Here is a 72089-nt window from a genome sequence, read left to right on the forward strand (position 1 = left end):
ACCTCACTCATACACACGGCGACACTCACACACGCGGTCTCTTCCACACACGGTGCCTCACCCACACACGCGGGCGCACTAACCCGCGGTGCCTCACCCACACTCCGCGCCTCATCCACACACGGCGTGCTGGGAAGCACGTACTCCGGCACCATCGCCACCACACCACTCACACGTGGTGCCTCACTCATACTGGCCGTTTCACTCACACACACGGCCTCACTCACACACGGTGCCCCATCCACACCCGGCGTGCTGGGAAGCACGCACTCTGGCACCATCGCCACCACACCACTCACACACGGGGTCGCTTCCACACACGGGGACGCACTCACACCTTGCACCACACACACAGGGACAACCACACTGGGGATTTGTGTCCCCACAAGGGTCTCCAGGGCCTCTACACCCCCCAAGCTCTCCGTGCACCCGTCCACAGCACTCGCCTCCTCAACCTCGCAAAGCACGACCGAACTCACCTGGTCGTGACTCACCTCAAGGGGGCAGACTCCCTCCCCTCGTTCCTGGAGGAGGCCATCCAGGTGCTCGCACTGGGTCTCTACCCAGTCCGCCAGCTCACCCCCATTGTCCTCCACTACCTCCGTGTGTGTGTGTGCGTCACTTACCCCGTCTTCCTCGTGTAGTCTTTCCTCTATTTTTTCTATCTCCCGTGTCTCTGCCAACTCTTCACCCTTTACCTCCCTTGTCTCAACTATTATTTCCTTTGTCACGGCCTTCATGCCCGCCTGCAGGCATCGGCCCATGTTCTGCGTCTCACCCCGGAACTTTTCATTTCCTCCTTCATGTTTGTTTCCATTCCGTTCATTTGTTGTGTATTCGCATCCATCTTTTCGTTCATTTGTTGTGTATTCGCATCCATTCTTTCGATCATTTGTTTGTTCATGCCTTTCATTTCGTTTTTCATTTCATTTGTCATTGCCGCCAGCATGGCGCATAGCTGGGCCATGTCGGGTGCGCTTGAGTGAGCCGTTTCGGCAGGGGTTGGGGAAGGGTCTTGGTGGAGAGGGGGGGGGAGGTGTCATACACCGCGGCCGCTGCCGCACCCACCTCGGGCCCTGGGTTCAGTTGGGCGAGTCCGTGTTCCTGCACAATCAACATTTCCTGCTCGGGGATTCCATCCTGGACCATGGATTCTACATTACTACACATATACATTTCTAATACCCCCGGCTCCCGCTCGCCTTGAGACGCCATCTTGCTTCTCGTGAAGGGTAAATTTAACTCGCTCGTAATTTGGAGGGAATCGGGGGTCGCTTCTCTCACCCCTGGACCGATTCCCGTGAATTTCGCTGGAGACAGGAGAGCCCGTTGTCCCGTTCTCCAATACCAGTGCCGCGAGGAGGGCGATGAATTTGTATCCCACTCCTGACACCAGTGTTGCGGATTTCGCGCCCGCCGGCGTGCGGACGGCCACGTAACTCGAATCGCGGCACGTCGCCCACCGGACGGACAATCCAGTCGTGACCCTCTCGGACTAACGCCGGGAACCAGTCACGGGTGGACCTTTCGGTCTCACCGCGATCGAGCCAATCAGCCCCCGCGTGGGATAGGGTTGCTCGCCAAATTCGACCTACCTAAGTACCCACGCGGAGGGTAGACCGGGCGATCGCACCTCGCCGCAGGTCAACTTCGGACACGGGCCACTTAAGCGACCCGTTCCGTACTATCAGAATAACCGAGCGGTGTTATCGTCGACCTCGACGGTTCGATTAATTATCGGGCGTATTCAGCCCACTACCAACCCTTTACGTGAAGCAAGATGAGGATTCAATGGGAGAAATGACGAAGCGAAGCGGGAAACAGTTCAACACAGAGCACATTTATTCGCGGCACACGGGAAACACACATATTCAATTCCACCAAAAGCACAAAAAAAAAGAAAAACACAATTCCATTTACACAAAAAGCAAATATAAAAGCGAAAACACAATGCAGAGCTAATACCGACTACCGAGCACACGGCAACACTTATACAATTCTACCTCACAGACGGCGCCGACAACACATACCCAAAACCAAGGAAAAGAAATACCCCCAAGAATGAGGCGGGCCTGAGGCCGAGACCGGGTCGCGCCTACCCGTCTGGTGATGAGACGCGGAGCGGCGATGGCGCCCCAACCCCGCGGGCCTCGCGGGCAGCGCCTGGTAGGGGGTGGGAAAGGGGCCCCCTTGGTCGCACTATCTCAGCGCGGGGGGAAACAGGAGGGGGTTGCTGATGCTCGGGGTATAGAGGATCTTTATTATCCCTGGTGTGCGTCTCCACCTCGGCCAGGTCGCGCTGTCGGCCTCCCTCGGGTGCAGCTCCCTGCACGACGCGAGCACCCCCTCGTCTGGTGTCGCCGCCTTTCCACAGCTCGTCCCCTCCGTTCCGACTCCAACGCACACGACGAGCAGCTCCACCGCCCGCGAAGTCTTGACCCTCTGCTTCCGACTCTCCTACTCTCCGCCTCTGGACTCTCCGACTCTCCTCTCTGGACTCTCCGACTCTCCACCTCTGGGCTGACGAACACGGTCCTTTTATCCCCCCGTAGCTTCGCCTTTGACCCCCTCCCTTTGACCTTTCACCTCGCTCCCCATTGGCCCGAGAAAAAGTGGGCGTGAAGGCTTTTTGATCCACAAATTTGCATATATCGATCGTCCTGGAGGCGGGGCCAAATCGCCCCTCGCTCACCGATTGGACGGCAAAAAGTGGGCGTGTGTCGTTTTTGATCCGTTTTTGAAGCACAAAATCCGTGATTTTGTACCCGCTGTTCGACGCGCGCCCTGCACGAGTCCAACACCGGTACCCACAGCGGGGCAAGAACGGTGGCGATGCTACGGTTGCGAGGTGTGACGTGAAGGTCGTGGCGGTTGTGGTGAAGCGGCGTTGTGGTTGGTGGGTGATGTTGTGGTTGTGGTGGTAATCATGGCGGTTGGTCCAAAATAAAGATAGTAAAAGAAAAACGGCTATCCTGAAGAGTCGCAGCTCGCATAAATGACATGTATTCCCACTAGACAACGGGTTTGGGCCTAACTACACATGCACTTACCGAGATACCTCACCTAAGGGACCTGAATGGTAGTTTGCGAATTTGGTAACCACAACAATATATATATATATATATATATATATATATATATATATATATATATATATATATATATATATATATATATATATATATCTAAGCCTGGTGTTGGCGCAGTGGTTAGGGCAGCGGCTTGGGATCCAAGAGGTCCTGAGTTCAAGCCCCTTTGGGCCACTGAATAAATACACCAGGGGGTTGACTCAGCCTGTCATCCTTCCGAGGTCGGCGAAATGAGTACCAGTGTACTGGGCCGGTGTATACCCCGGTTAAAATAGGTGTACCATATCCCTGTGTCGTAAGAGGCGACCAGGGTTGCGTCAGGAAGGGCATCCGGTGTAAAACATGTGCCAAATCACGATGCGGATCATACGGATGATCCGCTGTGGCGACCCCTTACGGGAGCAGCCGAAAGAGGAAGAAGAGGAGAGAAGATATATATATATATATATATATATATATATATATATATATATATATATATATATATATATATATATATGCCAAGTTTCAGGAAGTTGAGATGAAAACTGTAGGCTGTGAAACAAAAAAAAGTCCACAAGAAGAAGAAGAAGAACAACAACGTGAGAGATCCTCCACGAGGATCTAAAAATAATAACAGTTCATAACATCCACCCAACAAAGATGGACAGAGGTTTTGTTTACACTCGTGTGTGTGTGTGTGTGTGTGTGTGTGTGTGTGTGTGTGTGTGTGTGTGTGTGTGTGTGTGTGTGTGTGTGTGTGTGTGTGTGTGTGTGTGTGTTTGTGCAGGATATCTCAAAAGGTTGTTAATGGATTCGGATGAAATGTGGTGGGCAGCTTGGGGGCTTGATCTGGACAAATTGCTTCGATTTTGGTGAAGATCTGTATCCGGATACTGGAGTTTTTAATGGCAATACGGCTGTGGGTGTTCTCATTATTTTTCTGTCCTTGTTTTTTTTCAGTGTCTGTAATATGAATCCACAACAGGGAGGAAATTGTGCTGATTCAAAATAAACTGTGGTGAGGTGGAGTCTGATGTTTATTTGCGTTTCAATATGATCGGTGGTATGGTCAGTGACTCTGGTCGAGGTTCTTGCGGTTCAAACATTCAACAAAAGCTGAAGTGTAACACTCGTCTGCTGTTACCAACCATATATCCATCCATTGGGAGCATCTTCTATGCAGAGCGTTGGTGCTGCCGAAGCAGTCTCCTTGGCTATTGGACACAATCCTGGACCGGTCACCACTCTGACACAGTACACCAGCACGCTGGCACCCATTTTTACCGACCTCGGAAGGATGCCAGGCAAAGTCAACCCCACCTGGTGTTAATTCAACACAAAGTGGAATTTGAACAATGGATTGCTTGTTTGTTGAGACGCTGAGGTCTCCCGACAGCATGGAATGTAAAATTACGAAAGTTTTCGTGCATTGTGGTTGTGATTAATCAACACAGGAAGCAATATCGACTTCACTCAATGGTTATGGTGGTGTGGAATATATCACCATTAAATACTGACATTATGTGTGACTCCTGAAATAAACAAAGAACGTGTTGCACGGAAAAGGGCACATCGTGCTGGTACGTGTCACGTGATCAGCTCTGGAACAAGTCACGTGACCTTGAATCCGCATCACTCATTGGCTCTCTCGCAGGACCGCACGGATTGGCCAATTATATTAACATGAGTTTCTTTATCATCAGGAACTGATTTCCAATATTTACAAATGTAAAGAAAAATGAACGAGTCACCACCCGAGTTCACAACTAGATCGATAACCAAAGAGACAATTGATACTCATTGATACTTCAGCAATAATTAAATTCCTGCACAAATATTTTAGTCAGGTCAACGTGTCTGCCGTCCTTCCGCACCCCCCCCCCCCCCGGAACCAATTGCAGCAGTTTGTTTCTGCACGAAATGGTGTAAAAACATTCATTTGACTTTTTCAATTTGAGATGTGTTCAAAAAGAACGAGATCCGTGATGAGAGTCAATCAAGTGGTGCTGACCAAGATGGACGGGGTCACGTGATCTCGAATTCATGGTCGATACACTTTTGACAAGATGTGAACATTCTATTTATTTTCAGTTCAGTAAAACAGAAGATGTAATGTCAGGAAATCACCCAAACCCGGAAGGTAAACCACAACCCAATCGAACAGGTAAAATCCAGAAATTTGAATCTGCGAAAGGACACCAACTTCATGGAGGTGAAAGGGATTGTGTGTCCCTCCAACCTTCGTGTCAGTCGATGATTGAACAGGAACTGAAGGAAAGGTAATTACAAAGAGGGATCACTCGTGCACCATGAGGATTGAATGGAGTAGTAAAATGGCCGATCTGTGGCTTCAGTTGTTCAAATGACTCCAATTGTCCAATGAACCGTCAAAGACCCCAGTGGAGATCAGGAATTAAAAGGACAACAAAAGTGATTCTGACAAGGAGGAGGTAGAAGAAGAAGAAGAAGAAGAAGAAGAAGAAGAAGAAGAAGAAAAAGAATAGGAAGAAGAAGAGGTAGTGGAAGAGGAAACACTTCCGGGTTGATCTTCCTGTGAACCTTGAACCGGAACTCGACACAGGTCCACGTGGTCGGGAAGGAACTGATCGAAGAGGTATTTTCGGAATTCTTATTTAACATTGAGAAAGATCCGTGAACCGTTAATTTAAATATAAAATAATTTTCTGTTGCTTGATGACGGAAATGAAGGAAAGTTAATGGTGTTTTCATTGAATGTTTGTTGAGGTGTTTGATTGTTGATTTCATGAGGTGATTTTAACTCGTTTTGTTTTATTCACCACATTGTTTTATATCACATCGTCACTAAACTTCCTCCAACGGGGATTAAACCTCATTCTTCCTTTTAACTACAAAACTACCGGAAACCTTTTATAATTAACTTGTAAATCCAATTTGGTATCTACATGAGGAGGTGTAACAAGGGGACGAGGTACGATTACCTACTTTACCTGTTCCTTGGGATATTTAACGATCAGAACCCGAATGGAGATGAAAAACCTGATTCATAATCCAAAAACTCATAAACATCGTGTGGGTCTAAAATGTAACATCCTCGTTAACCTTCCACGGACATTCCATCTCAGGTCAATTGGACTTCACTGGGAAATCATTCCGGAAATTGAGAACTCAGAGAGAAAATGCTGTCCACCCCCCCCCCCCCCCCCATAAAAATGTGGGATATCACGAGGGTGTTGAAATAAAAGAAAAAAAATCGTTGCGAGGAAAAGGTTGTTTGGGATGAAGAAAATACAACATCAACGACACAGTATCCCTTGACAAGACCTGAGGTACGACACCACTGCCTCCTCCTCACCACTGCCTGCTCTCACTGCCACCTCACCACTGCCTGCTCTCACTGCCACCTCACCACTGCCTGCTCTCACTGCCACCTCACCACTGCCTGCTACCACTGCCTGCTCTCACTGCCTGCTCTCACTGCCACCTCACCACTGCCTGCTACCACTGCCTGCTCTCACTGCCTGCTCTCACTGCCACCTCACCACTGCCTGCTCTCACTGCCGCCTCACCACTGCCTGCTCTCACTGCCGCCTCACCACTGCCTGCTCTCACTGCCACCTCACCACTGCCTGCTCTCACTGCCACCTCACCACTGCCTGCTCTCACTGCCACCTCACCACTGCCTGCTCTCACTGCCGCCTCACCACTGCCTGCTACCACTGCCTGCTCTCACTGCCTGCTCTCACTGCCACCTCACCACTGCCTGCTCTCACTGCCGCCTCACCACTGCCTGCTCTCACTGCCGCCTCACCACTGCCGCCTCACCACTGCCTGCTACCACTGCCTGCTACCACTGCCTGCTCTCACTGCCTGCTCTCACTGCCTGCTCTCACTGCCTGCTCTCACTGCCTGCTCTCACTGCCTGCTCTCACTGCCACCTCACCACTGCCTGCTCTCTCTGCCTGCTCTCTCTGCCTGCTCTCACTGCCACCTCACCACTGCCTGCTCTCACTGCCGCCTCACCACTGCCTGCTCTCACTGCCGCCTCACCACTGCCTGCTCTGACTGCCGCCTCACCACTGCCTGCTCTCACTGCCGCCTCACCACTGCCTGCTCTGACTGCCGCCTCACCACTGCCTGCTCTGACTGCCGCCTCACCACTGCCTGCTCTCACTGCCGCCTCACCACTGCCTGCTCTCACTGCCTCCTCACCACTGCCTGCTCTCACTGCCGCCTCACCACTGGCTTCTCTAACTGCCACCTCACCACTGCCGCCTCACCACTGCCTGCTCTCACTGCCTCCTCACCACTGCCTGCTCTCACTGCCTCCTCACCAGTGACTGCTCTCACTGCCTCCTCACCACTGGCTGCTCTCACTGCCTCCTCACACTGGCTGCTCTCACTGCCTCCTCACTACTGCCTGCTCTCACTGCCTCCTCACTATTGCCTGCTCTCACCACCCCGTACCCTCACCACCCCGTAGCCTCTCACCACCCCGTAGCCTCTCACCACCCCGTAGCCTCTCACCACCCCGTACCCTCTCACCACCCCGTACCCTCCCACCACTGCCTGCACTCGTTACCCCCTCATAAGGTTTTCACATTTTGAACAAACGGAGAGGAGGCTTTGAAGACGACTCTTGCGTGGCACGTCATTTCATCTCGGACCTGCCATGGGTGGGGGCAGTTGCACAGCAGAAGCATTAGATGTCACAATGTGTGAAGAGAAATTCATGAATTCATTCATTGGAAGCAAGCGCCACAGTGTGTCGCTGCGTCCACTTTCCAATGGTACTCCAGGAGCCTCCATCTGGCCATCCCCCAGGCAAATGCCTGGCTCATCCCCATCACTTTGGGATTGGACATTGCAGACAGACACCCACTAAAAGGGAAGCCTCAGATTAACCCAAGGAGATTCAACTGTTGTGGTGGTGCTGAGGTGTCATCCACCACACACTACAGTGGCCGGAGTGCAAATACTGCCACCAAACTCCAAAGCAAGGTAAGAAACTGCAGGACGACGTTCACAGATGCAGTTGGCACCAGATATGGGCAGGTATTAGTTCATAAGGAGCTCCTCCACCCTTTTGGTCGGTTTTTTAAATTTAATCCTGCTGGGTGTCCATGAAAGCGAAATGAGGAAGAAGAAAAGGAATGAGGTTCTTCCTGACCTTGGCTTTTCTGATTGTTTTGTCCTTATTTTGTGCAAACATGGTGTTATTGTTGATGCATTACCGTTTTGCTCATGGTCATTGATTATTTGCTTTTTAATGAAACAATATTGAGAGAGCAAGGCAGGGGAGTTGAGGTGAGGGGTTCTTTCACTATTTATTCTTTTGGTTCTTTAAGCCTGGTGTTGGTGCAGTGGTTAGGGCAGCGGCTTGGGATCCAAAAGGTCCTGAGTTCAAGCCCTGTTGGGCCACTGAATTAATACACCAGGGGGTTGACTCAGCCTGTCATCCTTCCGAGGTCAGCGAAATGAGTACCAGTGTACTGGGCCAGTGTATACCCCGGTTAAAATAGGTGTACCATATCCCTGTGTCGCAAGAGGCGACCAGGGTTGCGTCAGGATGGGCATCCGGCGTAAAACATGTTCCAAATCACTATGCGGATCATACGGATCATCCGCTGTGGCGACCCCGAACGGGAGCAGCCGAAAGAAGAAAAAGAAGATTCTTTTGGTTCTTTCATCTTGATTGCAGTGGCTGCTGCTTCTATCATTGCTGTGCCACTAATGTATAGCCCCCTGTAAATTTAAGAATAAATTTGGAATGTGGACAGCATGCCAGTGATCGCTTGCCTTCTGTTGAAGGAAGTTGCCATGGGATCTTTAATATCCACCAACTAATGCTGTGAGAGGGGATGCCCAGTTAAATGTTCATCCGAAGGATGGCAAACACATTGATCCCTTTTCCTGTGTGTGAAACACCACGGTGACAGTTTATAGCCGTGTCAGGATTCTAACCCAAGCGAGACAACTTGGGGGCAAGTGTGCCTCCCTCAAGGCCGTTCTGCCAGCGCACATGGGGTGAACAAACTGGCTGTAAATCCCTGCATTGGTTGGATAAAATACAGAGTACAGAAAATAACATGGATAACCTTTCCTTTTTTTTAACAAAAGCATTGTATCCCTGTCAGGTCATCGGTGAAATGGACAACTTCTTGGAATGGCTCCAATCACAAGGTCTGAGAGCAGAAACAGCCCAAGCAGTGATCAGTGTAATTGGAATTGAGAATCGGAAGGTTCTTCGAGCTTGTACAGACTCTGATTCATTGCGAACAGAGCTCCTCTCTCTCACCAAAGAGAAATTTAAATTTGCAATGTATGCTGACTTCTGTAAATTTGTGAAATCTTTTTTGAAGCCGCAGGTTGTCCAGCTTGCAGGCTCTTCTCTGTTGGGAAGTCTATTCGTCAACTTGGAGAATGTTATTCGAGAACTTTCCAGTTTCTCTCAAAAGTTTGGTGGATTCCAAAACGTGCAGCTGGAAAATGTTCCTGGTTTCCAGGGAATCGGTTTCAGTGATGTCTGCAACTTCCACAATCAGGATGATGGATTCACACCCAAGTCTGGTATGTCACTATTTTATACAGCCTATCATGTCAAGAAATAGCTTGATGTTAAACCATTGATGTGTTTGTTTTTCTTGTAACTTATGGAATCTCTTTTCGAACAATTTTTTGTTGTCGAAGACATTTACATTCTTGATATGCAAAGTGAATGTTTTTCTTCACACTCACATTCAATTCCAAAGTGTTCCATGTTTAATTGATGCAGGCATGATCGGCCAAATGGCCTACGCCTGTGCAAAATTTCCTTGTAACAGCACATTTAAATGATGCACGTGCAGAAAGTAATTTGTTTACCACTCGTATTGGCATGGACAGAATGAGGGCCATCCCATGGGAGAAAGGATTTTGTTAAGCACATAATATCTGGGCTGTAAGCTGCGAGCTGGATTGAGAGATCTCTCAGGATGGAGCGGATGCCTCAGATATTTGAGGTACACACATTGAGGGATGGTGGAGAAGGTTTTGGGTGGGCTTCGGCTGAGTAGATGTGGGACGGGGTGAGAGGAAAGGTAAACTACGAGGGGCAGGAGAAGTGAGTTGGGTGGGGGGGGAGAGTTTGGAGAGGAATGCATGAGGGGGATGCAGAAAGAGGGGGCATGAAGTGGAGGGATGCTGAAGAGTGGGACATGTGGAAGGACGTGGGCTTGGAGTCCATGTTTGTGAGAGCACTGACACGGAGGGACTTGACTCTGCAAAATATCATGAATGGGATTTGATTGTTGTGTGCAGACAACCTCTTTAAACACCTTCCCCAGATTCCCATCTTTAACTTTCTGAGACGAGCATCGTGAGTAGGGTGAATATACTGAATGTAGCTCACTTTTCCCCATGAAAGTGAATGGGGGATTTTCAGCAATTCATTTTTTTTGTTCCCCTAAAAAGCAAACCCCCTTTTTATCCCAAGGTATATTTATTTGTCTCTCCTTTTAACCTCTGGGCACTCTTTTCAAATAACCAATGCAATAAGATAAAGATTTGTTCAAGTAGTAAAGTCGTAATGTGATTTGTTAAAGGTGATTCTAAAGAAATATCTGAAACATGTAAGCCTTGGGACACTCTTTTTCAAATAACCAATGCATATTGTTCAGCTCACTCATTGAACCTATAAAGATTTGTTCATTCTCAAATTCCTTCAACAGTTTAATTTTCTTTGCACAATAATCCCTGTTTGAAATATTTGAAAATAAAACATTTGAATCTTTATATTTTTTAAGATACCCCTTTTGTGCCATTACGAAATGATAAACTTCTCTTAATGTTCTTGTTTGACCACCTCCTGAGCCACATATCATTTTGTGATTATAGTAAATTGTTTTTCCGTTGTTCAATTGATAACCATCAAAGTTTTCAGTCCATTCAAGGATATTTTTTTTCTTTACATCCTCTTACTTACGAGTTTTTTAATTGATTCGTTTATTTGTTTTATTTGCCTTTGTTTTTGTTATTTTTTTTCAATAAGACTTGTTTGATATTTTTCACATTCATTATGTTTTCCATTTATATACCAAGACTGAGATTTTCTCCACTCTTTAGTTTGATTAATACTTGGTTTGACCATTTATATATTGTGAAAAAACACGGCGGTAGCCCTTAAAAACCCAAACCCATCTTCCCATCGTTAAAACACAATCTATTCTATACACTCTATCAAACAATATCCATATGGAACACAATCTATTCCATTATCTAAAATAAATCTCATCAAAGGCTCCCAATACCTTTTTATTTACTTCTTCACTATTCATCTCATGTTTATAACTTCTTATTGCATTCATTTTCCAATATTCTTCTTTCTTCTTCATCAAACAATTATAATAATTTCTAAAGGTTATTGATTTCTTCATTACATTTTCCTTTATTCCCTTTAACCTCTTTTCAATCTCATCACCATTGTGTAAGCATATGCCTTTGCTCTCAATCCAATAAACTCACTCATTACTTTTCCACCCAACTCATCCTTAAACTTACCAATAACCTTTTCATTCTTTTTTGAAAATAACTCACTCTTCTTACTAAAATTACTTGTATCATATCCTCCAATATTTTTCTTCATATCTTGATAAACATTATCAGTGTCCATATACAACAATGAAACATTTTCACCATACTCTTTCTTTAAGCCATTATACAAATAATCATACATCAATATCTTTGATATATCAAGAACTGCTGTTCCAATATAAATTGGTTTATCCATGACAATACTTTCCTTTTCCATATGAATTGCAGAAAAGTTCTCTGAAAAAACCTCTTCTCTCTTAAAACTTGGTTTATTTATCAATCTCGAAGCTTCTTTCCAAGATGTTGCAAATCTAATGTTTTTCCTGTTTATAACATTCTCCATTGTCTTTAAAAAGACAGCATTATTCATCAATTTATAGAATTCCCCTTCAAATTTTACTTTTGTATTTGTTCTCACATCTGTATTGAATTTAACATACTTTTTCATCCAACGACTTTGTTTAAATTTTAAAACTCCATGAATTTTAGCTACTCTCAATCCTTCTCTCAGAAACTTTTTCAAGCTTCTCTGATGCAAAACATATCCCTCTTAATCATAGAATGTTGTTAATAACTTTTCTGTTGATTTGCCTTTAATATTAAAACTTTTATGAAAATCACTTAACCATTCTTTCTTTGGGGATTCTTTCTCACATGCAAAAGGAATGTCTTTATGCTTATCATGAAGATCACTCGGGTACCTCAAATCAACTTCAAAATAATAACCTCCTTCTTCCTCATTCAATTCCTCTTGAGAAGAAATAACAATATTCATCAAAGCCTTTTCATAATCCTTTTCTTCCACCCACTCTAATTTACCATAAGACAGAGAGTGAGACATTGCCCATCCATACAAATTATTAGCATCAAAATGCATCACTATCTTTTTCACTATCATAATTTAGAAGATATTTATTATTTGCTTTAGCATATCATTTTGAACATACTTGTGATATTCCACCTCTCTTCGACTCTTCATTCATCAAAAGCATATCTACATCACTCATTAAATCAATATCTTGTTTTGCCATTTTCAACATTGCACTCCAAGATAAACCAGGAGCTGTGAAATAGTGGGCAGGATCTAATCTACAACAATTTTTTATTATGACAGAGTGATCTAAAAGCTTCAAACACATCAGCATACAATAAAACATCTGTTTTTAGATACAAATCATGATATTCTCCAAGGTTCTTTATCTTAAATATTTTCCAAATTTCTTGTGCGTGTTTATATTCCTTATCATTTATCTCTTCTTTATAAAGGTTATTATAGAAACTTTCTTTTGAAGGAAGTTGTGTTTATTTAAATCTCATAAATGAATCCATATTATCATAAGGATAAATTCCCTTACTTGTAAGAATTTTCTCTTTACTTTGAATTTTATTTCTTGTTTGAATTTCCTCTCTCATTAGAATTTCCTCTTAAATCAGAATTTCCTCTTTAGTTAGAATTTCATTCATTGTTTGAATTTTCTTTATAATTAGAATTTCATCTTCAGTGAGAATTTCTTCATTAATTTCCTCTTTACTTTGAATTCTCTCTTTAATCTGAATTTCCTCTTTAGTTAGAATTTCCTCTTTTGGAGAGAATGAATTAAGATTTGGAAAAGACCCCGTGGAGCTTAGATTTGATGCGAGGTTGGCTTGTGGTGTTCCCATAAACTTGTAAGAATCTCGAAACCTAATACGAGTTCAAGGTTTTGTGAAAATTATTTTTGTAAATAAAATATACTTTTGACTTGTGTTTGTTATGGCAGAAATATTCCCTGGTGTTTTTGAAAGTTCATTTATAAATAGATGTGTATCATAGTTGGTGCTGTTGTGAAGAAAGACTGGAATAAAAGAAGGAAATTTAAAATTAAGATTACAACAGGAATGAGTGGGACCTCTATATTTACCAGTAAGATGGCAATGATCCCTAACTTTAGACTCAATTGCCTCGTCACAAATATGACAGATATTCTTCTTTCTAAATTCTAATTTTTCTTCTTCGGTTAATTTCATCGGTTCATTTGTTTCTTTCATTAATTTAGTTCGTCTTAGCAATCCTTTTCTAATCGTTTTACAAACTCTTGTGAAGCTTTTTTTCCACTATAATGTTCAAGTTTATGAAACTTTTCTCCACAGATGATTTGATATAATAAAAGAAACCACAAGGAATATGTTTTTGATATTTATTTGTATGTGATTATTTTGGATTTGGAGTAGCAGTATTTATCTTTTTTAGGATACATTCAAAATCATCGTATATCACGCTGATTTTGTTCTACATTAGGCAGTAAAAAAGAATTTGTGGATGACATGAAGCACACAACTGAAAAATATAAATATATTGTTGTGAAACAAGATGAGCTATTAAATGATATTTTCCAATTAATAAATGGATGTGAAAGAAAGAGCAAGAAGATTTAAGGATCATCAAGAGTTGGTTCCAAAAGTTGTAAAACGACAGGAAGACATAAAGAAGAAATGCAGGCAGAAACTAACGGGTGAAGAAGCATTTGAAAGAAAACAAGAGAAAATTTTTAAACCACTTTTAAAAACTTCCCAAGAAAAAATTATTGATGTTTCCACAGTTCCCACAATAGAATACACTCACAAAGAAGTTCAAATGTGAAAGATTTCAATCAAATGATGGAGGAAGAATTAGAACATGTAAGATAATTAGAATATGATGATGAAGGATTATTTCAACAACTGGAAGAGATTAATCGCCCCCCTGCTTATATTGTGAATGCTCTTCAAAACAATGAAAATTCAGCAGATTCAAAAACCAAAGCAGGACTCATTCCAACAGAACAACGAGCAATATTTGAATCGGTGTTGATATTTAATGATGAATTAAAGTTCTTGAGTTCTGCTCAACCCCCTGAGAAACTAACCCCCAGATTAATGTTTCTTCTCACAAAAGATGGAAGACAAGCTTCAACTGTGAAGAATGAATCAAAGTATTTTGAGAAACCATTGGATAAGGAAAATAATGATGAAAGAGTATATATTGATCTGCCGAACTCTGTTGATTATAGGGTTAGTCTTTCTGGTAAACGTAGCAAGAATGAAAAGGAGAAACACATTATTCAGGCTTTAAGTATCCTTGGTTTAGGTATTACTTTTCTTCCAAATGACCCATCACAATTTGTTAATAGACTGTTATTGTTGTTCGGGAATAAGAAGGCTGGAAATAACAATTGTTTTATTGAAGCATCAGCCATTTTAGACCAGTTGATGAACATGAAAATAATTAATAAATCTCAATATAAAGACATTTTATCTCATTAAATAAGATGAGAAGCACAATCCTGAGTTTTAATTTCACAACAAGCGACCACACATCTTCATTCCCATACCCACTGCCTTATTTAATATAATACCTTATTTAATATAACTGAGAAAAATGACAAGTTTAATTATAATCCGGGAAGTGGATACAAAACGATAACAGTTTCACCCGGAGCATATGAGATTTCTCAAATATCTTCCGAAAGTTCTCGTCTTTTGAAAGAGTGGGGTGATGAACCAAAAAATATTGTCATAGACATTCAAAAACAAACTTCAAAATCAACGATTAAACTTAAAAATAACTACAAGGTTGATTTCACAATAGATAATTCATTTAGAGAGTTATTGGGTTTCTCCTCAAAAAGGTTGAAACTAATGTGACGTTTTACAGTGATAATGTCATTCAAATATCCTCAGGAATAAATTCGGTATTAATTCACTGTGATTTGATTGATGGTGCTTATAATGATGGAATAAAACAAATACAATATTTTCATTCAGTGCATACTCAACCCCAATTGGTTGTAAATTCAATATCGAACCCAAAAATTTGGTTTATCTCCCTGTGTCAGGAAAAACCATACACAGAGTAAATTTTAGGATAACCGACCAAGATAATCGTATGATTTCTTTTAATGGAGAAGTCATATCCATCAGAATTCACCTACGTGAAGTTTTCCAATAAATAAATACGATGGTTAGTGTGAGGGAACACGAGTTGGGAAAATATAAAATAGTTACAGGGGATGGGATATTCCTTTCCCCATACTACAAAGGTGAAGGTATGTATCTTGGTGGAGGATACTATAAACCGAAGAGACAAAGGAGTTTCGGACATCAATTTAGAGTAGATGGGATAACTGATACTCTAATGGGTATCGGTTCAACTATTCTTAAACATAAGACCTAATTGGTTCAACTGCTTCTGCTGTGGGAAATGTAGGAGTGCTGTAAAGAGCATAAAAGATGCCGAAAAGGAATCTCATAAATTACAAGCAATTACCGAAATTAAGAAAGGCAAAACTCATTTGTCCCCCCAAGAATGACAGAAAATAATTCAAATACTTAGGTCAGGTATTATACAATCAATAAGTGAGTTCAAGTACACAGTGTTCACTAACCTGACTTAGGCTTTCAATTTCCTCTTCAATGCAGCAACAGCAGCACTTGTTTCTTCCCCTCAGGCCCAGTTGAAAATGAAAGTATATGACACTTCAAAGCAATTGATGGTCGTTCCCTGTGTTCCCTGTGTTCCCTGTCATGGCTAGGTTAGAATGATTGTATAATACATTACAATTGCTGATTTTCGAACCTATATGCCATACGTACGTGTACATTATTGCTCATATCTCAGAAACTATTGGAGTGCCCATCACAAAACTTATGTGGAAGCTTCTTGACATCATAAGGTACCTCTGGGATGAATTTGAGGAAATTTGAAGGATACATTTTTTTTGGGGGATTCACGATTGAAGTTTATATTTTGTGATAACTTTTTTGTGGTTGGAGGGAGGAAAATTTTGCCCAGACAAATTCACAGGGCATGAAAATACCTTTAAAATGACACCAAAACCAGCTCTCTAGGTGTTATACTTTTAGAGATATGGCCATTTGAATTCGCAACGTCGTGCTAATTAGTCCAAAGTTCGTTAGTCTGTATCTCAATAATTAAGAGGCTGTTAGCAAAAATATTTGAGTTCTTGCCGTTTTTCATGGGTCCCAATTGGTTCCCAAAGTTTTACAATAATCTGAGAGATTATGGCAGATTCTTTGATGATTTGACATGGAATGACCCGGAAGGAGGAGTTAGAGAAGAGAGAGAAGGAGGTGAGGGAGGAGAGGGAGGAAAGAGTGAGAATGAATAAATATCAAAATATGGAAACCAGTGAGATAAAAAAAGATTGGAGGTATTACAGAAAATAACTCAACCCACCATGGAGGAAAACAAAGAATTGACAAGTCTATTAGCAATATTTTCAATAAGACTATTGTCATCGGCAAGATATTAACTTTAATTCAAGTTTTTCATTTTTTTTTCTTAAATAAATGGAGGAGAGAGTGAAGGCATTTCTTAGGATTCTTTATGTTTTAAAAATTAAGATTCAAATGTGCATGTTGGAAACTAAAAAGGATTTTGCACTCTGTCGGAATTTCTTCAATAAGACTTATTGGGTGAGTACCCTTTTTTTTGGGTTTTCCGTGTGTGTGTGTGTGTGTGTGTGTGTGTGTGTGTGTGTGTGTGTGTGTGTGTGTGTGTGTGTGTGTGTGTGTGTGTGTGTGTGTGTGTGTGTGTGTGTGTGTGTGTGTGTGTGTGTGTGTGTGTGTCCCCCCTTACCCTCACATTCAAAATCTCAACCCCAACCCTCATTCAAAATCTCAACCCCAAACATTCACATTCAAATTCTCAACCCCAACCTTCACATTCAAAATCCCAACCCTCACATTCAAAGTCCCAACCCTCACCCCAACCCTCACATTCAAAATCTCAACCCCAACCCTCACATTCAAAATCTCAACCCCAACCTTCACATTCAAAATCTCAACCCCAACCCTCGCCCAACACAATGTCTTTTTTTTTTCAATACATATTTCAACAATATATATGTATTTTTTTTCTCTTCTTCCAATTCTGTCTTTTCAGACTTTCAGGTTTGATGAAGTTGAAAGGTAGAGTTAGCCTGCACTTTCTTCCCAGAACTAACAATATATATATATATATATATATATATATATATATATATATATATATATATATATATATATATATATATTTAATGTTTTTTTTTCTCTTCTGCCAATTCTGTCTTTTCAGGCTTTCAGGTTTGATGAAGTAGAAAGGGGGAGTAAGAACTTTCCTGCACTTTCTTCCCAGAACTTTCTTGATATTGCTCTCATAAAGCACCATCCAACAAAGAACCACATCGATAGGTTTAGATCCCAAAGAGTGGTAGCATTTCAAATCTCCAAAATAGACCCAACTTTCCAAGTCTTCAAGGTATAACGACATTCCTGTTGAGTTTCCAAGAAATGTATCACATTGTGAGTTATCAAGCCAGAACCCACATTTCAAGTCTCCAAAATAAAACCAACTTACAAAGTCTCCAAGGGATAACTCATTTACTAATTCTTTCAAAATTTGTGAGTCTCCAAGATAGGCCCCATATTTAGAACCATCTTGGCAGAACCCTTTTCCTGAGTCTCCAAGGTAGTTATTTAAACCATCAAGGCAGAACTCATTGACTGATTTTTTTTTTTCAAAATTTGTGAGTCTACAAGGTAAAACTTGTATTCTGGCTCATCAAGGTCGAGCTCGTTCTGTGGGTCTTGGTCGCTCACAAGGTCTTCAACCAAGCCAACAATTTTGCCCCAAGTTGTGGCAAAAGCAGTATTTTCGTTTTGAATTTCAGATACAATTTCCTGTGAGAGAAAAAAATAATGTATTAATTAAGTTATTTAATTATTAAATGAGTATGCTTCAATCAAACTTTGAAAATAGGAAAATAAAATCTTACCTCAACAGATAAGAGGTTTGAATCCAGTTCATCAACTTGAAGGTTTCGTTCCATAGAAGTAGTAAAACTCCAAGGAACGCCATAATCATCCCACTCAAGCTCGTTCTGTGGGTCTTGGTCGCTCACAAGGTCTTCAACCAAGCCAACAATTTCACCCCAAGTTGTGGCAAAATCGGTATTTTCAGATACACTTTCCTGTGAGAGAAAATAATAATGTATTAATTAAGTGATTTAATTATTAAATGAGTCTCTGCTTCAATAAAACTTTGAAAATAGGAAAATAAAATCTTACCTCAACAGATAAGAGGTTTGAATCCAGTTCATCAACTTGAAGGTTTAGTTCCATACAAGTAGTGGAACTCCAAGCAAGCACACAGCACTCCATTGCCAGCAAAAAAATGTTTAAAATGGAGCCTGGGCTTGAGGCTTTTATAGAGAAAGACTGTTGGGCATGGTTTCCCTGGGCAACCCCAGGCAAGCCTTGTGAGAATGGAGAATTTTTTTTTCAAAATGGAGGATTCTTTGAAAATTCCCTGGGAAAGCCCAGGCAAGCCTTGTGAGAATGGAGAAAATTTTTTTCAAAATGGAGAATTGTTTGAAAAAAATTGTTGAACAGCCCAGACAAGCCTTGGAAATTTTTTCAAAACCATAACATTCTAGAATTTTCTCGTGATTTCTTTGTGAATCAGAGATGAACTGGAAATGATGTAAGAGTGGGCGGGGCTTAGTAAAAGTGTGCGTGGCCTATGAAAAATACCTCGTGAAAGTGGGCGGGGCTTATGAAAGTGGGCGTGGCTTATGCAAAAAGTAATCTGAGGCTCAGGAGGTGGTCAAACAAGAGCATGAAGAGAAGTTTATCACTTCATAATGGCACAAAAGGGGTATCTTAAAAAAATATAAAGATTCAAATGTTTTATTTTTAAATATTTTAGATGGGGATTATTGTGAAAAGAAAATTAAACTATTGAAGGAATTTGAGAATGAACAAATCTTTATAGGTTCAATGAGTGAGCTAAACAATATGCATTGGTTATTTGAAAAAGAGTGTCCCTCGGCTTACATGTTTCAGATATTTCTTTCGAATCACCTTTAACAAATCACATTACGACTTTACTACTTGAACAAATCTTTATCTTATTGCATTGGTTATTTGAAAAGAGTGCCCCGAGGTTAAAAGGGGAGACAAATAAATATATCTTGGGATAAAAAGGGGATTTACTTTTTGGGGGGAAAAAAATATGAATTGCTGAAAATCCCCCATTCACTTGCATGGGGAAAAGTGAGCCAGAATCAGTATATTCACCCTACTATCGTGGGATGGGTGGCTGGCATTTTTCTTCAAAGGTGGAGCTGCACAACATGAGGACGGATGACAGAACCAGCATTTCCGTGAGAGACAGGTTTGCAAAATATGCCTGTGTTGAAGAAGAAGAAGAAGAAACGGTAAAATATACCACAATGAAGAAGAACACATTGAGTGCTGATGCCAGATAAAGAAGGGAAAATAAGCATTTCAATACGTTTTCAAAGGAAAAGCGTTTTCTCTTATGATGGGACTGATGACAAACAAGCCTTCATTGAAATCACACCAAGTGGGTTGATTCAGCCGGTCATTCTTCTGAGGTTGGCAAAATGAGTCCCAGCTGACTGGTAACATGGGCATTGCATCAGCGGCACAGCCATGCGAATAGAAAAATGATGTAACCAGCAGCCACAGGCTGTATACGAAACAACATCTCCTCTCCCTGTGAAGGCTGGAGTGCCCCAAAGCAGTTTTTGAGGTCCAGTCCTATTCCTAATCTTCATGAATGATCTCTGACTGGAAAATCCTCCTTTGTGTATTAGTTGATGACCTCACCCTGTGCTGTGACATCCCTCTTTCTTCAGACAGGTGGCCTGCAGCATCTTCCCTCTCTCCAGATCTTGACAAAATTGCAAGATGGTAAAACACTTGGAATATGTCTTTCAATCCTGACAAATATTATACTCTCATTACCCCTCCCCATAAGGTTTATCTGGTAACCTCCCCACTCTCTCCTCCCCACCTTATCTGCTTTCTGAACAATCGTCTTGTGGGAGTTCAGTCACTTAAAATCCTTGGTCTCACTGTCATCCATGATCTTTCTTGGTCAAACCACATTTCAAAGTTGTCCTCAAAAGCCAGCTCCTGACTCTGCATCCTTTGTCATACAAAGTTTTTCCTTGGCACACCTGAACTCCTTTCCATCATCCTTTCTTGATCACGTGCAATGAAAATAAGTATAAATATTGAACAAAAATATATTGAGAATGACACTCAGTGGAGCACATACCTTCACCAGGCTGAAAAGTTTACATTTTGTGTCCCACTTATTCTTGTCACCTCCCCAACTCTTCCACAACCTTTTGAAATATCGTGCTGTGGATCGTTTTTTTGTCCCAATCTCCCATTGGTTAAGAATCAGTTTAGAAATTCTCATATCGAGATCTGGATCTTCACCAAAATCTCCTCAATTTTTCTTCTGCAGACCCAAACCTGTCGACCAAGTTTCACCTGAATCCGTTTATAATTTATGAGGTTATCTGCACACAGAGAGACAGACAGACAATCATGAGTGAAAACATAACCTCCGTCCACATTCGGTGGTGGAGGTAAATATAAAAATACAAATCTTGAACACTTTCTTTCACACAAGTGTACATTAGCCTTTCTTGAACACGTGCCAAAGATAAGTCATCCTTTCATGAACATGCACCTTTCCACAGATTTTCTTGAACACGTCAGGTGATCCAAAAACAATTTCTCAAAGATTACACAAAAGTCCCAAGAAAGCATAACTCTGTGAAAAATTGAGGAAATGCCCTGAAACTCGAACTAGTTATGCAACTTATCAAAATAAAGCTGTTCACCAAGTTTCAGTTGAATATTTTAAAGGGTAGAGAAAAATAATGTATGAAAAACCACAGTTGTGATGAATGAACAGAACCCTACAATCCCCTCCATTGAAACTTGTCGTGGCCTCAAAACTCGATGGCATCTGTCTTCTTGGTCTGGACATCACTTCTTACTTTGGTTGGAATAAGTACCATTCCAGCAATGCCAAGAGTCGCCTCACGACTTGGCTGCTTGTTTCCAGCTTTCTGATATTTCCCTCCCGAGGCCTCGCTCCACCTGTACAAGACCACCATATGTTCGCTCATGGGATACTGTAGTCACATCTGGGAAGATGCTTTTGCTTTGCCTTCTATCCCTTCTTGACAGAATTAAATGAGGAGTTACTAATCTGCTCAGTCATGAACTGGCATCATCTCTACAACCTCTCTTGTTTTGACACTTTGTGGATTCTGTCAGTCTTCTGCAAGAACTATAATAGAAGATGCTCAGAGTGCCTTCACCACTTGTATCACCCTTGCATTCTTTCACACGCTTTATCCGTTTGGCAGCCTCTGCACACTCCCACACTCTGTTTCTCAGGTCAACACAGTTTGAAATTCCTCCAGTTTTTTTTTTCCCGTGCACTGCCAAACTCTGCAATTCCCTACCTGCATCCTGTTTCCCAGCAACATAAACCTTTCCCAGTTTAAGAGAGATATGAATAGGTATCACTTTTCCCAGTGATTTCCCCTTCCCACAATTTATGTTTTAGACCCCACCTTGGAATGGCTTTAAGGCCTTGTGATGGGCACACTCCCCATAAAAAATACATAAATAAATGCGACTGTTCAGACTTGCTGTGAAGCTGCATTCAAACTATTCTGACAGACCAAGATTCGGTCAATAAGTGGCAGCAATTATCTGCTCAGATATGCAGGGCTGTAAGTTTCATTCAGTCATGTGTCCAAGTGGTTAAGTCGATATCGTACTGCACAATGTGAGGGAGAGAAAATGGAAAACGAGAACACTGTGAATAGGTCCAAGATGCCTTATCAGGCTTCTCAGACAGGATTATCACCTGCCTCTGGGGTTTGCGAAGAGGTGCCAAACCCATGCGACTTCTTCCTGCGGTCGGACAGGATCTGCATGTGGTAAGGTTACCATCTGTTTGCCTGGCGACTTTCTCCATTGCCCTTGTCTGATTAAACTGTCACCTGAAGTGGTTTTAGGTGTCCATGCAACAATTGTGTTCCAGGTGGCATCATAATGAGCCTACTTTTATAGAGCTTTCTCAAAATTGCAATGCGTAAATGAGTTGATCGTTCAGTGTGTGATGAAGCTTTAAAATTTTTAATTATAACACTGGGGAACAAAGTTTTTGTTGCATTGATTCCAGCACTTGATCTTACTTAACTTGAGTGTGCTGAATTCAAATCTGATGTTAGTTTCTCTCTGTAAGCTCTAGATTTTTTGCAATCCACCATTATCAACAACAATTATTTGGTGAGTTTCAATTTGTGTTAAAAGAAAATTTATATTAAACATATATTTTGCAATTCAACATTTATTTGGTAAGTTACAATTTGAATTAAAAGCAAATTTAAATGAACATATATTTCGACAGAAAGACTATAGGTGATTCAGAACAATTGATAAGGATGGAATGCAAAGTTCAAATAGGTCCGATTCAGGCAAGAATTTGCACCTGTAGCTCTTGCGTTTTTTATGGACTTCCATAGGGCAATCTCGTTTGATGCTCCAGCAGTAGTCTGTCATCATATTTTTGTCCCATCGCCCTTGGTGGCGCTCTTCCATTGTCATGAGGTCCTGATGGAAGTGCTCTCCCTGTTCCTCACTTACAATCCCAATGTTCTCATGGAATTGATCAAGGTGACTATTCAGGAAATGGAGCTTGACACTCGTGTTGCACCCAAGATCGCGAAAAGCCAACAGCATTCTAGTAACCAGAAACTCATATTTATCTGCCTTTTTTTACCAAGAAAGTTTTCTATAACTGCGATGAAAGACAGCCACGCTGTATTCTCCTTGTCATTCATCTTCCTTACAAATTCCTCATCACGTACAAGGGCAGACCTGAGGTCCATCGAACACACCTGCTTTGATCTTCTCGAGATACAAAGCAGGAAAAGCTGAAACTATATGTTGAAAACATTCACCATCAGTACTCAATGCCTTCACGAACTGTTTCATCAAGCCGAGCTTGATATGGAGTGGGGGAAAAATGATCTTCTCTCGGCTGTGATTGGGTCATTCGCAATATTTGGCATGCCTGCTTCCAGAGTTTCACAGATGGGCCACTCCTGGATCCAATGTTTCTCTCGAGCTTGGTTGTCCCACATGCAGAGATGGCATGGAAACTTTGTGAAGCCTCTCTGTTGACCAAGGAGAACGTTGACCATTTTCAGGTCCACACAAATGATCTAGTTGTGCTCGTGATATTTGAGTAAGTCAATCACCATTTTTATGTCATTATGTTCTTCTCGCAAATGCACTGAGTGACCAACTGGAACCGCTCCATAAACATTGCCATTGTGCAAGAGAATACACTTGAGGCTGTGCTTAGAAGTATCCAGAAATAATCGCCATTCTGTTGGATTATACGAAGTAATGTTACGCGGCCGGGACGTCGGCCTCGAGCATGACCGCCAGAGGGAGCCGCAAGTCGGCTCGACCGATCACCCGGAATGTATAGGTTGTACTTTTCGGAAAAGGACGGATCCCTTTCAGACCGAACTCGCCAGAAGGTCACCCATGTGGAATAGGGTGAATAGCCAAATTTCTATATACCTAAGTATCCACGCGGGAAATCTACTGGGGAAATTCACCCTCGGCCGACTTTTTCCGAATCAAGTCGCTATCACCGACTCGGATCAGGCATAACCGAGCGGAATTACCAAAGTCAGGCCTGAGCAAATGAACAAGTTACCAACACTAATCCTCAAACACGTGTCATGTCGAGCCAATAAAAGAAACACAAAACGAGCTGGTACTTTCAACAACTGGGGTATTTATTAACAATAATGGGGGAATTAGGGGAGCACATAAGAGGCAGAGCTTACCCGAATATAAGAAATGCAATTATATACAGCACACAAAGCACTAAACAGTTTTCTACTTGTGAGATGGGCCCCCACACACACACACACACACACACACACACACACACACACACACACACACACACACACACACACACACACACACACACACACACACACACACACACACACACACACACACACACACACACACACACACACACACACACACACACACACACACACACACACACACACACACACACACACACACACACACATACACACATACACACATACACACATACACACATACACACATACACACATACACACATACACACATACACATATACACATATACACATATACACATATACACATATACACATATACACATATACACACACACACACACACACACACACACACACACACACACACACACAATAAATGGTGGCTATTGCCTTTAATATGGACTTCAGCTCGGAGGGACAAATGAGCTGAAGCCCAGGACCTATGTTGGACCTTTCCACCGAGTGTGGTCTTCGAGCTGTTCGGACCGGGCACCAGCGAGGGCGAGCTGGTTCCAACCACCACGAGCCGCGATCCTTTCCGAGCTCCGGCGGATCCCCTCACGCTCCGGAACACGTGCTGGTGAGACGAGGCGCCGATCCTTCCCAATGATGCGTCGCTTCCCCGAAGAACCACCGATCAAGATGAGGCCAAGGAGTCACACCAAGCCGTGAACCAAGCAGAGACCACGAAGAGCTGCACAAACCAATAAGAACCAGTTGAAACGGACCACGAAGCAGTGCAACAGCCGAACCAGCACCAGAACAACCCAACTATTAAAATAAATCACAGCGCATTTACATAGATTTACCCATTAAACAATGGAAGGTGAGCTAGCTATAGAACATGTACTTACCGAGATAACTGAGCTAAAGGACCTGAATGTTGAGTGCTATAGATTTCCAAATTCGTAACAGTAACACCGAATTGCCTGAGAAGACCTGGGATATCGTGGCAGTAAACTAACTGCTTGTCTTCTGAGAAAAAGGCGACAAAGATCTGGTCTCGCTTTTGGAAATATGAAACATTTGCAAAGTGGTTAAGTAGATTTTTTTTTCTTGTAGCCTGGAGGCTAATACCTCAGCTGCTTTCTTAGAGAGTCCCAAATCACGCACTAGGTCACTTAATTCCGGTTGGCTAAACTGCTGAGGGGCTGATGACTGTTTGGTATCAGATGAGGCTTCGGATTGTGAAGCCATTTCTTGAAGCATGTCATCATGACCTCTTGCTGATCGTGTACACTGCCTTCATCTTCAGATAATACAAAACCATTAAAGACTGGAATGTGGAGTTCCTCAGAGTGTGGAGAAGGTCGAATTGCTGAGGGAATACAGGGATAGGAGATATTTTGCCAGTTTTTCTTGCCGGCACCCTTCGTGTTGACCAGGCAAAAATAGCAGTCAGTTACGTGGTCCTTGAGTTCTCGCCAAACCATGTGAACTCCAAAAGGCAGACCCTTTCGTTTTCCTTTTGCCCAGTCATGAAGAATTTCCTCACAATTATGACATACAATATGAGGAGCCCATTTCTTGGCTTGGTCGCCAAGGGGAACATCAATATAGGCAATATTTAGACAAAATAGACAAGTGGACGAATGCTGATTTCAAATTCCCAAATTGGACAAAAATGTTCTTAAGAAGTAGAGGAAGAGGAATAGATGATGGTGAAGGAATGGTACTCTTCATGAAAATACAAGGAAATTGAAACATTTTAAAATGCTTTGAAAGGAAGAAGTATTTTTTTATTCAATTATGAGTTTGAAGTTTTTGAGAAGGTGGGGGGGGGGGGAGAATGGAGAACAAAAAGTTCACAGAGAAGGAACTTCAAATGGAATGAGATTTCAATGGATTTGATATTTTTTTTTTTCTTTTGAAGTGAGTACAGGGAGTGAAGTGAGAAACAGGATACTTTTTTGGTTGAAGGAAAATATTGTTGCGGGCCAGGGGTCCAGCGGAGAGAACGACCACGAGGTTGGTAAACTACATCGATTTCCACCAGACTCCCCAGAATTATAGGCCGTCATTCACGGATAATTCCGTGACGCAGCAGGTCGCTTAACCAACCGTTGCACTAATACCTCAACCGCGTGGCATCAGATCCTCCTGTCTAGAATCAAGTTAGCTAATTAACCATGCAGTTTTGATGACTGGGGAACCGCGCCCAAGGTACGCCTTGCCCGAACTGGATCACTCTCCCAACTACTGACTCCATTTCCGGATCAGATGCAGTCGAACGGCACTGTGAAGGACGTACCGGCGAGAAGGTACGGATTATCGGGAAGAAAGACCGGGCTAAACTTGGATCCGAACTATGCAAGACCAATGGAGGAAAAGACAAAGGCGAGCTGGGAACATTTCCACTATTATTTATTTATAATAAACGGGGAAAAGCATGTGACACAACAAAAATGTTTTCGGTATGTAATGCAGGGGAAAGATGAGAGAGATGTGGGGTGTGGCAATTTACAAGCAACTTACAAAAGCGGACATGGTGCAGACTGTATCTATGACATCAACAATTTTAAAAAGTTCATTTGTCCATCGCTTTGTATAACCTTTTCAAATTGAGATTTCCACCTATATATTCTTATGATTTCACCAACTTTCAATTTAGGTTTTCTGACATTAATCTCTTTTTCATATTCTAATTTTGTAAATGTTTCTGATAGTTTCTTATTCGTTGACGTGTCATTATACTTATCTACAATATCCTGAATAAAAGATGACCATTGTTGAGAACCAAGCTGTGTGAATGTTTTATGTACTATTTAGTATCTCTTTTAAAGTGCGATGAAAGCGCTCAATAACAATTGCTTTTCCTTCATTAAAGGTACTGTACAATGTAATGCTGTTATTTTTTAGAAAATTCATAAATGTCTTGTTATAAAACTCATCAGCCCACTTTTTTTTTTTAGGTTTTCTCTTACTTTTATTAAATACGTGTTGAAAGGCAAACATAAGAGTATTACCTGTTTTGTTTTTTAAAGGGACAACCCACGCATATCTACTCCTCAAATTGATAATGGTTAAAGCATTATCAATTTGTACCTCTTATCATTATCGAGTTTAATCAAATCAGCGGACCAGATATAATCAACTTCCTTGGAATAAACCTTCCTTCTATGAAACTTTGTGATTATTGGTTGATGTAATTCATCAGCTAATTGTTCTTCAGTCTTAATGGCATCATTAGAGCTTATAATTTTTTTGAATTTCCAAGCCGAAGTTTCAATTTAGTACTGATCATCTTCGTCACGATGAACCTATCAACTTTTTCTCTCAAGGTTGGATTTTGTATCAGAGACAAATTATACAACATTTCTCTATCGGCTTCATGCTTTTCTTCCAAAGTTGTGGTATTACCATAATCAATATCGTGTCTCATGCACACTTCATCAACCCCCATTGATGGGTGTACTCCATGGTTGAGGATTGTCTGCCTCATCTAATCTTTTATCGTAGTTTGTGCCTGGACCACAGAAAGAATACCCTGGTAGAGGTAATTCCCCTGGTATTCCAGTAGTTGTAAATTTACTTCCTGATAAAAAACTTTTGTATATGTCTTCCACATTTGTGTTTGGAGATAGATCTTTTTTTTTTTTGAACCACACACCGAACATATACCTTTTTGAATAACCTTATTATTTTACTTTTAAAATATGAGATTTTTTTATGTATTAGTTTTCTTTTTACATTTGAGACAATAACTCATTTATTTATGAGAAAAATTCCTGCAGAGTGTGAAAACCTTTTTAGTTTCCAACATGCACATTTGAATCTTAATTGTTAAAACATAAAGGATCCTCAGAAATGTCTTCACTCTCTCCTCCATTTATTAAAGGAAAAAAATGAAAAACTTTAATCAAAGATAATCACACCAACATCATCAATAATATAATCTTTATCTCCACTTTCTTGTTTAATATCTTCCGGAAAACAATGTTAATAGTCTTGTCGAAAATATTTCTAAGAGATATCAATTCTTTGTTTTCCTCCTCGGTGCGTTGAGATTCATTTATTTTCTGTAATACCCCCAATCTTGTTTTAATCTCACTGGTTTCCATATTTTCATATTTATTTATTCTCTCTCTTTCCTCCCTCTACTCCCTCTCCAACTTCTCTCTCTTCTCTGTTTCCTCCTTCTCTCTCTTCTCCCTTTCCTTCTCTATCTTCTCTCTCTTCTCTCTCTTCTCTGTTTCCTCCTTCTCTCTCTTCTCCCTTTCCTTCTCTATCTTTTCTCTCTTCTCTCTCTCTCTCTCTCTCTCTCTCTCTCTCTCTCTCTCTCTCTCTCTCTCTCTCTCTCTCTCTCTCTCTCTCTCTCTCTCTCTCTCTCTCTCTCTCTCTCTCTCTCTCTCTCTCTCTCTCTCTTCTTCTGTGTCAGTTTCTTCAACTCTTTCCTCATTCCTTACTATCCTTGAATCACTTACACCCCATAGAATATTATACATATATTCATTGGGATTTCTTGTTATTCCTGTATCTAAAATAATTTTTTTTACAACAGGAAACCAATAAAATTTCTTCTGAATTTCTAAAAGACTTACGTTTTTTTAACTTTATAATTTTTTCATTATTTGACATTTTATTAAATCTCATGTTGTTGGTTTATCAACATCAGTATAAAGCCAATCTTTTATTGAAAATACCTCATTCTTACGTTGTGGAACATATTTATTAAAATACCGAATACCCTTTTCTTGAAAGGGTATTTCTCTTTTTAACCCCACACACACAAACCCTACACAAATTTTTTTTTTTTGTTGCTTGGACACAGAAATGATAATTTTGTTGAAGCCTTCTTACTGTCATTTATGTATTAGAAATATATGACAGAATAATATTATGACATGAAACACCTCCCCATCTTCCCAGAGTTAAATCATGTTGTATTTCCTTACTTATTATATATAATCCTGTTTTTTCTGTTTTCATGAGAAAAGTAGGGCAAAACCATGATTAAATTTACCTTTATTAAATTCTTTTATTTGTTGTTTGCTAATCCCACTTCCACAAAACTCATTCTCTATACCAAATCGATAATATTCTTCCTTGAGAGACTGATTTAATTGTTCCAGGTCTTCGAGGTCAATTTTAAATGACCAATTATACCCTAAATCATTCATATTGTTATGGCTGTGGAAATTCGCATTACACCATGAAGGGCCCGTAGGTGAGATATCTCTAAGTACATGTGTAGTTAGCCCCAAACCCGTTGTCTAGAGAGAATTTATGTGATTCATTCAGGCTGCAATGCTTTGAGATAGCCGTTTTTCTGTTCTATCTTTATTTTGAATCGACCATGTCTCAACTGCCATCACACAACAACCACCACACCAGCCATCTTCACCAACTGCAACCACGCTCCAACGCTCAGACAACAACAACGCCAATAGCCACGACCTTTACCTTCACAACTCGCTCCCATATCATCGCATCACCGCCATTCCCAAACGCACCATAACCATCAAACCACCACCGAAAACCCTCCACCACCCTCACCTCTCTCCTTCTACAGCCATTCCCGCACCACCTGTGAACACTGAGCGTTGGGCTGTCTTGGGCCCGTTCAGCGATACGCACCGAGCCGCGAGTGCAAATAGCGGCCTTTCTGAGGAAAATTCAGATCACAAACGCTACACGCCCATTTCCCCTCCGTCCAATTAGCAAGCACGGAGCGGCTTGGCCCCGCCTCCAGGCGCATCTGTGTGAAATCAATACGTTCAAATTCTCAGATCAGGGGAGATTCACCCCCCCCTTTCCTCCAACCAATTGGCGAGCGTGGCTCCGCCCCCGAGGTCATCCTGATCCGGATATTTGCATATTGTTTTCTCCTGCCGGCCTATAAAACGGCGAGCGCAAGGCGAATCGAGGCAGAGTTGAGCAGAGAGAGTGTGTCGAGTCATCGGTGTGGCAGAGAGTCGAGTCGGGCAGAGAGAGTGAGTCAAGTCATTGGTGTGGCAGAGTCGAGTCGGGTGGCGAAGTCATCGGAGTGTCATCGAGTTGGGTTCTGGAGTTAGCTGAGAAGAGTTGCGGGAAGAGGCAAGGAGCTCGGGTCCGAGGCGAGAAGGACGGCGGTCGGTGACGAGGTCGCGATGTGGGATCGCTCGTCGCGGGACCCAAGCCAGCCAGCCATCCTCCCTCCCCCTGGGCATCAACAATTCCCCCTTTCCCCCACGCTGAGATAGTGCAACAAGGGGGCCCCGTTCCCACCCCACTCCAAACGTCGTGCCAATGAAACCCGCCAAGGAGCACGGAGTCGGGGCACAGCCACACGGCCACATCTGCGGCTCGTCCGCCAACGCGTCACGAGGACGCGGGTAGGACCCCCCCCCCCGGTCTCACGGGCCTGGCCGCTCCTTCAGGTCACGCGCGCATATTGGCCTACAGGCCCGTCCGCCCCCTTGTCTATAAGGGTGGCTTCTTTCCTTTGCTTTTGAGTAAATGTGTGTTGGCGCCATCTGTAAAGTAGAACTGTATAAGTGTTGCCGTGTGTGCGCGTAGTCCGTAGTAACTCTGCGTCGTCGTTGCTTTTGTTTTGATTGCTGTATGTGCATTTTGACTGTTTGGCTGTATATGCGTGCTTTCCGTGTGTTGCGTAATAAATGTGCTTTGTGTGAACTGTTTTCCCGTTTCGCTTCGTCTTTTCTTTATTTACCCTCCATCTTGCATCACGGAAAGGGGTTCGTAGTAGGTGCAACATCCCAGTAATTAATCGGAACCGTCGAGGCCGACGATAACACCGCTCGGTTATCACTGTAGCATGGAACGGAACACTTAAGCGGTTCGTGTCCGGAGTCGGCCTGTGGCGTGGTACGACCGCCCGGTCGACCATCCGCGCAGGGACTGAGGTAGATCGAATTTGGTGAGCTACCCTCTCCTGCGCGGGTGGGCAATTGGCACGGTCGTCGTGGGGTTAAATCCCCACCCGTGACTGGCTCCCGGCATTGTTCCGAGAGGGTCACGACTGAATTGTCCGTCCGGTGGGCGACGCGGTCGCGATTCTAGTGACGTGGCCGTCCGCATGCCAGCGGGCGCGAATTCGCAACAATATCATACCCCCATTGTTCTATTCTCATAAAAACGATACGCCCTTCTTAATAAAAATGTATATGAATTGGAACTGTGAATTCTGTATGACCTGGAGACAAAATCAACACTTCTGTATATTTGGAATACACGGCCGTTTTATTTAAGGATATATATTGTGATAAATCACTTAATCTCAGCAAGTCATTCGCGTCAGTCAGGCTTGGATAATTTTTTTAATTTATAAGCATTTTTCATATTAATATTTTTGGTTATACGATATTACTGTCGTTCAGCCTGTGCCTTTGTGTAATAATTTGATCAATCAATATCCAGTTCTTGGGATACACCAAAGATCGAACCGTCTTTATCAACATAAGTCATTTATATTAGATTAAAAATAGTCATTAAAAAATTTATTTTTGTTAAGTTGAAATAACACATATGGACATAATATAATTGACAACAACACTCGGAATTTAATTATTGGACTTGAAATGTTTGATAAACACCATTCTGTAAGAATTTTATGTCTTCAACAGGTTGTGGAAGACCAAAACTCTCAAAATAATATGTGGCTTGACTATTAAAAATACAAACCCAATGAGAACCTTTCCCATTATTATCTTCTAAGTTCATAATAATATTCTTTGTATGTTTAGACACGTTTGTTAATTCTTCTGTCATACAAATAACCACATTATGAACTTTTAATTTCTTACAATATTTGACAAGTTGTAAATTTGATGTATTCTTTCCAAATACTTTAAACTTCTCATCAATGCTTATTTATTTATTAGAAAGATATAACCCTTTACCCCTATTAGTTAATTTTGCACCTGCTTGTGCAATAGAAGAAAGCATATCTCCAACGAACAATCTCGCTTTATCAGGCAGACTTTCAAGTTTTTCTGCAAAATCTACAATTACACCACTTCCACTAATTTGTTTGTCCAACACTTTGTTATGTATTTCCAATTATTTTTGAGCCCGGAGTTGAGCCTTCCTTTCGTTGGCAGTTTTCACCGCTGTTGAAATACCACCTGTCAATGCTCCAACCGCACTTAAACCAGCAAATAACGGAATTGGAAATGGGAGAATTCCTCCACTCGTCTCTTATTGAATATTTTTTCAACATTGGTTTTGTCATTTTAATTTTAAGTGAGCCAGTAACGTGCAAGATTTTAACCTGTTCTCTTGTGAGCAAGACATCAATTCTTACTGTGAGCAAGACATCAATTCTCTGAATTGTATTCACCTAAATCGTACAAGGCTTTTGATTTTGAACACAAGATGATGGTTTATGAAGATTCATTTGATTAACATATACCCCAGTTGGTAATTTGCCACTCATTTATTCAACAAAACATTATGTGAGACAAATCAGAACACCATTGTCTGTATTAATCTGTAATTCTGTTTTTTTTCAAAAGCAAACAATATGTATCAACTTCTTCACTCTCTCCTCTTTCAATGTATAAGGAAGTATCCACTCAATTCCACTTCATAGTTTCCTTTTGAGCACTCAGATCAAACGCATAGATTATATTCAAACTTTTAAATGCTGTCATATCCAAAATAGGTTCTTTATTTCCATTACTTTCACACACCTTTTGGTAAGACTTGTATGCTTCAGTAAAATCATTTTTTTCCCAATTAATTTCCAATCTATCTCGTGGATAAAATATTCCATCGAGAGAAACACGAAGTTGTTTCACATTAGCATTATCACTCAATGCATTATTCTTATCAGTAGCAGTATCACCATCTGATTTAAAAAAAAAATGATCCACAGATATCATGGCTTTCCTTCCAGAACACCCAAATTCCACGTGTGAGTGGTTTGGTTCAGTTTAACGTGTTGCCATCTTCTTTTTCGGTATGATACATTGAGTGGTTTCTTTGAGTTGTCTTCCATTCAACATCTCTTCTGTTTTAAGATTGGGAGTATATTCACTAATATATCAACTCATTTCATCAATTACAAATTTATTCTGAGCACAAAAAGCAGCATCAACACCAAAAAGTAATCTCTTTTCATTATCATTCCTTTGGAGTTGAAATCTAATTTTGAGACCATACAGAACTTTATCATGATCACAAAATCCAAATATACTTTCAAGAGGAACTGCCACAGTGAAACTATTAACTGCTTTTGTATCATCATAATACATTCCTTTCCTTTGACTATATCCATGGTCTGTGTTTGTTCCTGTTGACATATCAGGAATAAAACATTCGACAGCCCCCTTTCCCATTCTATCACTGAATGAATATCGTGTAAATTTCATCATTTCAGATACAGCAGAAAAATAATCAACCGCTTTAACTTCTTGTGTTCCAATGTGCAAAGGAACACTATCAAACATTTTCCAAAAGAAATCATTGATGAGTGTAGCGTTTGTGTTATTCCCAGCCTTCATGAATGTAAATTTACACAACAAGAAACTTTCAGATAGATTTAAATAAGTTTGTTGATTATTTTCAAAACTTTTTGTAGCATTTGCATTCCAGTCTGTTCCAGTTATTGCATTTACCTTGAACTAATCTTCTTTGTTCGTGGAGTTTGAGATGACAATGGTATCATCCAAATCATATATAATATCAATTGCTTCCATACTTGCATTTATTTAGGAAAAAAGATGTTAAAACTTCTGGAACACTGACCCAAGTATTTGAATTATTTTCTGTCGTTCTTGGGGAGACAACTGAGTTTGCCTTTCTTAATTTCTTTTATTGCTTGTAATTTATAAGATTCCTTTTGGGCATCTTTTGTACTCTTTATAGCACCCGATACATTTCCCACAGCAGAAGCAGTTGAACCAATGAGATCTTTATGTTAACGAATCGTTGAACTAACACCCATTGGAGTATCAATTATCCCATCTCCTCTAAATTGATATCCAACACCCCTTTGTCTCTAAAGGCCCTGTCACACGTCTAAATCACTGGCACACGTCGAATACGTATGGGTAAGTTTTGTATAAGTTAAGAGCACGCTGGCTAAAACGTTGTAGTACGCTGGCATACGTCGTAGTACGCCGAGCTGTTAGACAAATTTTCCATGCTTGAAATTTTTCGACGTATGTCACCGTATGACTCACACATTCCGCATACGCTTGGCCATAAGTTGTAGGCACGTTATGCGATCGTTGACACACATCGACACACGTTACTTGTAAGTTACTCATAATTCGAAGAACATCGAGGTAATGTTTCGCGTACCCGAAACTTATTTCTAACCTATGAGTAACATTTTGGCGGCATGTTACGCGAACGTTGACACATGTCAACACATGTTACTTTAAGTTACTCACAAGTCGAAACGCATCGAGGTAATGGTTAGCATCAGTGTTTCAGACTCCCTGGTTGTTGTTTTTTTCCTTCGGTATGACGGTGATGATAACACTTCGATTTCTGGTTTAGTTATGATATAATATAATCAATACGCTGCTGCTCAACGATTTAAATCAAAACCGCACTATAAATCAAAGTGACAACATCACCGTCACACCGAAGGAAAAAAACCAGGAATCTGGAACACTGACGCTAACCATTACCTCGACGTGTTTCGACTTATGATTCACGTACAAGTTACGTGTGTCGACATGTGTCAACAATCGCGTAACGTGCCAACAACTTATGGCCAGCGTATGCGGAACGTGTGTCATACGTCGAGAAATTTTCAACATGCTGAAAATTTGTTGACGTACTCGGCGTATTACGACGTATGCCAGCGTACTAAGACATATGCCAGCATGATCTTAACGTATACAACACTTACCCATAACGTATTCGACGTGTGCCAGCTTGGTTCGGCAAATTTTTCATTCGTCGGCATACGCTGGCTAAAACGTCAAGGTGTGACAGCGGCTTCACACTTCGATGTCGAGTGCGGTTATGATTTGAATCGTTGAGTCTCAGCCTATTAATAGCCTACGCCGCATGATCGTCGGCGATACGCTGCCGCGCACTATGCATAAGTTAGACTATCATTGGGCATAGGTTGTGAACGCTGACAACACGCTCAGCATTCGTTGGTATAAGTTATCTATATGTGATTGAAACGTTCTGTGTACGTTACTAATAAGTTGTGCATCCGTCCAACACGTTATTATACGCCCAAAACTTAAAAAAACATCAACAGTTCAGCATACGCCAGCGCTTTACATACATTTTGATACCTTGCCAGATGCTGGATAAAACGTCAAGGTGTGACAGCCCCTTTAACTTTATACTATCCTCAACCAACATACATAACTTCACCCTTATAGTATGGGGAAAGGAACCTCCCATCCCCTGTAATTATTTTATCTTTTCGCAACTCGTGTTTCCTCAAAATAATCATCATATTTATTTATTGGAAAACTTCACGTAGGTGAATTCTGATGGATATAATTTCTCCATTAAAAGAAATCATACGATTATCTTGGTCGGTTATTCTAAAATTTACTCTGTGTATGCTTTTTCCTGACACAGGGAGATAAACCAGATTTTTGGGTTCCATATTGAATTTATAACCAATTGAGATTGCGTATACGCTGAATGAAAATGTTGTATTTGTTCTTATTCCATCATTATAAGCACCATAAATGAAATCACAGTGAATTAATACCGAATTTATTCCTGAGGATATTTGAATGACATTATCACAGTAAAACATCCCATTAGTTTCAATCTTTTTTGAGGAGAAACCCAATAACTCTCCAAATGAATTATTAATTGTGAAATCAACCTTGTAGTTTTTAAGTTTAATCGTTGATTTTGAAGTATGTTTTTGAATATCTAAAACAATATTTTTTGGTTCATCACCCTGGTCTTTCATAAGACGAACAATTTCGGAAGATATTTGAGAAATCTCATATGCTCCGGGTGAAACTGTTATCGTTTTGTATCCACTTCCCGGATTATAATTAAACTTGTCATTTTTCTCAGTTATATTAAATAAGGTATTATAAGTTTCCATGGACAATAACGATGCCTCGTATTCTTTTGTTGTGTCAAGTTGTAGTGGGTATGGGAATGAAGATGTGTGATCACTTGTGAAATTAAAACTCAGGATTGTGCTTCTCATCTATCTATAATTCCAGCAATCTGTGTGTGTGTGTGTGTGTGTGTGTGTGTGTGTGTGTGTGTGTGTGTGTGTGTGTGTGTGTGTGTGTGTGTCTGTCTGTGTTTGTCTGTGACCGCCGTTTCTCAACGACCGCTGGTCCCATCTGATTGAAACTTGCCAAGAATATTGCCGGCGCCCCGCAGATGTGCCTTTTCGAGGTTTGATGTCATTCGGACGAGCGGTTCCCAAGTTACGGCGATTTTATTGCTTTTTTTTCAGTGTTGAAAAGGTTTATATATGGCAGCTGAAGTGTCGTTCCACCTTATCACCTTATCATGTCATTTTTTCTCAGAATAATGATAACAGCATATTAATAACAATAATAATAGCACAATAATTGGCACTACAAGCCTGGTGTTGGCTTAGTGGTTAGGGTGGCGGCTTGGGATCCCAGTGTCCTGAGTTCAAGCCCCGTTGGCTGCTGAATTAACACCAGGGGGTTGACTCAGCCTGTCATCCTTCCGAGGTCGGCGAAATGAGTGCCAGTGTACTGGTCCCGGTGTATGCCCCGGTTAGAATAGGTGTACCATATCCCTGTGTGTCGTAAGAGGCGACCAGGGTTGGCGTCAGGAAGGGCATCCGGCCATAAAACATTGCCTCAAGAAAAAGCCAAACCCCTGCACAGCAGGGAAAAATGGCTGTAAAAACGGTCATTTTTTATTTATTTAATAATTGGCACTACACAATAATAGCACAATTATTGAATAAAAAGAATAACGTGATTCAATGACCAATGTCTGTCAACCAATAACGACCTATATATTGTCTGTCAACCAGACAGGACACAGTGTTATGACGTCACGAATGACATCACAATGCTTCCTCTTCGGATTGAAACTTGCCAGGAATATTGCCGGGGCCCCGGGGATGTGCCTTTTCGAGGTTTGATATCAATCAGACGAGCGGTTCGCAAGTTACGGCCATTTATCTGTCGACCAATGACAAGACACGGTGCTATGACGTCACGAATGACTTCATAATGTGTATTTATTTATTTTTATTATTTTTTTTTTGCATGATTGACTGTCCATTTCTGATTGAAACTTGCCAGGAATATTGCTGGGGACCCGCGGATGTGCCTTTTCGAGCTTTGATATTAATCGGACGAGCGGTTCGCAAGTTACGGCCATTTATCTGTCGACCAATGACAAGACACGGTGCTATGACGTCACGAATGACTTCATAATGTGTATTTATTTATTTTTATTATTTTTTTTTTGCATGATTGACTGTCCATTTCTGATTGAAACTTGCCAGGAATATTGCTGGGGACCCGCGGATGTGCCTTTTCGAGCTTTGATATTAATCGGACGAGCGTTTCCCAAGTTACGGCCATTTATCTGTCGACCAATATCTGCGAGAAAGGGGGGGATGAGAGTGGGGGCGAGAGAGGAGGGGCGAGAGAGAGGGGGGCAAGACTAGGGGAGAGGGAGAGAGGAGGGGGCGAGACTAGGGGTGAGAGAGGGGGAGAGAGAGGAGGGGTGAGACTAGGGGTGAGAGGGGGAGGGAGGGTGGTGCAAGAGAGGGGGTGGGAGTGGGGATGGGAGAGGGGGTGGGAGTGGGGGCGAGAGAGGAGGGGCGAGACTAGTGGTGAGAGAGGGGGCAGAGGAAGAGAGGAGGGGTGAGATTAGGGGTGAGACTGGGGGTGGAGAGAGTGGGGGGGGGCAAGAGAGGGGAGGGTGAGAGGGGGTGAGAGAGAGGGGGTGTCACAATTCAAGAGAGGGGGAAAGAGGAGAGGGCGAGAGAGGGGGGTGAGAGGAGGGGCGAGACTAGGGGGAGCAAGGGGGGGCGAGAGAGAGGGGGCGTCAATTCTTCGTTTGATATGACGTCACAATTGACGCTGGGGACCTGAATATGTTTCCCAGGTGTTTTCCAAGTTATGGCCATTTTTGATACGGTTGGTCCGATCTAATTGAAATAATGCCCCAATCCAGTCGTCGTTTATGCACCTACGGGCCCGCATCTATGGGCCCGCCCCTACGGGCCCGTACTAGTCTTATTTAAAATGTCTTTATATTGGAATTTATTAATTATTTTCATGTTCATCAACTGGTCTGAAATGGCTGATGCTTCATTGAAACAATTGTTATTTCCAGCCTTCTTACTACCGAACAACAATAACAGTCTATTAATTAATTGTGATGGGTCATTTGGAAGAAAACTAACAACTGAACCAAGGATACTTAAAGCCTGAATAATGTGTTTCTCCTTCTCATTCTTCCTACTTTTACCAGAAAGACTAACCCTATAATTTAGAGTGTTCAGCAGATCAATATATACTCCATCATCATTATTTTTCATATCCAATGGTTTAGCAAAATACTTTGATTCATCCCTCACAGACGAACCTTGTCTTCCATCTTTTGTGAGAAGAAACATTAATCTGGGGATTAATTCAACAGGGGTTGAGCAAAACTCAAGAACTTTAATTCATCATTAAATATCAATACCTTTTTTTTGAACAAGATGAAATATTGCTGGTTGTTCTGTTGGAATGAGTCCTGCTTTGGTTTTTGAATCTGCTGAATATTCATTGTTTTGAACAGCATTCACAATATAGTCAGGTCAGGTCAGGTATGGGAGCATGTGCCAGAACAGCACGTCGCTGCGTCCACTTTCCGCCGGTACTCCAGGGGCCTCCGTCTGGCCATCCCCCAGGCAGATGCCAGGCCCATCCCCATCTCCTTGAGATGATGGTCAACCTGTTGCAACCATGAGGCACGTGGTCGACCCACTGGCCTCCTCCACTCATGAGACTCCCTCGCTGAGAGAATCTGGTGAGCAGGATCAGAGTCAGGAAAACGAGCCACATGTCCATACAGCCGCAACTGACGCTCACGGACTATGCAGGTAACAAATCTCATCCGAGTCTCTCTCAGCAACCGCTCGTTGGACACAAAATCCGACCAGCGATAGCCAAGGATTCTCCGAAGAGACCTGGCACCAAAGGAATGAAGTCTCCGTCTCAGATCATTGGTCAGAGTCCAAGTCTCACATCCATATGGCAAGACTGGAAGCACCAAGGACCTGAAGACTCAGACTTTCGTCCTCCCGCGCAGGTACCGGCAGAGCCACACCCCATGATCCAGTGAATCCATGACTCCCCAGTCCTGACCCAGATGTCTAGGGACCTCTGACTCACAGCCAGCAGAGACATGAATATCACTGCCAAGGTAAGTGAATCTCTCCATGACCTCAACACCCTCACCACAAACAGACACAAACAGGACAGCAGCATCCCAGATGTCATTGAAAGCTTGGATCTTAGCTTAGACGCAAGAAACCCGTAATCCCAGTGGCTCCGACTCCTCATTCAGCACATCGAGGGCCCCCAAAAGGATATCTAAAGTCTCTGCAAAGATGACTGCATCAAATGCGAAATTAAGGTCCGAGATCTTAACATTCCCAAACGATGTACCGCAGCTTGATCTTTCCGACATCTTCCCTAAAATCCAGTCCAGATAAGTGCTGAAAAGTGTGGGGGCCAGTACACACCCCTGATGAACTGCAGTATCAACTGGAAATAAGTCAGAGATGGTACCACCACACTTCACACCACTCTCAGTACCAGAGTAGAGTTCACACATCAGATCGATCAGTTTTGGTGGCACCCCACGAAGACCAAGAATCCTCCAGAGGGCATCCCGATTCACTGAATCGAACACTTTACAGAGATCAACATCGGCTGCAAGCAGCCCCTGCCAAAACTCTCGTCTGCGTTTGGTGAGGACACGAAGAGCAAGGATACGGTCAATCGTTGACCTCTTTGGTGTAAAGCCTGGCTGCTCTGGACGCTGGTGCTCAAGCAGATGGTGGCGAACCCTATCAAGAATTATCCGAGCAAAGATCTTGCCCAGCACTGAGAGCAGCGTCACCCCTCAGTAGTTGTTGCAGTCTTGGCGATCACCCTTCCCTTTCCAGAGAGGGACAACAAGGCCCCTCTTCCAACCAGTTGGGATGATGCCTGTGTTCCAGGCAGAGCACAAAACTGCATGCAATGACATGAGTACAGCATTTCCACCAGCCTTGAGATAGTCCAGGATCAAGGACCTGAAAAAAATGAAATCGTTCAACACTCCCTGCAGAAAAGGATTGACTTGACAGAGTGGTAGACCCTATCGTAAACCTCCAGGTAGAATGTGGTTTCAAATTGTGGTATACTTAAAATTATACAGGCCATTGTACATACCAAGGGTACTTACCAAGAGGGTCACTGTGGGTGAGCAAAATTTAAGGAAGGGGTAACATAAACGTGAATATCTTTGTCGAGACAACCAATTTTCAATATTGAGGTAGCATTGGCTTCGTATTATAATTCTCTTTCAGAATGTGTACAGAAATGTCGATATTCATTCAACTGTACAACCAAAAGATGTAAAAATGACAAACAAATCAAATATTATGAGCTTTTAAAAAATATTTTCAGCATCTTTTGGAGCAAACTAAGTTGTCAAGTCAAACTTTTCTGTAGTGGGTGTGAACAATTGAATTTTTCACAGGTTCATGCTGCTGGAGTAAAAAATGCTGTTAGTCTATTTTTTATGAAATTCTTATGGACGAGATAATTACAAAAATAAAGTTTTAAAATGTCATCTATCTAAAATTCCAGCAGTGTGTGTGTGTGTGTGTGTGTGTGTGTGTGTGTGTGTGTGTGTGTGTGTGTGTGTGTGTGTGTGTGTGTGTGTGTGTGTGTGTGTGTGTGTGTGTCTGTGACCGCTGTTTCTCGACAACCACTGGTCCGATCCAATTAAAACTTTCCAGATATATTGCTGGGGACCTGAGTCTGTGCCTTTTCAAGGTTTGATATTAATCGGACAAGTGCTTCCCAAGTTATGGCCATTTATTTACCAAACCAATGACAAGACACGTTATTGCATGGGCGTGGCCGATGGGGGAAGGGAAGCTCAGCCGCGTTCCCCATTACGGGTTTCAACGTATGCGCTTCTGGAGAGTGATGACTTCGTGTATTCTCATAATTTCTCGATTTCGTATGCGCATTTATGGATAAACACAATGCCCAAAGTTGTGATCGTTTTCATATTACACGGCACATAAATTTCGGTAGCATCAGATTGCTGGTATGCGCCGAACCAGGAAGTAATTTTTTTTTCTCTCTCTTCTCTTCTCTTTTTGTTTTTCCTTGCGATAACATTGCGAAAAGGCAAAATATGTTGGCGTGAATTGAATAATTGTCCATTAAAACTAAATTGCGAATGATCGTAACAGTGATATGCGAACTTCCAGGCCATGCACGTACAGGCACGCGAGAGCGAAGAAATGTAGGTTGTTGTTTCTTGCTCGCGGTTGGAATATTTATTGATGAAATTAATTTTTTTTGTTTTTTTTTTAAGGGCACGTACTAGTCTATCTATAATTCCAGCAGTGTGTGTGTGTGTGTGTGTGTGTGTGTGTGTGTGTGTGTGTGTGTCTGCGACCGCCGTTTCTCGACGACCGCCGGTCCGATCTGATTGAAACTTGCCAGGAATATTGCCAGGGCCCCGCAGATGTGCCTTTTCGAGGTTTGATGTCAATCGGACGAGCGGTTCCCAAGTTACGGCCATTTTATTGCTTTTTCAGTGTTGAAAAGGTGTATATATGGCAGCTGAAGTGTCATTCCACCTTATCATGCCATTTTTTCTCAGAATAATGATAACAGCATATTAATAATAATAGCACAATAATTGGCAGTAATAAAAAGAATAACGTGATACAATGACCAATGTCTGTCAACCAATAACGACCTATATATTGTCTGTCAACCAGACAGGACACGGTGCTATGACATCATGGATGGCGTCACAATACTTCCTCTTTAGATTGAAACTTGCCAGGAATATTGCCGGGTCCCCGCGGATGTGCCTTTTCGAGGTTTGATATCAATCGGATGAGTGGTTCCAAAGTTACGCCATTTATCTGTCGACCAATGACAAGACACGGTGCTATGACGTCACGAATTACGTCACAATTGATGTTTGTTTATTTATTTATTTATTTTTGCACGATTGACGGTCCGGTCTGATTGAAACTTGCTGGGGACCCGCAGATGTGCCTTTTCGAAGTTTGATATTAATCGGATAAGCAGTTCCCAAGTTACGGCCATTTATCTGTCGACCAATGACAAGACACGGTGCTATGACATCACGAATGACATCATAATTAATGTTTATTTGTTTATTTATTTATTTATTTTGCACGATTGACAGTCCGATCTGATTGAAACTTGCTAGGAATATTGCTGGGGACCCGCAGATGTGCCTTTTCGAGGTTTGATATTAATCGGATGAGGGGTTCCCAAGTTACGGCCATATATCTGCGGGAGAGGGGGGTGAGAGAGAGGGGTGAGAGAGGAGGGGGGAGAGAGGAAGCGTGGAGACTAGGGGGGAGAGAGGGGGGTGGGAGTGGGGGCGAGAGAGGAAGGGGGAGAGAGGATGGGCGAGACTCGGGGTGAGAGAGGGGGGAGAGAGGAGGGGCCATGCCTCATACATCAGCAAAGCTAATCTGCATTATTTTGGCTTCCATGAAGGGAGACAAGAAACTTGTGACGATACAGCATTCAAGCAATTGGCTGAAGATATCTCTGCTGACCTGAATGGTGGGAAGGCCTTTGATATGACAATTCTTCTGGACAGACACAATCATTTTCTGCGTGGACAGGGAGTGGCAGTCGACAGCTGCACTACCCAGCCACTCAAACTTAGACTAAAGAAACACTTTGGAGATGACATTGTCTTCCATAAGCCATATGATCTTGGTAAGTCCGAGCTTTTGTACTCAAGCTCCATATCCCTTCAAGATGTAATCAACTCTGCCTATCAGTGAAACACCGCAACAGCCACGGGTTTACCAAGAAAACAGCCCACAACAGCGATGGATGATTGCGAAAGGGTGAGTCTGCTGTACCGCACTGCGAAACTCATCAAGTCGGAGATCAATGAATGCCAAGGCATATCAGTCCGACCACCTCACACTACAGAAAACTGCAGTGTCGGGAGCTGTGGTTTCGGACTGGAATCGAGGATAACGCTAGGTATATTCCTATTCACAGCTTGGCACACAAACTAGGACCTGAGCTGTATAATGCTCTACTCGGCTTCCACGCACTCACTGGGTGCGATTCAAACAGTGCACTCTCAGGACTCGGCAAGAAAAAGGGTTTCAATGTGTTACTTGACAGTAAAGAGCATCAGACCAGTCTGGGACAGCTTGTAGAAAAACCCGAGCTCAGCAACAGCACTTCAGAAGCATGCAAAGCCTTCATATGTGCAATGTACTCAACAATCAAGGGGGCTGGGAGGAAAGTGAACAATGAGATACTGGCAGTTCTGTCAAAAGGGACAAAGAAATGAAAATCTCCCCCCTACATTCGACAGCTTACAGCAACATATGAAGTGAGGAAATGACCAGGCCTATGTATGGAAGAGAGCATTGGAGCCTACACAGAGCCTTCCACCAGCAGCTGGACATGGCTGTAAAATTCAGGATGGTGCCCTGCAGCCTGTGCTCATGACCAAAGATCCAGCACCACGGGGTCTTCCGGAGCTGAGTGTCTGTCACTGCAAGAAGTCTCTATGTCGCCGAGTCGACTGCACATGCAGAACCAACCACATGCCATGCAGAACCAACCACATGCCATGCACAGAAGCATGTGCATGTATGGCCGAAGAAACTTGTTTAAATCCAAGAAAAATCTTTGAATCCAGTGGTGAAGAAGACGCTGACTAAAAGTTACAACAGATGACATCTTCATGCTTCCATGGCGAATGTGATTCCTTGTTGCCAGACACAAATATTACAAACCGCTCTGACGAATGTGCTTCCGTGCAAACATGCACAACTATTATGATTCGCTCTCACTAATGTGCTTCTGTGTTGTCATGCACAGCTCCCAGTGTCGACCATGACAACTATTATCATCCACTATGATGAATGAGTAGCTTCCGTGCTTCCAGAGACAACTATTATACTCGGCTTTCACTAATGTACTTACATGTTGCCAAAGACAACGATTATGCTCGGTTCTGATGTATGTGCTTCCATGTTGCTATACACAAGTAAAAGACGAACGCTAAAAATAACAGTTGCAGTTTTCTTTATGTGTGCCTCTGTATGTATATGAATTTCTGCAGAACAATACTTAAGCGTTTGATTTCCAAAATGTATACATACCAGTAGTAATTGAGAAACACCGTTCACCTTCATATGAGAACACAATTAAAAATGTCAGAAAGTTTGAATTAGTGTGATATTTAAGCTTTGGTGATGCCATGACAAAGGCCATTTTCAAATAACTGTCCATACTCTGATAGAGAATTATAATCGGAAGCCAATGATAACTCAATATTGAAAATTGGTTGAGTCGAGACAAAGATATTCACGTTTACGTTACCCCTCCCCCTAAATTTTGCAAGCCCACAGTGATCCTCTTGGTAAGTACTAAGAATTTTATAAATATTTAGAAGAAGTAATAGCCTGTATAATTTTAATGATACCACAATTTGAAACCACATCCAACCTGGAGGTGTTCTTTCGGGTCTATTCTACCACCCTGTCAAGTCAAACCTTTTCTGTAGGGGGTGTTGAACGAATTTCCTCATTTGGCCTCATATGAGAAATGGCTGCTGGACTACAGTTCAGCATGGATGCCACAGATCCCTGGATCTTTACCCCATTTCAACCGGTTCACTGCAGACCGTGTTCCCACAAGCGAAGGTGGACCACAGTTGATTGGAGGGTCAGCAACAGAGATTGTAACACCTTTGACGTCCAACTCGACAGTTGTGCTAACTTAGTGCTATTCTTGTTCACAGTTCCTGACCCATGGGGACCAACACATGTCTCATAACCATCCCTATCAGTTTCAGTCGATGCATTGAAATCCCCCAAGACTAGAAGTGTATCTCGTCTGGGGCACTGATCAACCACAGACTCGAGGGTGGCGTAGAATGTGTCTTTCACGGTGAGGTCACTCGCCTCAGTCAGAGCATAGACAGAGACCAGGGAAATGACACCTAAGAAGTGTCGAATCCTTTGTCTCATAATACGCTCGTTGACTGGTGTTACCTCAATTATCATTGGAGTCAGCTTATTGGACACAGCTACAGCAACTCCTTGAGTATGATAACCATCAGAGCAACCAGACCAATAGTAGGTGTCACCACCCACCATTATCCTGCCACAATCCAGTCTCCGAACCTCAGAGAGTGCTGCAATACCGATGTCCAACCGCTTGAGCTCAGATGATAACAGAGACAGGTGATCATCCTCTCTTAGGGATAGGTCATTCCAGGCACCCATCCAAAGGGACCGCATCAGGTTAACCCAAGGAGACCGCCGTCTGGTGGACGACACCTCAGCACCACTCCGACACACTCTCCCGCAATCTGACCCATGGATGTTACCCCGTGGTTTCCCTCCTTTCATCAAAGATTTGGGGTCCCGAAGGCTTTGCCCCAATCCCCTCATTTGGTGAGCTGCCCTGCGAAGGGAAGCTGCACAGGAGGTACTCCCAAGGAGTGGGTTTTCAGATTTTTTTTGCGTTTTTGTGTTTTGCGGAATGAAGGGTTTTACGGTGGCTGGAGTGCAAATCCTGCCACCAACCTCCTAATAAAAAGTAACCCAACTGCTGGAGGACGTCCGCAAACACAGTTGGGCACGAGATATGGATGGCCGTTGGCTCACAAGGAGCTCCTCTGCCCTTTGAAGGAGTTGTGTTCTTGGTCAAGAATAAATATTTTATTTAATAAATATTTTATCAAAGTGGATGTGTTCAAATAATTCCTTTTCTTTAAATATTTCATAAAATTCTTCATTAACATTAATATGAGTTGTAATTTCTTCTTCACTAATACTTGTATCTCTGCTTTTCATACGTCTGTGTTGAGTTTCTTCATCAACATCAAAACCGAATGAGAAAATCTTAACCCCACTCAGCTGTTCAATAATTTGTCTCATTCCTTCTGGATTAGTTTCTAATATCCCACGACCACCAGATTTTAGTTTCTTTAACTCACTCTTACAATGTGAATATTTTGTTGTACTAAGAGAAACCTCCTCAAATATTTGACCTTCATTTCTCAATCGTATATGTTCTTCTTCTGAAATATAGTGATAATCTTTACCTTCTACTTCTCCAGGTCTTATTGCTCTAGTTGTTGTTGATACAATGTGTATCACGGGGTGTTTTTCAAGTGAATTTCCAATATTCTCATTTGTACTATGCACGAACCTTGATTTATGAAAGTTTTTTCCAGAAGCAGATTTACCCACAAGATTTAAAATAATAGTTGTCATTTATATATGTAATTGTTCTTAAAACAAAAAATATATCCCTTAATATCTCATATTGTTTCACAACAATATATCTATTTTTCAGTTGTGTGCTTCATGTAATCCCCAAATTCCTTTTTACTACATAATATAGAACAATTATCTCTCCAAAAATTGTTTATATCTATTGAATTTAACTTTAATAAAATAAAATTATAAGCATTGTTTCTGATGGAACGACGAGGAAGTTGAAAGTATGATTGACTAAGATAAATACAATGACAAGAAGAATGTCTCCCTCTTGTGTCGTCGCTGTCCATTACTGTTTGGTTTCTCTCATTAACACAATCATCAAAGATAACGAGGTTCTTTTTTGATTTCTCCAAATCTTGGGGAGAAGGTATATCATCCGAATTATCACAAAGAAAACAAGTTATCGGTTTTGATTTCTATTTATATCTCTCTGTATCACAAAATAGTTGTATTATATCTTCAATGTTATAATCATTTTGATTGTTTTGAAGTTTAAATAAACCGATATCTTCTTTTTGAAGACCAGCATTAAAACCTTGTTAGAGTAGTTGATACTCAGGTTGAAAACTCGACTTTGTTAAAATTATTAAATTATCATAATCTAAAAAGTTGGAAGTCAGGAGCATCTTCAATAGTAAGCAGGTTTTTCCACATCCGCTTGAACCAACTATGAGACATCTTAATGAATTTGGAAGATTTTATGATTGTTAAATTTTATCTTATTTTCCCAAATGGGTAAAAAATCATTCATTTATATACAGTAAAACCCTCTTAATTGGCGGCCTTTTTATCCGCGAAATCGGCTAATCCACGGGTCCACCATGGACCCCAAAATTTAAACATGAAATCGTACTCTTTTTTGCGTGGACCGTTGTACAAGTGTGAATGCCTAGATGTTGGTGTAAAACACACAATGGCTTGTCAAATCATTTGCATATGTTCGCTAACTGCCGACACTTGCTATAATCCGTGGTTTAAGCCCTTAATCCACCGTTTAACCCAACAATTGAGTCCTTTTTGACACGCGGTGAGCGAATCTGAGGTGGCGGGGTATCATAAACTCGCTCTCACCTCTTCTGTATAAAACCTCAGGCCAAATCCATCTCAATTAAAGCCTTAGATGACTTACTACAGACCACACATTGATTATCCGCGATTCTACAACCATTCTACAGCTTTTTACAGCCTTTTCAAACATCGAAGCTAGCTTCTTCTTCATCTCCCTCCGACATTGCTGTGACTTCATCGGTCAACATGCTGGGGGAAAAGAGGAAGCACACATCCAGAACTGTTTCCGAAAAACTTTTGTTGGTGGACAGCATTGTTTCTGGGAAGGAGAGTAAAGCTAAGATATCCAGGGAAACTGGGGTACAAGAGAGTACCTTGAGAGGATGGGTGAAGGAGGAGGCCAACCTTCGCTCCTTCATGCGGGACCTCGACGAGGAGAGCGGGCTGAGCCGATAGAGAGCCAGGAAGGCTCAGGATCCAGCGTTGGACAAGGCTGTCTTCGACTGGTTCACTTGTACTCCCTATCCGTGGTCCGTTGGTACAAGATTATATTTTATTTATATTATTCGCAGTTTTCTTAATATTATTGACGGATCCGCGGATCATCTAAACCGCGGATTTTTATTTTATGGACCCCAACGGCCATGATTTAAAAGTAGTTTCACTGTATTTGGAAAACAGGTTCTTTAATGTATTGTTGGCTTTTTTAGAAACTCTATATTTTATCCTAATTTCGGGTTTAATTTCAACATAATCCATTATTTTATTTATACAATATCTTGTGTTGATATTTCCCTGAAAATGACAATCGTGAATAATATAGAACAACAATCCTTTGAACATTTCTCTAATGCATTCAGTTTCTTCCCTTGTAAGGAAAGATGTGTTATCACCCTCATACTTTACATTCATTTCTCTATTCAATCTTGTAAAGTAATTCATTTTTGGTGTAAATATAAAATAATTATTTTCCTTTTTATATTTTTTTTATCATAAATTGGAAGATAATCACAGAATATACATTGTTCATAGGCTATTAACTCTGTGTTAAATCCCACTCTTTCAGATGCAGGACAATTCTCAAATTTGTCATACGAGGGCGGGCCCGTAGGTGCGTGCCAGTATGTGCAGCTTCGTTCCTTCGCTCTCGTAAACGACGACTGGATTGGGGTATTGTTTCAATTAAATCGGACCAACCGTATCATAAATGGCCATAACTTGGGAAATGTACTCAGGTCCCCAGTGTTAATTGTGACGTCGTATGAAACGAAGAAGAAGAAGAATTGCGACGCCCCCTCTCTCTCCCCCCTAGTCTCGCTTCTCCTCTGTCTCCCCCCTCCTTTCTCACCCCTCTCTCTCGCCCCCACTCTCACCCCCCCACCACCTCTCGCTTCTCCTCTCTCCCCCTCTCTTGAATTGTGATGCCTTCTTCCTCTCCCTCCCCTCTCTCACCCCCTCTCTCCCCCTGAGTCTCGCCCCTCCTCTCTCGCCCCTCCTCTCTCGCCCCTCCTCTCTTGCCCCTCTCTCCTGTCCCCCTCTCTCACCCTCCCCTCCCCCTCTCTTGAATTGATTCCCCCTCTCTCTCACCCCCTATCTCCCGCCCTCTCTCCCGCCCCTCTCTCCCGCCCCTCTCTCCCGCCCCTCTCTCTCGCCCCTCTCTCTCGCCCCCTCTCTCTCGCCCCCTCTCTCTCGCCCCCTCTCTCTCGCCCCCCTCTCTCTCGCCCCCTCTCTCTCTCGCCCCCCTCTCTCTCTCGCCCCCTCTCTCTCTCGCCCACCTCTCTCTCGCCCCCCTCTCTCTCGCCCCCTCTCTCTCGCCCCCTCTCTCTCGCCCCCCTCTCTCTCGCCCCCCTCTCTCTCGCCCCCTCTCTCTCGCCCCCTCTCTCTCGCCCCCCTCTCTCTCGCCCCCTCTCTCTCGCCCCCTCTCTCTCGCCCCCCTCTCTCTCGCCCCCTCTCTCTCGCCCCCTCTCTCTCGCCCCTCTCTCTCGCCCCCTCTCTCTCGCCCCCCTCTCTCTCGCCCCCTCTCTCTCGCCCCCTCTCTCTCGCCCCCCTCTCTCTCGCCCCCCTCTCTCTCTCGCCCCCTCTCTCTCGCCCCCTCTCTCTCGCCCCCCTCTCTCTCGCCCCCTCTCTCTCGCCCCCTCTCTCTCGCCCCCTCTCTCTCGCCCCCCTCTCTCTCGCCCCCTCTCTCTCGCCCCCTCTCTCTCTCGCCCCCTCTCTCTCTCGCCCCCTCTCTCTCGCCCCCCTCTCTCTCGCCCCCCTCTCTCTCGCCCCCTCTCTCTCGCCCCCTCTCTCTCGCCCCCTCTCTCTCGCCCCCCTCTCTCTCGCCCCCCTCTCTCTCGCCCCCTCTCTCGCCCCCCTCTCTCGCCCCCTCTCTCGCCCCCCTCTCTCGCCCCCTCTCTCGCCCCCCCTCTCCCGCCCCCCTCTCTCGCCCCCTCTCTCGCCCCCTCTCTCTCGCCCCCTCTCTCTCGCCCCCCTCTCTCTCGCCCCCTCTCTCTCGCCCCCTCTCTCTCGCCCCCTCTCTCTCGCCCCCTCTCTCTCGCCCCCTCTCTCTCGCCCCCTCTCTCTCGCCCCCTCTCTCTCGCCGCCCCCTCTCTCGCCGCCCCTCTCTCGCCGCACCCTCTCTCGCCGCCCCCTCTCTCGCCGCCCCCTCTCTCGCCCCCTCTCTCGCCCCCCTCTCTCGCCCCCTCTCTCGCCCCCCTCTCTCGCCCCCTCTCTCGCCCCCTCTCTCGCCGCCCCTCTCTCGCCGCCCCCTCTCTCGCCCCCCTCTCTCGCCCCCTCTCTCGCCCCCTCTCTCGCCCCCTCTCTCGCCCCCCTCTCTCGCCCCCCTCTCTCTCGCCCCCCTCTCTCTCGCCCCCCTCTCTCTCGCCCCCCTCTCTCTCGCCCCCCTCTCCCTCCTCTCTCTCTGTAAATGTATTCACAAATGTCCACCAAGCACAACAATTAATTCAAACCTTGGGAAAATATAGCTTTCAAACCCTTGGGAAACACTTCGGAAACAGCTGAAATGGATGAAGAACGATATCAAACCTTGAAAATGCACATACTCAGGTCCCCAGCATCGATTGTGACATCATACCAAACGAAGAAGAACAAGAATTGATGTCAATCGTGCAAAAAAAAAAAATAAACAAACATTAATTGCGACGTCATTCGTGATGACATAGCATAGTGTCCTGTCAATGGACGACAGATATATGGCCATAACTTGGGAACCGCTCGTCCGATTGATATCAAACCTTGAAAGGCACATCCGTGGGTCCCCAGCAATATTCCTGGCAAGTTTCAATCAGATCGGACCGGTGATCGTCAATAAACAGCGTTCGCAAACAGACAGACAGGCAGACACACACAGTGATTGCTGGAATTGTACTTTGTCATATGGAGAATCAGGGAATTCAAGAGGCTCAAAATCTCGTGAATTATTCATATTTATAAAGTTTAACTTTACTTAAACTGAAATTCATCTTCGGTATCATCTTCGGTACTTTCACAATCATCTATAAAAACGACTTTCATAACTATCGGTTGAACACAAACTCTCAGTGTCATACTCCTCTCAAAAAGAATTGGATGAAGCTGAAGTTGGATATTATTTTGAGGTTGATTTAAAATATCCAGAAGAACTTCATAACAAACATAAAGACCTACCTTATGCCTCAGATAAAGAAAGTCCAAGAAAAGAATGGTTCATTGATTACCAACAGTCATTTAATTTCAAAGGAAAATTTCCAGAAAAACTACTTACAACATTAAATGATAAAGAAAGCTATGTTTTACATCAAAGGAACTTGAGACAATATTTATCTGCTGGGTTGAGAGTGAGGAAAATTCATCAAATTTTGAAATTTAAACAGTCATTGGTTAAAGAAATATATTGATTTTAATACAAATAGGAGAACAGAAGCAAAAACAGATTTTGAGAAGGACTTTTATAAATTAATGAATAATGCTGTATTTGGAAAGACTATGGAAAATGTTAGGAATCGACAAAACAGAAGACTTTCTACATCTTGGAAACAGGCTTCAAAGTTAATTACTCGACCAAGTTTTGAACGAGCGAAGGTGTTTTCAGAGAACTTTTATGCTATTCATTTGAAAAAAGAGAGTATTGAAATGGATAAACCGATTTATATAGGAACATCAATTCTTGACTTGTCAAAGTCGTTAATGTATGACTATTACTATAATAATTTAAAATTGAAGTACAAGGATAATGTGTCATTGTTATATATGGATACAGATAGTTTTATATTAGAAATTAAGACAAGTGATGAATATGAGGATATGATCGATAATGTGTATATATATATATATATATATATATATATATATATATATATATATATGATACAAGTAATTATAAGTCTGATAGTATGTTGTTTTCATTAAAGAATAAAAAGGTTATTGGGAAGTTTAAGGATGTGTTGGGTGGAAAGGACATGAGTGAATTTGTGGGTTTGAGATCAAAGTCTTATGCTTTTACGTGGATTGATAATAATAGCATTGAAAGATGTGATGAGAAGCAAAAGGGAATAAAGGAAAATATAAACTTTAAACATTTTTACAACTGTTTAACCTTAAAGAAGGAAGAGTACAGAAAAATGAATAAAATAAGAAGTTATAAACATCAATTATATACAGAAGAGATAAATAAGAAAGCATTAGGAACTTTTGATGATAAGATATATTTTAGAGAATGGAATCAAGAGTATCCCTTAAGGTTATAAGTACAAGTGTTAAGGGGGGTCTTTTTACGGAATCATAAATGAGAACCAAGCAATAACCAAAACAAAGAGTGGAGATGTAATCAGCCTTGGTATTTAAATGGGAAACATAACGAATGTGAGAAATATCAAATAAGACTTATTGAAAAAATAACTGGGTAAAAGTAAATAAAACAAGTTAGCAGATAAATTTAATGACAAATAAGTTGGAGGATGTGAAGAAAAAAAAATATCCTTGAATGGACTGAAAACTTTAATGGTTATCAATTGAACAATGGAAAAACAATTTACTCTGATCTCAAAATGATATGTCAATCAGGAGGTGGTCAAACAAGATCATTGAGAGAAGTTTATCATTTTATTTCTGCTCAACAAAGACATATAATAGTGGGGCAACTTAGCTAAATATAGCATAACAATTGTGCATTTTATGAGGAAAGCACTAAATTTGGCACACTAGTAGCCGAACATATTATGAACAGATTTGGATATTGGGCCATCTCAAATTCAGCCGCTGATGGCTGTGGCAGCCATTTTTCAAAATGGCCACCACTGGTTATTGTTATGACACATATCTGCTTGACTGGAGAGGAATGCAGGTTGATAGTGAAAGTTTATTCACTAATAAAGGTTCAATAATGGTCAAAGAAAGTAACAATTTGATTTGGTTGAGAAAAAAAAAAGTTAAAGTGGACTAAAACCTTGAAGAGTTCTTTCGTCATGAGAATCAAGTGTGTCCTCCAGCTCTCTCCGATGGAGAAAGTCTCCATCTAGGTACGAAGAGTGATCTCAAATGCTTTGAAGAGTTCTCCAATCCCCAATCAGAGGCTCCTGATACCACCAGCCTAGTTCTTGATGGGGCAGTCATTGTCCAGATGCTGAAGCCTGCGGTAGCCAAGAACTTTGATGACTATGCCCAGGATGTCTTCATAACCTACCTGTCAACAAAGCTTCAGACTGTGTCACACCTGGACCTGGTCTGGGACCGCTAGGTTGCTGATTCACTGAAAGGCAGTGCAAGATCAAAGTGTGGAAAAGGAGTGCGTAGACGCGTGGTCGGAGCAGCAGTTTTACCTGGAAATTGGCAGAACTTCCTCCGAGTGGACACCCACAAGACCGAGCTGTTCAAGTTCCTATCAGAAGCTATCTTCAGGTGGTTTGACCAGGATGACAAGCAGCTGGTTATCACTGATGGAGAGGAGGTCCTGAGCAAGCCACCGCTGCTAGACCTGGCCTTGCTCGCCCCATGCAGCCACGAAGAAGCTGACAGTTGAATGTTGTTGCATGCATCCCATGCAGCCAACCATGGTCACCACAAGATACTGATCAAGACAGTTGACACTGATGTTGTGGTGTTGGCTGTGTCAGTGGCCCAGGGACTGCAACCAGAAGATGAACTGTGGCAGGCATTTGGCACTGGGAAGAGTTTTCGGTACCTGGCAGCCCACGAAATAGCAGCTGGCCGAGGACCAGAGAAGGCACAGGCACTCTCAATGTTTCACGCTCTGACTGGGTGTGACAATGTATCTAGCTTTGCTCGACATGGTAAGAAGACTGCTTGGACAATCTGGACCGTTCTGCCAGAACTTAGACGCACTGCTGAAGCCATCCTCTGCACCAAGTGGCATACCAGACGATGTCGTGCACACCATCAAGAGGTTCGTCATATTGCTCTATGACAGAACCAGCACGTGCAACAACATTGACAAGGCCTGGAAGAAACTCTTCACGAAGAAGAACAACGTGCAGCTGATCCCGCCAACCAAGGCAGCTCTGGAGGAGCATGTGAAGAGGGCGGCCTACCAAGGAGGCCATGTGTGGGGTCAAACACTGCTACCAACGCCAGAGCTGCCTCCTCCATCCAGCTGGGGCTGGGTCAAGAATGATGAGGGGGTGTACGAGCCACACTGGACGAAGCTACCCAAAGCAGCCCACACCTGCTATGAGCTAGTATCGTGCAAGTGCAAGAAGAGCTGTCTGAAGCGTTGCAAGTGCAAAAAGGCCACACTTGAATGCACAGCTTTGTGTGTGTGTGTGTGAGGGAGAGTGCTCACAAAATTGAGAGAATATTAACAGAGCAGATTGTGTCACTTATTCAGAACATTTAAATCAGACATCTCTCGATCAATTTATATGAGTGAGATGTCGGTATTCATATGAATGAGACGCAGCCCATGATTCGTTTGCAACCATTCTCAACAACCACTGACTTTACATTAGTGATGTTGGTATTCATATCAATCAGACACAACTCGTGATTCGTTTGCCACCATTCTCAACAACCAATTTCTATGAGTGAGATAGTCATCCGGTACAACAAATAATTAGCAGCCATCTTGCAAAATGGCGGCTATCTTTAAACTTGAGGTGGCTACAGGTTATGTTTTTCTTGATTCAGCTTTTAATAAATGTTCAAACCAATGTTAGAGTGAAATTATAGTAACCGCTTGCGGCCATTTTGGAAAATGGCTGCCACAGCCATCAGCGGCTGAATTTGAGATGGCCCAATATCCAAATCCGTTCATCATATGTTCGGCTACTGGTGTGCCAAATTTGGTGCTTTCGTCACAAAATGCACAATTGTTATGCTAAGTTGCCCCACTATAAACCAATAACTAAGTTCTAAAATAATATTTGTGAATATACTCGATGGTGATGAATGTAATGGGAAAATTAATTTATTACCTCGAATAGAACATGGACAAATATTTATTGCATCACTCCTTGAGTGGAATGAAAATATAAAAGGAAATGAGTAAGTAATGGGGCAGAGATCAAGCTCTTCATTTGACCGCATGGACTGAGAGTCAGAGGGGGCAGGGGTAAGGGGGGAGTGGGTTTTTTGGACCCTGTGACAATTTAACGTGAGCTGAATGGGAAAACATCATTCTCCAGTTTTGTCCTGATTGAGTTCGAGTCAGAAAGGTTTCCAAATACATTTCTATGGGGTTTTTTTTAGGTCTTGAGACAGCTTAACATGAGGTTGTATGGGAGAAAGTCATTCTCCTGTTTTAACCGAATTAGCCTTGAGTCCGAAAGGTTAGCCTATACATTTCTATGGGGTGGGGGGGGGGGGGAGGAATCAATCTCCTATTTTGGGGTTTTCGGGGTTTAATTCATGTAGTTTACCCCGTTTTCCCCATTCATTTGCATGGTTTCCTCAGAAGCCCCATTAATCCGCTACTGGCATATATTCACCATCTTATGGTAATAACGAGTCAAAAATGGAGAAATACTTATTTTGGAAATGGTTGCTACACCCACGTGTTTGTGTGAAACACACACACACACACACACACACACGCACGCACGCACGCACGCACGCACACATATATATATATATATATATATATATATATATATATATATATATGTATGTGTGTGTATACATATGTTGTTCGCCTTTCGGTTGCTCCCGTTAGGGATCGCCACAGCGGATCATCTATTATGATCCGCATACTGCTTTGGCATAGGTTTTTCGCTTAATGCCCTTCCTGATGCAACCCTGGTCACCTCTTATGACACAGGGAAATGTGTGTATATATATATATATATATATATATATATATATATATATATATATATATATATATATATATATGTATTTTTATCTATAAATATGTATATGTTTATATATTTGTATATTTCTCGTTGTAAACACCTTAATTCCTATCCTGTAATGTCAGCAACATTATGGAGCCTCGTTCTCATAGCGGAAGTGACGTTTATTCCATACTACTTGTTGACCGGATTAATATTTGCAGTTTTTTCAACTTCATGTCCTTCATTGTTTGCAGATGACGTATGTCCTGCAAATGTGGAACCCAGACGACACAACGGTTCATCTGTCTCAGAAACTTTAAGATATGCTTCTGTAAAGGACGATTCAGTTGTTCATTTTACAAATGGCAGTCCTGTCTGTTCTGTAACAGGTGAGCAGAAACCTACAAAATGAACATTCAATCTTTTGAATTGAGGCTTTATAAAATTTTCAAAATTGTGAAATATTGTGCATTTTGAGGTTCACAGAAAAAAGGCAAAATAACTTCTTGCTCTTTGTTTTTGTAGAACAATCAAGGAGTCCAGTTGGACAGATAAGGTCCAGGAGCAGCTTGATTGTGAAGAAGATGTCTATTTTCAAGAAACAATCCCAAGAACAAGACTCACGGCCTTCAAACTACAAGTATACATCTGGTGAAAACAGCACAAATATCAATATTCAATTAAACCAACCCAAAAAGGTGATCGAAAGGCAAATGTGTAATATATGCAATGAAGATTTTACTTCAGCAACAAACATAAAAATACACATGAGGACCCACAGAGGAGAATGCCCAAACAAATGCTCTGGATGTGAAGGTTTCTCTCAAAAAGGCGGTTTGAATCAGCACATGAGGATCCACACAGGAGAGCCACCTCAAAAATGCTCCACATGTGATGAAGGTTTCTCTCAAAAAGACTCTTGGAATAAGCATGTGAGGATCCACACAGGAGAGCGCCCCTACAAGTGCTCCATATGTGACAAAGGTTTCTCTCATAAAGGCAATTTGAATAAGCACATGAGGATCCACACAGGAGAGCGACCTCACAAATGCTCCAGATGTGATAAAGGTTTCTCTCAAAAAGGCGATTTGAAAATACATATGAGGATCCATTCAGGAGAGCATCCTTACAAATGCTCTGTATGTGAAAAAGGCTTCTCTCGAAAAGGCTCTTTGAAAATACATATGAGGATCCACACAGGAGAGCATCCTCACAAATGCTCCATATGTGAAAAAGGTTTCTCTCGAAAAGGCGATTTGAAAATACATATGAGGATCCACACAGGAGAGCGACCTTGCAAGTGCGCCATATGTGATAAACGTTTCTCTCAAAAATGCAATTTGAATCAGCATATGAGGATCCATACAGGAGAGCGACCTTACAAGTGCACCACATGTGATAAACGTTTCTCTCAAAAAGGCTATTTGAAAATACATATGAGTTTCCATGCAGGAGAACATCCTTACAAATGCTCTGTATGTGACAAAGCGTTCTCTCAAAAAGGCGATTTGAAATTACATCTGATGATCCACACAGGAGAACATCCTTACAAATGCTCCATATGTGAAAAAGGTTTCTCTCGAAAAGGCGATTTGAAAATACATCTGAGGATCCACACAGGAGAGCGTCCTCACAAATGCTCTGTATGTGATAAAGGTTTCTCTCAAAAAGGCAATTTGAATCAGCACATGTGGATCCATACAGGAGAGCGTCCTTACAAGTGCTCCATATGTGTTAAAGGTTTCTCTGAAAAAAGTGATTTGAAAATACATATGAGGTTCCACACAGAAGAGCATCCTTACAAATGCTCCATGTGTGATGAAGCTTTCTCTCAAAAAGGCGATTTGAATAAGCATATGAGGATCCACACAGGAGAGCATCAAAAAATCCACGCAAAAAGAACAGACAATACATGACCGAAAATCGAAGCATCGTACAAATACCTCGGAATAGAAGAAGGCCCCCAGCGACAACAGAAGATAGTGCAAAAAATAATCAGCAAAGAGAAGTCTGCAAATTTCTCCAGAATTAGCATCGTGGGTTCGAGGGTGATAAAAATAATAATAAAATATTGCCAATTAAACTTTATTGAAAATTAAATGTATTGTAATCCTTTAATGAAAAATGTACACAAATATGGCATGATTATTTCAATTCTATGTGCTTGAACATGTATTATTGTATTTGTTATAATAATAGAAACTTGCATTTTAAACGACCTTATCTCTTGCTTTTTTGAAAGATGATCAATCTGCCCAGGAAAGGTGCCCAAAACAGATTAACATTTCAAGTAATCTTTAATCACTATTCAGGATAATAACATCACCCATTGTTTGTATGTGTTTCATTACCATGTAAAATGTACTAAGCTGTTCCATGGTCGGGTTGGCGGCGACTAAACCATCTCCCCCACCAATTTTTTTTTGGTGAGGAGGGTGTTTGGATATGGACACCCAGCAGAATTAAAAACAAAAGCTGCCATCGGGCGGAGGAGCTCACTGTCAGCCAACGGCCATCCATATTGAGTGCCCAACTATGTCTGCGGACGTCCTCCAGCAGTTGGTTTACTGCAGTCTGAGGTTGGTGGCAGTATTTGCACTCTGGCCTGTGGGACCCCCAATCTTTGATGATAGGAGGGAAACCACAGGGTAACATTCCTTAGTCAGATTGCGGGAGAGTGTGTCGGAGTGGTGCTGAGGTGTCGTCCACCAGACGGCAGTCTCCTTGGAGTATCCTGAGGCAGTCCTTTTGGGTGGGTGCCTGGATGTCCCATCCCTAAGAGAGGATGATCACCTGTCTCTGTTATCCTCTGAGCTCAAACATTTGGACATCGGTATTGCAGCACTCTCTGAGGTTTGGAGACCGGATTACGGAGAGATAATGGTGGGTGGTTACACTGACTATTGGGTTGGTCGCTCTGATGGTTACCATTCCCAAGGAGTTGCTGTAGCTGTGTCCAATAAGCTGACCCCAATGATAATTGACGTAACACCGGTCAACGAGTGTATTTTGAGACTTAGGATTTGTCACTCCTTAAGTGTCATATCCTTGGTCTCTGTTTATGCTCCGACTGAGGCGAGTGATTTCACCGTGAAGGATGCATTCTATGCCACGCTTAACTATCCGAGCATTCATTAAACTTTAAACTATCCCCAGGGCTTTTTCATACGCCTGACTCTTTAACCTATAGGTTCTAACAACCATGATTCCCGTAGCCTGTGTTGGTGTCCCATTATAAATTTGGGCCAAGCCCTCAAATTTTCACTCGTGCCCTTGCACAATTTCATGGCTGGGCAGCGTGGCTCACATGGCAGGGATTCCCCCTCTGCCGAATATCAAACTGCGTCACCCCCAGGCCCTAAGGCTATCTTCGAGCCTACTTGCTCCCTATGAACGCGGTGGGGGGAGGGGGGATTGCCCTTCCTGGCATTTCCCCCCCCTCCGATGCCCACGTGGCATTTTGGCGCTACGGGTCCCTTTCCGAGGGTCGCCCGTGCCCACTACACTATCCCGGTCCCTTGGACCCTTGGACTACTCTGGACAACTGTCCGGTGCCCGGGGTGCCTTCGACTCGATAATCATTTTTCAACAGCCACGCTCCCAGCCGGTCCATGGACTCCTGCACCCCTCCAAATGGGTTACGTGCCTTCTTCCCACACCAACAACAAAACTACCTCCTTTTGGTAAATTGAACTAACATTACACTGACCCCGGGGTCACTTGGGTGGCACCATGCACACCACATTCGCTCCATTCACACTCTTTTGCCCGTTTTCCCACATTCACTCATTTCACACTTTACATTTTTCAATCCACTCCACACTCTACCTATGTTCCCCAAACGATCTCGTGCTCTCTCGTCGTCCCTTAAACGATTGCACTGCCATTTAATCAACATAGCTAAGCTACGTCCGCACGACACATTCCATGTCTGTTTATGTATCCCAAAATCCATTTCCCATTTCGAAATCTAACGTAACATTCACTCCAACTAGTCCATGGGCCCCATGGAGGACAGCTCATGCCCCCTTGAAGCCAGTCTAACTAAGCTCATCCCATCCCACTAACTAGGGCTCCTTTGCCCAAACAGGATGTCCACCACCTCCCTGCCGGGCCGTGTACTTGGAGCGAGACTTATTTATTAATTTTTTTACACCGCCAAGGCGGCGGTCTACAGCTTGCCCGTTCGTCCCTTCCATCGGGCGATACGTGCAGCCTTGTCGCCGCCCTGTGCATCTCAAGCACTCGTCTTTGAGGGATTCGCCCGACGAGCCGACGTGTACCACTCGCCCAGAACTTGCGCCACGAGGTCCGTGCCGATGACGTCACTCGCACAGCAAACCTGTGCGGTTTCCCGTGCAGGCCAGCACGAGCGCATCGTCCCGGGAACCCGATCCGCGCATTCCGTGAACAGAACATGCGGCATGCAGCAAGTGATGCTCCGCACACGTGCTCGCATGTGGACCCATCCGTTCCAAATTCATACAACCTTCCTTTTAACCATGCACGTGGCTGTTTTGAACCGTGCACGAGTCGTTCTGGCGCCAGCTTCCGATCGGGAAAATGTGCGAGCTTGGGACGTTTGAAAAACACGGAACGGACCTCACATACACCGTCCGGCGGAGCCGCCGCAGTCACCCAAACAACTTTGTGCGGCCCACCAGGCTCGCTACTCGTGTCTCCCGTCTGAATCCGTCCGAGTTTCAATTTCATGCACGCACTCACGCATACCATGTCACTCGCATTCTGCACACATTTCAACACACTTGCACCACTCATACACTCCACCACACACTCCGGGACAATCACATCGGGGATTCGCGTTACCACAAGAAATCCCGGGGTTTCCATACTCCCCAAGCTCCACGTGTACCCGTTCACATCACTCACCTGCTCAACCTCGCACGGCCCGACTGGACTCACCTCGTCGCGATCTGCTTTGAGAGAGCTTACCATCTCACTCTGTCCCTGAAGGAGGCTAACCTGATGCTCGCACCGGGTCACGAAACATTCCTCTTGCTCAACCTCATTGTCCCTCACCAGCTCTACGTGTGTGCGCTCGTCTTTAGTTTCATAATACTGCGTCTCCCTTCGTGTCTCTGTTAATTCCGTCACCCCGTTCATTACCCCCGTTACTTCATGGCCTTTCGCCTCTTATTTTCTGCGTCTCCGTCACCTCTTTTAATTTTTCCGTCGTCCACCCTTTTCCGAGTTTACGAATTTCCCCGATAATTGTGGTGGCGTCTCGTAATCCTGACCTCACCAATTTCCATCGTGGGCCGGACACAATTTGCACTCCCTCTGGTCGGTTCGGTTGCTCTGCCACGTGGTGCCACCACTTTTTCGCCCCTGGCCCGCATTTCTCCTTTCCACTCCTCCGGACTCGCCTTCAGGCTTAACCCCCTGCACGGCATTTCATCCCTGCCCTCATCCATTTTGCGCTCCATGCTATGCGCGCTCGCATTCATTTTGCGCACAATGCTTTGCGCCATCGCGTTCATTTCCTGTCTGAGCTTTTCAATCAACTCCATAACCTGCTGTGCTGTCATCTGCCCTGGCCACATCCACTGGCTTCATTTAGTGGTGCGGGTGTAATAATAAAAACCAGATGAACGGCATTGCCACTTTTCCCAACCCTGGGGTATAGTCCAGCAGCCATTTCTCATATGAGGCCAAATAAGGAAAAATCGTTCAACACCCCCTCCAGAAAAGGTTTGACTTGGCAGGGTGGTAGAATAGACCCGAAAGAACACCTCCAGGTAGTATGAGGTTTCAAATTGTGGTATCATTAAAATTCTACAGACCATTATACATACCAAGGGTACTTACCAAGAGGGTCACTGTTGGCTCGCAAAATTTAGGGGGAGGGGTAACGTAAACGTGAATATCTTTGTCTCGACTCAACCAATTTTCAATATCGAGTTATCATTGGCTTCCTATTATAATTCTCTATCAGAGTATGTACAGTTATTTGAAAATGGCCTTTGCCATGGCATCACCAAAGCTAAAATATCACACTAATTCAAACTTTCTGACATTTTTAATTGTGTTCTCATATGAAGGTGAACGGTGTTTCTCAATTACTACTGGTATGTATACATTTTGGAAATCAAACGCTTAAGAAAGTATTGTTCTGCAGAAATTCATATACACACAGAGGCACACATAAAGAAAACTGAAACTGTTATTTTTAGCGTTCGTCTTTTACTAGTGTACAGCAACACGGAAGCACATACATCAGAGCCGAGCATGATAGTTGTCTTTGGCAACACGGAAGTACATTAGTGAAAGCCGAGTATAATAGTTGTCTCTGGCAGCAGGGAAGCTACTCATTCATCAGAGTGGATGATAATAGTTATCATTGTCGACACTGGGAGCTGTGCATAACAACACAGATGCACATTAGTGAGAGCGAATCATAATAGTTGTGCATGTTTGCACGGAAGCACATTCTTCATAACTGTGTATGCGGTGCTGAACTCTGTTGGGGAACCATCGATCATAGGGCAGCAGCCGATGTTTGTACGAACGGGAACACAGGAGTGTACCACAGCATTGAAGCCACTCCAGCTGGGTACTTTTTGTTTTTCTGTGGTGAAGAGCTCTACCTTAAACAGCTTCATTGGTGTCATCCTTATCAATGCCCAAGCAAGATCCATCTTCCAGGCTGCCTAATGCAAGCTTTCAGAGCATTTGAACCACTCAGCTTGTATCTTCCTGGAGAAACTGGTAACAGCAGGCCGCTTTCTGTATGCACTGTACTCTCTGATGGATTGGCACATCCCAGTGGATTCAAGTGTCCGTTTCCTTTTTGTCTGGTCTGAATAGACCCTCGGCTCAGGGACTGGACCAAAGTGCCCTCGTTGATAGAGGACTACTGTTGTGGCATGAGTTGTCCTCTTTCCATCAAGAGTCTCTTCAGTCATGTCATTATTGTCTGCTGCCATCTGGACAAAGACGCCTGGGGAGACGTTTGATGGCAATACCGTACCAAAGATGTCGTTCTTGGCTAGGATCTCCTGTGCAAGGCTTGTGTTGGTTGCCTCAAAATCATCGTAGGAGTCACAGTGGCCCATTCTGCTCAGCATGGTAATGAGCTGTTTTGACCTCGTCATATGGCGAACTGCAATTCCCAGGGCCACATGCTTGGGCATGTTAGTTGTAGCATGAGTCGCACAGTGTACAACATCCTGAGCAAGCATCAAAACATGTCTTTCATCTGATGAGTTGCTACATTCTGGTGCTGAAAACTCATCTTCATCTTCCTTTTCTGGTTTGGCAATAACCCAGCGTAGTAGCCAGTAAAGACTGTCTGGTATCACAGATTTGGATTTTGTCAGGGTTTGATCCATGATATTAGGTGGTCAGACTGATATGCCTTGGCATTCATTGATCTCCGACTTGATGAGTTTCATCGTGCGGTACAGCAGACTCACCCTGCACACTCATCCATCGCTGTTGTGGGCTGTTTTCTTGGTAAACCCGTGGCTGTTGCAGTATTACACTGATAGGCAGAGTTGACGACATCTTGAAGGGATATGGAGCTTGAGTACAAAAGCTCGGACTTACTAAGATCATATGGCTTATGGAAGACAATGTCATCTTCAAAGTGTTTTTTAGTCGAAGTTTGAGTCACTGGGTGGTGTAGTTGTCGACTGCCACTCCCTGTCCATGCAAAAAATGATTGTATTTGTCCAGAAGAATTGTCGTATCAAAGGCCTTCCCACCATTCAGATCAGCAGAGATATCTTCAGCCAATTGCTTGAATGCCGTATCGTAACAAGTTTCTTGTCTCTCTTCATGGAAGGCATACTGCAGATTAGATTTGCTGATGTATGAGGCATGGCAAGCCATGTGGTATCTAGCTTCTGCTGCCACTACATCGTTACTGACAGCACCAGTAGTCCGTAACATGTCCTCATCACCCTTTGCGGTCGCTGCTTGTACAATAGTTTCACAGGCTTGGAAAGTTCTGACCATGGTCATCTCCTTTACCCTTGTGTGTTTTCTTCTTGCAGAAGAGGCACATAGTCCAGTCAGTGGACGTTGACTGGGACCTGGATACCCTGGAGGTCTCCGTCAAACTTGTTTCAGATTGTGTGCCAATCTTGATTCTTCTGCTGGTGTCGGTGAGAATGCAGATCTTCTCCTCTGCATGTAATGCAGGTTTTCTTTGCTTGTCCATTTTTCGGAGCAATTTGAGTGCCATTTAACATCCGCGGTTGCCAAACTGTCAAAATCTGATTTTAAACTTTCGTATACTTCATCTCGTCGGAGTTCCAGTGCTGCAACATGTGTCTGGATGGAGGTATCTCGGGCTTTCCTCGGTGTCTCGCTTGAGTCCATCTGACAAATTATGCACTTGTGAAAGTTAGTCAACTTCTGTCTCTTTACAGGTAAAAGTTGCACTAATACCTGACTCTCTGAACTGGCCATTGCTTCAGTTGGCTAGTAGGATTCTTCCAGATGTTCAATCTGGAATGGCATAGAAAAGCAACTCTGTTAACCCACAGCCTCTTTTACCATCATTATTAACACTTGTGCGGGCCCGGAGGTGCGTGCCCGTAGGTGCGTGCCATAGGTGCGTGCCAGTATGTGCAGCTTCGTTCCTTCGCTTTCGTAAACGACTAATGGATTGGGGCATTTTTTCAATTAGATCAGACCAACCGTATCATAAATGGCCATAACTTGGAAAACATACTCAGGTCCCCAGCGTCAATTGTGATGTCATATCAAACGAAGAAGAAGAATTGTGACATACCCTCCTCTCTCGCCCCACTCTCACCCCCCCTCTCTTGCCCCTCCTCTCTCCCACTCTCTTGAATTGTGATGCGCCCTCTCTCTCACCCCCTCTATCGCCCCTCTCTCCTCACCCTCCTCTCTCCTCCTCTTTCCCCCCTTCTCTCTCACTCCTCTCTCTGTAAATGTATTTACAAATGTCTACCAAGCACAACAATTAATTAAAAGCTTGGGAAAAAAACAGCTTTCAAACCCTTTACTTGGGAAACAGATGTTTCCCTTGGGAAAATTCAAACCTTGGGATTAATTAATAATTTGAACAATTAATTCAAACCTTGGGAAAAAACAGCTTTCAAACCTTCGGAAACACTTTTTTTATTTATAAATCAATAAACATTAATTGTGACGTCATTCGTGATGTCATAGCACCATGTCCTGTCATTGGTTGACAGACGTTATTAGTCGTTTTTGGTTGACAGACATTGGTCATTGTATCACGTTATTCTTTTTATTACTGCCAATTATTGTGCTATTATATTTTCACGAAAAAAAAGTGACCACTATATTCGTTATTGTTGTGTGTCTGTCTGTCTGTCTGTCCCGAGCATAGCTCCGTGGGTTTTGATCCGATCCTGACAAAATTTTGGTGGGAGGTTTATATCATGATCTCGTTGTGTTTTCCTGAAAATGGGCGTGGTACACCCATTATGGGCGAAGCCACACCCAAAAAACATGTTTTTAGGGGGTAGCCGATTTCAATTTGTATCTTCTCCTCGGGGGTTTTTCGAATCTGACGGGTTTCGGTATTTGGTTCACCCAATGGCACCTGCATAGCCCCACGGAGCTCGATATTTCATTTTCATCCCAAGGTCAAGGTCACGAACTTAGAAAATTGCGAATTTTGACGTAAAAAAAATTTCTTCTCCGAGGGGTTTGTCGAATCTAGCAGGGGTTTCAGTATTTGGTTTGCCCAATGGCACCTGCATAGCCCCACAGAGCTCGATTTTTCATTTTCGTCCCAAGGTCAAGGCCACAAGGTCACAAACTTAGAAAATTGAGAATTGTGTTTTTAGGGGGTAACCGATTTCAATTTGCATCTTCTCCTCGGGGGTTTGTCGAATCTGGCAGGGGTTTCAGTATTTGGTTAGCCCAATGGCACCTACATAGCCCCACGGAGCTCGATTTTTCATTTTCGTCACAAGGTCAAGGTCACAAGGTCACGAACTTAGAAAATTTTGATTTGACATAAAAATCATACGACCGCCCAAACTTTGAGAGATCGGATGACAATATTTTTTTATGCATAATCTTGAGGTCATTCCCCACCTAAAGTCTTGAAACCATTTTGCTCTATCTCAAACACCTTGCCCGTGGTGCCCCCTTCAAGTTTGTTTTTACGCTGATTTCGTCAAAGTATGGATAATCCGATGAGTGTGAAATGCCATATAGCCTATATGACGTGATATTGTTCCTGGAATGTTCCAGAGGAAGTTTTGCACCAAAGGTCATAATCCTTGACCTTTGACCTTTAAAAGTCACAAAGGTCAAATTTTCAAAGTTGGTGGAATTGAACCGGGTTTTCGACCTTCTTCGACGAACTAACTCCAATAAGCTATAGCACGTATCCTGTTTCCTTATTTTAATGTCCACAACATTGTTTTGTGACCTTCAAAGGTTATGCAAAGGTCAAATTTTGAAAGTTGTTCAGCGAAAGTGGGTTTTTGACATTTTGCAGCTAATAACCTGTCACTCATACCACATCATGCTGATCATTTTTATAACTTGGTCAAACATTTTCACATTGACTCATTATTGACTTCTGAAACAATCTACATCGTCAAATACTGCTCATGAACCATCGTCGTCTTCAGACTTATTATTATTATTATTATTATTATTATTATTATTATTAATATGCTGTTATCATTATTCCAAGATATCTTTGGGAAAAAATGGCATGATAAGGCGATAAGGTGGAACGACACTAACTGCCAGATATACACCTTTTCAACACTGAAAAAAGCTATAAAATGGCCGTAACTTGGGAACCGCTCTTCCGAATGATATCAAACCTTGAAAAGGCACATCCGCGGGTCCCCAGCAATATTCCTGGCATGTTTCAATCAGATCGGACCGGCGGTCGTCGAAAAACGGCAGTCACACACACACACACACACACACATTGCTGGAATTATAGATAGATGACATTTTTAAACTTTCTTTTTGGAATTATCTAGTCCATAAGAATTTCATAAAAAATAGACTAACACAGCATTTTTTAGTCCAGCAGCATGAACCTGTGAAAAATTCAATTGTTCAACACCCACTACAGAAAAGCTTGACTTGACAACTTAGTATGCTGGGTAATTCCACATAATAATGGACATGAAGCATAAAATTTGAAAATGTATTTTTTAAAAGGATTTCTGTTGGACGGTGTTTAGTTAGGTCTGAATTTTCATAATTTATGTGATATTTACTCCGTGGATGATGTCACGTGATTTGGCGACCATCTTGAAAGAACTGCCTCAACGTCTTCCAACTGTAAGTCATTCTGTTTTTTTCATTTTGTCGAAAATATGGCTATTTGATGAATGTTTTAATCCGAAGTAGTATTCGCTGATGAATATTACTGATATAGGATCAGGCTGTAACTACTCATCAACATATTTGGTCCATTTCTCTCTGTGCCTATAGATCAACATCAATGAGGCATATGCAAGCAATGAGGCTTTTTCAAGCTGTTAGATAACCAAATGTTCGCTGATGTATGTAAGAGATTGTATAGATATAAAATGCGCCATAGCATTGACTATCCAATATGTGATTGCATGGGTTACGTCCGTTGCAGTGAACTTTTCAAAATATTTTAACAAACAACAGACAGATCGTATCGTTGGAATATAGAAAGTATGCTACTAATGCTTAGTTTGCTTACCGTGAATGAAAGGTATACTACAAATTCGTTATTTCGTAGGATTTAAGAATTGTGCTATGGCCAGTTTTAGTTGTGTCCATTTCGATGTTACGTACGCTACACCTCTTAAATGTTGATTTTTGCTTTAGTAGTGGACGACACAGTGGGGTTTGTACCAATATCAGAAAGCCAGAGAGACTAATTACGACATGTAATATAGAAACTCTCTGTAATATGGCCAACCTTTTCAAAATTTCAACATTAGTGATGCAATTTTTGTCTCAATGTTACGTCCGTTACCCTGCTCTAAAAGATGCCTAAAATATATATTAAAAATATTTTAAAAAGCTCATAATATTTGATTTGTTTTTGATTTTTACCTCTTGTGGTTGTACAGTTGAATGAATATCGACATTTCTGTACATATTCTGAAAGAGAATTATAATATGAAGCCAATGATACCTCAATATTGAAAATTGGTTGAGTCAAGACAAAGATATTCACGTTTACGTTACCCCTCCCCTAAATTTTGCGAGCCCACAGTGACCCTCTTGGTAAGTACCCTTGGTATGTATAATGGCCTGTAGAATTTTAATGATACCACAATTTGAAACCACATACCACCTGGAGGTGTTCTATAGGGTCTATTCTACCACTCTGTCAAGTCAAACCTTTTCTGTAGGGAGTGTTGAACGATTTTATTTTTATTTCAGGTCCTTGCTCCTGGACTATAAGTGGATGTGGAGAGTCACGACCGAACAGAATGCAGAGCATCGGCAAGAACAGCCTCCCACTGTGCAGTCTTCAGTTCTCACGACTTAAGCACTTAGGTCACAGCTTTCCAGATGATACCATTGTATCTTTTCACCAGTCAGTTTCCTTGTGGGTTAAAGCCAGTAGTTCAATTGGTGGCAATGCCACGTCCATGCAGAAACCGTTTGAGTTCTTCGGACAAAAAGGAAGATCCTCGGTCAGAGTGTATATAAGAAGGCATACCAAAGATTGCAAAGAGTTGGCAGAGGCATTTTATGACGGTTGCTGACGTCATGTCAGCACATGGAAAGGCAAAGGGAAACCTTGAAAACTCATCAACAACAGTTAACACATAGCGATTGTCCATCACTGATGGCAAGGGTCCTTTAAAATTGATGTTTCGCCTCTCGAAAGGCAAGGTAGCTTTGATGAGATTACTTGGGGTGGCCTTATGGAATCTCGGTTTGAGTTCAGCGCAGACTGGACAAGATGCACTCATCCTTGGAACTTCTTCGACAGAAAAGGGTAGATTTCGGCAGCGCACGAAGTGGGCCATCCTTGTTACACCTGGATGGCATAATCAGTTGTAGAGATCTTGCAAGGTTTTGCCGTTAATAACTGAATAGCAAATTCGTGAAAAGGCGTCGGCAGCAGCGTTTTCTTTCCCCGGGCGATAAATATGTCATAGCTGTAGCATGACAGCTTGATGCGTCACCTCATAATCTTTTCATTCTTAATTTTTCCAGCTTTTTTGTTTTCAAACATAAACGCAACAGACCTTTTGTCAGTAATAAGCTGAAAATGATTTCCCAGCAGATAATGCCTACACTTCCGCAGTGCCTCCACAATCGCATACGCTTCCTTTTCTACTGCTGAATGCCTTTGTCGCCACCAGAAAGAGTCCTCGAGAAGAATGCAACACGTCTCCCGGACTGGTTAAGCGTTGCGGCAATAGCGTGATCGGAAGCGTCGGTTTCAACTATGAAAGGGGCAGTTTCATCTATAGCCATCACAACGGAGTTGGCGATGTCTTGCTTGAGAAGTTTGAAAGCTTCAACAGCAGCTAATGATAGAGGGAAGCTTTTACACCGTGCAAGGGGACGAATCTTTTCAGAAAAGTTTGCAATCCACTGTGAGCAATGAGCAAACATTCCCATTGCCCGACACAATGAGGGCATATCATGTGAGGGTGGAAGCTCCTGAAGTGGTCGAAGGTGCTCAGGATCTGGTTTAATTGTTCCATTTTCAATTGTATAGCCAAGAAGGTCGACAGATTTTGCAGAGAATACGCATTTGTCATTGTTCAATGTCAGATTATACTTCTTAGCGACATTGAGAAATATATTCAGGTTTTCATCATGTTCTGCCTGGTTCTTTCCACACATCGTAACATTGTCCACGTAAGCAAACGTATTCTCGAGATTTTCCTCCAAGATAACGTTGTTGATTATCCTCTGGAAGCTTGCAACGCCATTAGTAACGCCAAATGGAATCCGGCGGGACTGATATAGTTTTTGACAGGCTTCGAACGCTGTAAATGGTTTGTCTTCTTCTGTTTTGTGAATTTGCTGATAGGCACTGCATAAATCAATTGTACTAAATATCTGATATTTGGCTACATTTCCTACCATTTCATCTATTTGCGGCAATGGGTAGGCATCGAGTGGAGTGAAACGGATAATCGTTTGAGAGTAATCGATGACCATCCGCTTTCTGTGATAATGGTTGGTTGTAACTAATACTTGGGCACACCATGGAGACTCGCGAGGTTCAATGATTCCTTCATCAAGAAGCCTCTTGGTTTCAGATTCAATAAACTTGGTATCTGCGCTGGTATATCAGTGTGACCTCACGGCTATTGGCTTGCAATTGGGAGTGAGGTTGGCGACCAACGAAGCTGGAGAAACAGTGGCAAGTCCGCAAACTTTTAGAGATGGCTTGGCTCCACCAAAGGGAATCTCAACACTGGAATGCTCTTTCAAGAAATCGTGACCCAGGATGAGGTCGGCGCAGAGGTCCTGTCGAACTAACAGCCGAACATCACTGAAGGTATGTTCTGATAAGATCAGCTCAACATTGCAATATCCCTGAACATTTGAGTACAGGGAAGTGGAGGCCATGGAAACTTTACTGTTGGCACGGAAGAGCTTCCACTTGTGGGTTTTTACCAAATTTTCACTCACGAAGCTTTCGGAGCTTCCAGTGTCGATCAATGCTGTGATTGAGTGCCCATTTGATCTGCACTTTCACAACAGCTTTAGCAAGGCAATCCGGCGAAGCAGCAGAGTGCATTGCAAGAGTGGGGATAGCCGCCAAGGTTAGCTTAGAGGAAGCGGACCTGCACACTTCAGAGAAGTGGCCTTTCTTTCCTCAGCTGTTACATGTGGTATTGTTACGAATCTGGCAGGCATGAGCACTCAACATTTAGGTCCTTTCGAAGTTATATCGGTAAGTGTGTGTTTATAGTTAGGGCCCGCAACCTGTGTCTAACGGGAATTACATGCGTGCGCTGTGGAGTTTCGTTAATAACAAACCTCCTTCACTTCACATCACACACTGACACCATTGCCCACATGCGTTCGGCCACGTACGTGGGCGGAGATTTCCATAGCCTCAGACTGGGACTCCGCCCAGGAAGGCAGCGGCGTGCCCCTTGTTCAATTACGCCACAGAGAGCGACTTCCCCACGACACGCCGGCCAATGAGGGTTGAGATGGCCACAGAGAGCGACTTTCCCACGACGCCCCATCCAATGAGCATGGAGAGCGTCTCAGACGGCGATTTGCTCACCCCGGAGGAAAAAGGAATATAAAGAAACACCAGGCTGGGGTTGAAAAAAAGGTGTCGTGGTCGTGGTAGTGGTTCGTCGTAGTCGTCGTCGTGGTGGTCATCATCATCGTGTTGCGGGTTCGAGTCCCGCCGGCTGGCTGGTTCGTCTGGTCCTAGATCATCGTCGCCTCTGATCTTCTCCTTGGTCTTGGTTGATTGGTGTGTGGACGGTTGGAGAGTGCGGTACCTGGTGCTTAAAGCGGCATCGTGTTGCGGGTTCGAGTCTCGCCGAGCTGGATCGTCGAAGACCACACGAGGGGGACAGGTCCAAGCACAGGCTCTGGTCTCCAGCTCTCCTTTCCTTGAGCTGGAAGCCTTCAATGAAGACCCAACGGGGTCAATTTCTGTGTGTGAGTCTGTGTGTGGGCCCGTCCGTCTTCACGTAGGATTGCATAAGTGCGTGTGTGTAAATTTGCATTCCTTATAGTCATGATAGCTCTGCTCTTTGTCTGTTCCCTTCCCCCATTGTAAATAAATACCCCTATTGTTGAATGTTCCAGCTCTTTCTGTGCTTCTTTCATGGGCTCAGCACGGTGCGTGTTGGGAAATTGGGAAGCGGCAAATTGTGCAAATGGTCTGACGGGTCTTGCTCACCATCCGCTCGGGTTACGCACGGTTCGAGCACGATAACGGCTCGTTCCGCTCGAGACCTGCCTAGGGTGTGAATTCCCCAGTGGCTTTGCCACATGGATCCTTAGGTACATTGAAGTTGGAAATTCACCCTATTCCATGCGGCCGA

At 42.9% G+C, this 72089-nt stretch overlaps 1 protein-coding gene across 4 annotated transcripts; it reads left to right on the top strand.

Annotated features, from left to right (window-relative positions):
• Nucleotides 1–5629: 5629 nt before the first annotated feature.
• On the top strand, nucleotides 5630–58327 carry LOC147021189 (uncharacterized). Of its 4 annotated transcripts, XM_085893662.1 has the most exons (5): nucleotides 5736–6379; nucleotides 7644–8051; nucleotides 9188–9620; nucleotides 56367–56501; nucleotides 56638–58327. In XM_085893662.1, exons 3-5 carry the CDS (start codon nucleotides 9200–9202, stop codon nucleotides 58026–58028), a joined length of 1947 nt encoding a protein of 648 aa, XP_085749788.1. In that variant the 5' UTR covers nucleotides 5736–6379; nucleotides 7644–8051; nucleotides 9188–9199; the 3' UTR covers nucleotides 58029–58327. The 4 variants fall into 4 exon arrangements, with proteins under 4 accessions (XP_085749787.1, XP_085749788.1, XP_085749785.1 ...); XM_085893661.1 differs by lacking the exons at nucleotides 5736–6379; nucleotides 7644–8051 and adding an exon at nucleotides 5630–5685; XM_085893659.1 differs by having other exon boundaries at nucleotides 7644–9620.
• The last annotated feature ends 13762 nt before the right edge of the window (nucleotides 58328–72089 follow it).

Source organism: Eptatretus burgeri, chromosome 8 (assembly GCF_056783735.1).
Source record: "Eptatretus burgeri isolate ZD-2024b chromosome 8, Ebu_testis_v1, whole genome shotgun sequence".
NCBI lineage: Eukaryota > Metazoa > Chordata > Myxini > Myxiniformes > Myxinidae > Eptatretus > Eptatretus burgeri.

Bases quoted from the DNA above. Each gene is read 5' to 3' on its own strand.
- LOC147021189 (XM_085893659.1), top strand. From the start codon at position 9,140: ATGGATAACCTTTCCTTTTTTTTAACAAAAGCATTGTATCCCTGTCAG. The intron at 9,621-56,366 runs GTATGTCACTAT...CATTGTTTGCAG, and splicing joins TGGATTCACACCCAAGTCTG to ATGACGTATGTCCTGCAAAT. The intron at 56,502-56,637 runs GTGAGCAGAAAC...TTGTTTTTGTAG, and splicing joins TCCTGTCTGTTCTGTAACAG to AACAATCAAGGAGTCCAGTT.